General features: G+C 40.5%; 1 protein-coding gene across 1 annotated transcript; it reads right to left on the reverse strand.

Moving 5' to 3' along the window:
- Positions 1 to 30,936: 30,936 nt before the first annotated feature.
- Positions 30,937 to 44,680, reverse strand: meox1 (mesenchyme homeobox 1). The gene is made up of 3 exons (XM_084741313.1): positions 43,721 to 44,680; positions 36,537 to 36,709; positions 30,937 to 31,718 (listed from the first exon to the last, which is right to left on the reverse strand). Exons 1-3 carry the CDS (start codon positions 44,217 to 44,219, stop codon positions 31,596 to 31,598), a joined length of 795 nt encoding a protein of 264 aa, XP_084597439.1. The 5' UTR covers positions 44,220 to 44,680; the 3' UTR covers positions 30,937 to 31,595.
- Between the last annotated feature and the right edge of the window lie 16,268 nt (positions 44,681 to 60,948).

Genomic DNA, 60,948 nt, shown 5'->3' on the forward strand with positions numbered 1-60,948 from the left:
GTCGTCCACGTCTTCACAGGTGAGGTGACGTGCTATATGGCGGTCGCTTCACTTTTGGGGCCATTTGTTGAGAGGCATTTCCTCTTCTGGGGTGTGTTTGTCTTTGAAAGTGTTGAACGTGACACTCTGCACCCCACAACGCTGCCGCAGTCGGATAGTGTCGCAACAAACAACTTTATGACAACATCTGTAATTCCTTTATTGCTAAGAACAAACACTTTCCCGTATAAAAGGATTATTCCACTCTGTCAGACCAGTTTAGCCAGTTTATCTAAACCAGTGTTTCCCAAAATATTTTTACTGCCATTTTCACATCATCCTATATTATCCTGACACTTTACTAAAAAATATACATGTTTAAACTTTATAAATGATAAATAAATTCATTTTAGCTGAGTTAACAAGCCTCCTCATTGTTTTTATTTCCTCTTATCAGGAAAACGGTGTAGGACATTTTAGCCTACTTCATAAATGAGACAAAATAAGTGTATTTAGATGGAATTAACAGGCTCTGTTTTTTTCTTCTCATCAGTAAAAATGCTTTAGAAAAGATATACTGCATGTTTAAATCTTAAATTTGCAGAATTTCAGCCAAAGGAAAGAAATGCAGTAAGGAGATGCAGTTTGCTTTTTTCTTTTGGGGTTTAATTATTTACTGGTCAGGCTATGGAAACTGTAGTGGGATCTAAGATGGCGGCGTAGTGAGAGGGACTACGAAACAGAGAAAAGGTCACCATCATTTTTCCTTTAATTTCTTCAGGCTTTTCCGAACACAAGACAACCAGCATCACACAGACACATTCTGTCACTGTTCAGTCCCTCCAGGATTTCACAGGATTTTTGGGGTTGTGGCCTAAAATGACTGATTTCACACCAGATTTTCTAAAAATGCATTGCACGTTGCAATGTTTTTAGGCGTTTGTTTTGCAAAAAACTGCAAAAAGTTGCGATTTCTTCTTTTTTTTTTGTACAATTCATTAAAACTGAAAGGCAACTTTGTTTCAGGGTAAATGAAACCACACTCCGTTCTGAATGTTCTAGCTAACATTACCCAAAAGATTCAAGATTACAAAAACTGCTTTAAACAAAATATGCTTTAAATGTCACATGTCATTATTTATGACTCTATGACAGCCTTATTTGACACAATAACAAAAATCAAAACGGACAAAAAGATCATGTGTTCTGCACCCGACACTTGATTCTCCTGCCTTGTCAGTGCCCTCAAACTCCAGGCCCTAAGTATCAAGTCTAATCAAGCAGTTTTCTCCGGCTCGGTGGTTCCAGGATGACTAAAGTGAACTTCATGTGTAAAATCAGCAGAGAGCCACTTTAAATGGATGAAAACTCGCAGCCTCTCATCACAGTCATTAAAGCACCTTTATGACTGACGTGTGCTTCACTTTCTCCTCTGATTAAAACTCTATCTGTGGCTTTTTGAAACCCTCTCAGAGCGATGAGAGGTGGATGCGTCCCCGGCAGCTCTGATGCTGCTTCACGGCTGTTTGCAGGATGTGAGTTTACTGGATGCACATGTGTGAGTGTGTGTTTGTGTGTGTGTCCGTGCAGCCATGTGAGTGTTAAGGAATCCCCTGGTAGCTGATGCCACAGTGCGGGTTTTTCATTTAGACACGTGTGTAATGGATACAGTGGTCTCCTGTACCAGGGCCTTCTTTCCAGTGACTGACTGACTGGTTGGTTGGCTGGCTGGCTGGCTGGGGGCGCCTGGCCTGTCTGTCCCCATGTCTACCCATCTGTCTCTGGGCTCGGCTTGCAGAGGTGTGGGCTGAAGGATGGGGAGCAGGCAGATGTACGGCCATTAAGTGGTGACATGGGTGAGAGTCTTTTGGTCTGAGAACCTGTGGGAAGGCAGCGTTCAAACAGAAATTCAGATTTATATTTCATTCTATATGTATATCATATATATCTGAATGTTTTTATATATTTAGAGTCCTCAAAAAGCAAATGTTGAGCTCTGCTTAATATAACGCTGCTAGTATCAGTGCTTTGATATTTTTCAATACCACATATTTAAAGTGATACAATATCTGTTCATTATAATATCAAAAAGTAGAGAAGCTGTTCAGGATTTTTAGGTGGTTGTTGTGGCCTAAATTGCCTGATTTCACAGCAGCTTTTCTAAAAAATTGTGATGCATATTGCAGTGTTTTTAGGTGTTTTTTGCAAAGAAACTGAGTTGTGATTTTTTTCATTCTTTTAATCTTTGTTTTTTGTATAATTGAGCCTTCTATCTAATCTCAACAAAAAGGCCCAGGATTACAAAAAACCCTAACAAAATGTACTTTTAATGTAAATGAAGAAGTTCAGTCGGGGAGTGTTCCTCGAAGACACAAAATCTTTTTGGAGGCCAAACTCAAATCCAGCACAAAATTTTAAAAATATAAGTGCACAGAGTGTTGATAAGTATAAATAACAATGTGAAATCTCTTCAGTACCTGTGACAAAATATAAAAATACAACAAAGAAGTAGATAATAAAACTTTGAGTCAGTTCACTGAGACGGTATGACCGTACCAAATATCATTTTTTTAAATACTAATAATGCATGGCCTTTTTTCTTTAGATTTATAGTTTTATTATCATTTTTAATACATTACAATAAACAAAACAAAACAAACTACAAAGAACAACCCCTTTAAAAGCATGCATTGAATAACTTAGAAACTATGTATCTAATGAAAAAAGGCAGTCATGACAAAATGAATAATAAAATAATAAAAAGTTAGAAAGTAATGAACATACTCATTTAAAGGGTCAGTTTTCAAAGAGTTTTGTTTGGTAGAAAACAGTTTTGGTGAAAAGTGTTCACAGCAAAGTTTGCAGATTATCTGGAGAAGACACCTTGAAAAATTTAAATGCAAAAACATGAATTTGCAAAAGCTGTGACCTTGTTCGAGCATGTGTCCACGCGTCCATGCATTCGCAGACACAACCTCACAAACGTATAGATCGAAGGGTGCGGCTGTGTGTATGGGTGTGTGCGTATTTCTCCAAAGTTTGGTCATGTGACGTGAAACTGTTTTAGAAGTTTTGTACCTTTTTGTTGTAGGCCACACCCACTGCCACACCCCCCTTTTTTGCCAACTGACATGGACACAAACAAACACCTTCGCACAGAAACACCTGACCTCCAGGCCAGACTTCAGCCTTCAAAGGAAAAAACTATGGCCGCCAAAGACTGGGGAAAATGTTCGTGGACAGCGTGACTTAATGAGCTGCTGGTCGCATCACTGATAGAACATTTACCTCCAGTGCAGTGGAGCGGAGACATGATCTACAGCTGAAAACCTGGGCAAATCCAGTAAAACCAAAAATACTATTTGTCATGACCCTTTAAACTTCCAATTAATTGCCCTAAAAGCGGGGAATCAAACATGTTGAGCTGCTAATTTGAAAATGTGACTGTGCTGAAGCTGAGAGGATGTGTGGGTGCAGCATCTGTCTCCTACTGTCTGAAGTGGCAGTGAGAAACAGCTGGGCTGCGGCGGGATGTGAGCGTGTGTTGAACTGCAGATCTTGTTTCAGTTCAGGAGGAGATGTAAATGGTGTGTGATGGTGTATGTGGCCATGTGCAATGTATATGTTTGCGGTCGTAGTGGTGTGTGTGTGTGTGTGTGTGTGTGTGTGTTACATTAGCAGACAGTCCGTACATCTGAGTATCTTTATGTGTGCATGTGTTCAGCATCTTGGTTTGGGAAAATATTTGTGTGTGTGTGTGTGTGTGTGTGTGTGTGTGTGTATGCGTGTTTGAGGTGCACAGAGACATCATTATCTGTACAGCCAACAAAATTATCTGTCTCTGTATCTGTATTTGGATAGAAGTGGAAGTGGGCAGTTGGCAGTGCAACTGTTGTACTTACAAAGCGTGAAATAATGATGCTGAATTCATGTTTCTTGATGTATTAACTGTACCGCAGAGCACAGTACAGGGCAGTTTGAGAGAGAGTTTTTTCCTACTTTTGGATTTCCCCTTACTGATGGGGAGTCTTTTCTTACTTTAGGTAGTTTTCCTTACTTTAGGGAGTTTTTCCTTAGTTTTGGGGAGTTTCTCTTTTACTTTGGTCACTTAGTCTTTACTTTTTTTGAGCTTTCCCTTATTTTTTTTTTTATTTTTTCCCCCTTACTTTAGGGAATCTTTCTTTGATTTTGAAAAAAAAAAATCCTTACTTATTTTGAATTTTTCATACTTTGGGAATGTTTCCCTTACTTTTGGGGATTTGTTCTTTTACTTAAGGGAGTGTTTTTTCAGATTTTATAGGGAGTCTTTCCCTATTCTGGGGAGTTTATCCTTACTTTTGGGGAGTTTTCCCGTTACTTCTTTGGGGAATCTGTCTTTTACCTTGGTTACTTTTGGGAGTTTTTTTTTTTTTTTTTTTTAATTTCCCTTACTTTGGAAAATCTTTCCTTTTAATTTTCTTAATTTTTAAAAAAATTTGCTTAGTTTTTTTTTCTTTAGCTTTTCTGATACTTTAGGGATGTTTTCCTTACGTTTGCGGAGTTCTTTCTTATTTTTCTGAGTTTTGTCTTACGCTGGGGACTTTTTCTTGCCTTTGGGGACTTTTCCTCACTTTGGGGTAGTTTTTCTGCACATTGGATAATTTATCTTTAGTCTTCCAAGGGTCTTCAGGACAAGGGGGTGTCACACACTGTACAAATTGTGAAGCAAACTATGATTTGTAATATTGGGCTATATAAATTTGACTTAGTATTTTTATTTGAGTGTAATATTCTAGTCCTCAAGTGAAATTTTGTTACTTTAAAGAAACTTTATTCAATGAAAAAGTGGACAGCTTGTGTAAAATGAAGTCGGTTAAAAGATGTGATTTTTTTTTTTAACTATGCTGAGGTTTACCCCCAAATAATAATGTCAAGTTTGGGTAGAAAATCTATTTTGCGTCGTATTATTTGTGCTTTCCTGAACAACATATTTGTATTTGGGTGCATTCCTAGCATGTGTGTGTGTGTGTGTGTCTATTGTTCTATGCGTGGTCATGTATATGTGAGGTTAATGATCATGGCCTGTTTGAGGTCTGCGTCCCCAAGAGGCCTCAGCTGTTCATTGGAAAAGCTCTCTGACGCTCTTCCTCTCTGTCAGTCCCTCTGCATGTCTGTGTGTCTGTGTGTCTGCCTGCCTGCCTGCCTGTCTGTCTGTCTGTCTGTCTGTCTGTCTGTCTCTCGGGCTGGGAGAACACAAACAGAGGTGCTGCCTTCGTGAGGCACAAATCCCCACTTCCTCTGAAACTTCCAGCGCCGCTTTTTTCCTGTCCAAATTCCACAGCCATTAAACTTTCCTGGCAGGCATTCAGAAAACAACTCAGAAGAGAGAAGGATGGAGGAGGAGGGGGGGGGGCACTCCACCCTCCTACCCCCAACCCCTACACCCCTCCACCCCCTTACACCCCCCCTTCTCTTGTCTCCTCTCCTCTGGATATCACAGATCTGTGCTCCTGCTGACTACCTTAAATAAAGATCTGACTTCATTCTTGTTTTCGTTGCCGATCAGGTTTCCTCAAAAGTGTCTACTGGTTTTCACAGAGGGTCACGACGAGGTGCCTGGGTGCAGCGCCCCCCCCCCCCCCACCTCCCCCCCGACATGTCTGTTTCCATCCACTCGCAGAGCTCGGATGATATAAACCATGGTCAGATTAGTCTAAGGTAAATATTCAACTAGAGGCTGTGATTTTTTGGGGGCTTTATTACCGCTGGTGCTTTGGTTCACCAGTGGTAGTTACACAACACAAACAACATGGCCTCCCACCCAGCGGGACAGCTGAGGGAGAGGTGGTGCTACCGTGTTGGACAGCTTCTCACTTTCTCACTTTCTGCGGATTGTGTCGGAGGGAAATTACACAGTGCTTAAGTGACTTTATGGCCGTTTGCAGTGCCACAGCTGGTGTTTAGAAAATAAAAAAGAACCTGGCATTAAAACTGCGCACACATAAAAAATGATTTTATTGAGCTGTCTGTTGCTCTTTCGTATTGCAATATAGCGTGTCCTGCAAACGACAACCGTGAAAAAAAAATCCTTTGCTGTCAAGCTGAGACTACGTCCTCCAAACCAAATCGCTGGACAATTTTTCAAAACTTAATTTTACATTTTGACATTCATTTCCAAAGATTTAGTTCTACATCTGCTCATGGTAACTCTACTCTCCTTAAGGTTAGGCAAGAAAAAGGTTTGTGTCATGATTAAAATGAAACCCTTTGTGAACATTAAATAGCTATGCTGAGATGGGACATGCACTCTGGGCTCCTGCATGAATATCAACAGCACCACACCTCCAACTCCACACCCTTACTGTCCCTCTTTCTACATCATGGTACATAAACTACTTCACAATAAAATCCAACTTGTGTTTGGTTATTTGATGCTTTTGCAATATGCAGCAGTATGACATGTTCAGTTTGTACTCTAGTTACTTAATACAGCTCTGATATGATGTAAAAGAGTGAAAAGTAAAGCCAGCAGGACACTTTATGTGCCCTTGAGTGCACGAGTGTCAGCAAAGAGGATCCACGTGATGAAGATTTTGTCGTCAGAGGGAGCAATGTTAGTCATTCTGTTGTCCTTTTTATTCTTTTTTAATTCTCTCCTGTCTGTTGTGGTGGCTGGTTGCAGCCACCTGACTGTGCATGTGTGAGAATTACCGGGATTGATTGGAATGGGATGGGGCCGGAGTTATTCTTTTGGGACTGGAATGAGACATATTCACTGTGCATGTGTGGCGTGTGTCATGTGTCGTAAATGCAACTGTCTGCGCACACATACGTTTGGGAGTATAATCAGCTCTTGAACAGTGAAGCTGTTATCAGTGAAGTGTTCTTGTGCTGGATTACGTGCAAGAATCATCTCCTGTGAATCCATCATGTTTAGGAAAGCAGTCCGAATCCAGCGCTGGAATGGCGGACCCTGCCACTACCAGTGAAACTACTCCACAGACATGTTTCCACTGCATGGTACGACTTGACGCGACTCACCTCACCGTGTTCTTGAGGTATAGATAGTACATGGTACCTTTTTGGTATCACTTTCATTGAGGTTCCAGTAGTAGGAGTGAAAACACTGCAGACCACTGACTGGTCAAAGAAATTGTCACCAGAATCACAGCGCAGACCAGTTTCTCTGATGTAGGACTCTCTTTTCTGAAGTCTTTTCTGAAACAAAGTTTGCCTCCAAAATTGAGTCTTCACCAAACTGAGTCAAGTTGAGTAGAGCTGAGCTTTACCATGCAGTGGAAACATTAGTTTACTGAATGTAAATGAATGGCTGTTGCAGAAAAAGTGGTGCCATAACTTCAACAGCTGGTATCAGTCCGTTATTTATGGTTGTTCAGTTGTTTGAGAGCATAGATAGAAAAATATGTCAACTTAATCATCAGTTTGGTTGTATTAAAACACAGTATGGGCACTAACAGAGAGCAGGAAGGGACCAAACTGAGGTTTACCCTGCGTTTAAACAGCCCTGCAATTAAAAGTAGACTACAGTGGTGGGAGCATTTTACTTCAGACTGCTTTAAATTCAGCTTATTTAGAGGAGAATGTATTGAAGTGTTGCAGATTCACTCTGAAACTCTGGGAAGTTGATGGCAACAATCACTTTATCGTAGCAACAGTCATGAAGTAAACAGTAGAATTATGCCGTTCACATCCTAATGTAATCTACCACAAATGTGAGTTTGCATTAATTTGACTTTGCATCACTGGGCACTGCTGGATGATTTTGCATTGCACTGTGTCAGTTTCCCTTATGTGCAAATGCAGTGATCTCATTGAAATGAATGAGGAAGCTGCATTTTTTCATGCAATCATTGCTTCAAAAAGCTAAGAATAAATAAGTTGTTTAGGGATTTTGCTGTGGACAAAAATGGCCTGTGAACCCTGACGTAGATGCATAAACAACTTTTAAAAAGTTTATTGTCTTAGTGTGGACATAAACTTGGTGTTAAATGAGGGGAGGGTCACTTAGGGCAGAGAAGGTGGGAACAAGTCTCACTTATCTTCAAACCCCAACTGAACACGACACATTCACTCCAAAAACCCAACCTTTGTGACGTGCCTTTGGTGTTGAGCCTTGAACTTTGCCTCTGTCACCTTCCTCAAGCTTTATCTTTTTAACTATCTCAAATCCCCAGAGATTTAGCAGCCGAACCAGCTGCTCAGACTTGTAAAACCAAGAGAAGGATTGATGAAGAAAGGAGTGTGTGTGTGTGTGTGTGTGTGTGTGTGTGTGTGTGTGTGTGTGTGTGTGTGTGTGTGACAGAGAGACGGACAGCATGCGAGCAGTGAGATAGCGAGCCCTGAACTCACCCGACTAAATGAGAACAATCTGTGTGAGCCGACTAACCCAGAGAGAAAGAGTGGCTGGGAGAAGGAGCGTGGGAGGGAGCGAGGCAGCGAGAGGATGGGGGAATTAAAGCTCTCGTCAAAGAGGAGAGGGATTGACAGGAGGAGGAGAAGAAAGTTTCAGACACCTGCGGCGGAAGCCCCCGGCACACTGTTTGCTTGGAGATGAAGAGGGGCGGGGGGGCAGAGGAGGAGGCCCAAGGAGCTCAGCGCCGGGCCGAACCAGAGCAGAGCACGCTGGGCTCGGCCTGCCGCAAACAGCCGCGCTGTAATAACTCAGGGGCTGGGGGGCTGAAAGGTGATAGCCTGGCAGGAATTGGTTTACAGCCAAGGCGGCCGACACTTGTGGACGCTGAGACTTCCCCCTCAGACGGAGGCAAACTTGAATGTAATCGGTGTAAGGGTAGCTTTCCTGTCTGCGAATGTTTGTGTGCACAGACCTGCGGCGAGAATGGAAACTGGATGATGGAGGAGGACGGAGTGATGAAGACTAACTATGGGGTTATGAAAGCCGGTGATGATGATGTATAGCGGGGAGGTGGCACTTTTGGCCAGGTGTTTTGCTGAAAGGCGAGGGGTTTGGACAGTCTGTGTGAGAGTTCCTGTCCGCTGCGGGATGGGATTAAGGAATAGGATACCGGCCGCTGGTTTCACACCAGCTGGTGCCCGCGGTTGTAGCGTGTATTCGGTTTGTTTGCCACTCTTTTTGATGTGGTGTTAAATGGCTGTGATAATCGTGCAGTCTGACAGTAGGAAGTGTTGAGACCTAAAGAGATTAATTCCAAGCCTGAACTACAAAATGGACATAGTTTCCTGAAGACTTCCTCAGATACATTACTTATTTTACAGTGCCAGGAGATTTTCTTCAAAGCTGTCATAGTGAGGTGCCTGGTTTCTAAAAAAATGGTTCAGGACCAAAGTTTATGAGTGTCCTTGAGACAGACAACAGCACAATGTGAAAAAAAAACAGCTCCCATAATGTCAAACATGGCAGCTTGTTCTATATGCTTCAAACTGTGACGCTGTAGGTGCCCCTCTAGTGTTATTTCTGGGAAAGTAAAAGGGTTCGAAAAGGTTTGAAAGCCCCTGAAGTAGCTGTAAGATCTGTGATTGGTTTCATAGTAGCTCTTAACATGAATTTCCACGCAGCCCTGCACATGCAAAACTGATAGAAGGGAACCTACAGCTTCATATTTTGAAGCACAGGGCCACGACTGAGCTGCCGTGTTTGACGAGTCGGGAGTGAGAATGCGTTGGAAAAAACGCAGCCCCCTCTTTCATCTGAATGGGACCACTCCACTGACACAGCAGGGGTGTCAATGCAGAAAGATCTGCCAAAAAAAAAAAAAAAAGAACTGAGAAGAAAGTTTAACTGCCTCAAACTTTGCCTCAGCGCCGTGCACTGTCATCTGACAACATGCTGTGCTGTCCAGTCAAATATGTGCAAGTGCTGGTTACTGTTTACCTGGCAGTCATCACGACAAAAGATAAATTATTGCTGCTGTGTCAACTTTCCACAGAAAAATCCTGTGTCAGATTATTATAAACTGCTGTGCAGTGTTTTGGCGACTGATGAGCCAAAACAATGGATCTATTACTCAAACTGACTTCCTGGATCGTATTTTATTGTCTCGCCAGTACATTTAAAAAAACAAAGTCCCCACCAACGCGGCCTCTTGCATCTTTTAAACTTATCTTTTAAATTTACATGCAAAACCAGGGATGCAGGTTTAAAACTGACAGAAAGTACATTTCTGACTTTTTATGATTTGATGTCTCAACAAACCAATAACAAGCATTAAAATAAATCAGTTAATTTGATTTTAATTATTTACTTTGTGCATGAAATAACTTATTAGAATAATATAACATGATTTCTTAGACGTTATCAATATAGCACATGTTAAAACCATGTTTTTTTTTAAACTATACATTTGGGGAGTCCTTAAATCAAAATAATTAATGTCACTTTCAAACGCAGCTTTGTAGAAACAGGAACCCAGATGATGCTCAAGTCTAAACAGAGCAGACAGGCACCATATTTCCTTGTTGACCATATTTGTGTTGCTGCTGGTCTGACTGATTCCCCCTGGACGGAGCTAAACGGTGTTTGGAGAGCGGTAGGTCAACACTGACCCGTGTCCACAGATGGTCTGCAGCAACGGCTCGTGTTGCTGTCGGCGGGGAGGGAGCCAACCTGGCCCAGAGTAAACAGTCAAACAAACATGAGGGTAATCCCAGGGTTGTTTAGTTTAGGCCCAGATAGCCTGCAGTCAGTTTACCAAGACAAGAATCACATGATGTGTCAGAGATCAATCAACTCACCCTCTGCAGCTGAGATTGATTGATCCAGTTCTAATAATAATAATCATTATTATTAATATTTACCTTAAAGAGAAAAACTTTTATGAATGCTATACAAAATTGTTTTACAGCTTATCATATGTGAAAAGACTCCAAATGAAAATTAAAGTGGACTACTTGATTACTGCAAACAAATTATTTTAACAGCATTCGTAGAGGAGCAATTCTGTCCCAAACTTTTTGATCAATATAAGTCGTTGATGATTGTAACTGTGACTGCTGTATTTATCTTCAAAACAAAGCAGTTGAACATAAAGCCAAACAATAGATCAATGAAAAATTACAAAAAACTGCTAACCCTGACTGCTAAAAACCATTGGATCAGTCAATATACATCAGTTAAAATGCATGAGGGAAACAGAAGGGGACCCAGGATGTTGCCTTGAGGAACTCCAAAATTTTCATATACATTATGAATGAATCAGCAGAAAGCATGAGCAGATGGGGAAAACCAATTAATGACAGTAAAAAAACTTTTACAGAAACTTTTCAAGATGATGGATCACAATTTTGTCATCAGTGACATTAGAGTCGACACTTACTCCTAAAAAAACAAAGAAAGGAAATGCTTCAGGGATCTGAATTACGCAGAAGTCTGGACTAATTTCTTTCTGCAGTGGAATCAACAGGAACTTCTTTACAATTGAAACCAAAAGAAAGTAGTTTCTACAGAAAGTCTATGGATTATCTTAAGTAACCACAAGAGACAATGACTTTAAAATTTTCAAATGTATTTTTTGGGCATCACAAGCTGAGTGCAATTTAGTCCCATTATACTGGAGAGAATGCAGACATCTCCATGACTGATATTTCCAAAGCTTTGCAACTCACACTGATAAAATCTAGATGGATAAACAGCACTGCAGGTCAGGGGGAAAATATGTATTTTTGGGAGTTTAAGGGGTGAACTGTCCCTTTAAGTCAAGGCTTTGTTTTAATAATACTATTGCATTTGATGAGGAGCACATCATGACTTTGTTTAGGACTACATAAACTACATAAACTCCAAAAAAAATGACTACACTGTTTTTTACTTTCTCTTTAAACAGGGCATTCCTGTTGCTTGGCATGTTGTTGTTGAGTGGAAAAAGTTTCTCCGCCGTTCATTCCCACAGGTCTGGTCTGCTGCCCCCCTCTTGGGAGTATTTGCGGGTATTGACTCCCACTGAAATCAGAGGGTGTGGAGGCTACCAGCAACACACAATGACCCTGGACGGCTAACAATGGCCACACACACATATTGTTATGCTTTGGCCCAGCGTTGCGTCCCCCTCCTCCCCTCCTCTTCCTCCTGCGGACCTCCACTGATGGATTGCTTTCCTCACTCTCGGCGCTTGGCGTGTGCTGTGGCCTCGCAGGACTCCAGACGACCACTGGGAACTGCCCTGTTTTCCCTCTCCCTGACTCTAAACCTCCAAACAGTCAGCAACTACACTCATTACCCACCTCCCCTCGTTGCCTTTCCACCATATTGTGTTGCCTGTTATTTTTCCAACGCTGGCAGACGAGCAGGATTCTGTTGTTGCTTCTGAATCTGCCTCCAGACAATGCAGAGAAATCTAGCCAATGTTTGTCTTTGGTTACTGTTCAAGAGCTGGAGAAAGTAGCAGAAAGATGTAACACGAGGCGTATACAGTAACTGGCTATTGTCTTGCTCTTTGTCCAACAAAATCTCCTCATGTTCTGTAGATACGCCGCACATACGTGCCTGCACACCACAAACACAGATCCAGCCCAGCAAGACTTGACAAATAATGTTCAAGATAAAACCAACATAATCCCCTGGACATTTGGAGCTCATTCTGCCAGCTCGCTAACATGCAGACTATCCGCTGCCCACATGGGGCTGCAGAGCTGGTTCTCACTTTCAGGGAGGTGGAGGTGTCACAGGAAGTCAGATTGCTATCCACCGGGCGTGCAAGAGGTCTGCAGCTGGAGAACGGCTGCTCTGAGAGGTCTAATCCTCAGGGCTTTGAGTGGGATTTTCTACATACAGGGTGCTCACACATACCCACACATACATTTAGACCTGTATACAGACATGAACAGAAATCACTTTGGCAGACTTGGAAGACCCTGACAGTGGGATTAAAAGGTAAATTCTGGCATCATACAACATGTGTCCTACTAACCAAGTTAACTGCTGAAATCTGGGAACCCAGTGCAATCACTAAAAAGAAGTTTGATGGGGCATAAAGACCATAATCATACAGTTTTACTTGTTTGAAAGAGAAAATGAGGACCAACTTTGAAATTATTAACTGTTGTTCACATCTATCGCTGTTTAAAGACCAACTTCCTGCTAACTTTGACCAACTACTTGCTGTAGTTGAGCACATACAGTTTACCTGTGCAGTCTCTGCAGTCTCTCTTTTATGTCCAAATAAAGTCATCTTGATCTGGCTAAACTGTCAGCATAATCTTACAAACAGTATTTGTGTGGTTCACTCCATTTGCTTAGACACAACTGGTAAATTTGTGAAATACAATCCATAATTTTTTAATAAGACTTTGTTGAATAATGTTTTCCCACATATCAGCAATTACTTTAATTATTAAAACTACAATAAAACAAGAGTTTACGGCCATGCTAGCAGCTCTGTGAAGCTGTACTAAGTGGTCCTTTGAGCTAAATGCTAACATTAGCATGCCATCATGCTTACAATATGTCCATCAGCTTAGATTAGTGAGCTAAATGCTAAAATTAGCAGGCTAACATGCTTACAAAATGTACAACATCTTAGTTTAATGTGTGAGCATGCAAATGCTGTGTTTCCACTGTATGGTACAACTCGACTTGACACACTTTTGGTATCAGCTACTTTTCTTGACTTCTTGTTTTAACTGCAGCCCTCAATGTATGCAGGATTCTTAGCTTATCGTCATAGCGATGCTGGGTGAAACTGCCATGATATCATCTTCAATGCAACACAAACGCAGGAACAATGGAGGAACAAAGTCATTATCTTTTAAGAGTGAACCAAAAAGAAGGACGTCAGCATTTCATACATTTTTAAAATCTGGGTCGAGTGAATAAAAAAAAAATGTAGTTGTAGTTTGCACTCAGTATGCAGGATTCTCTTGTCATGCAAGTGACAATTCTAGTGATGTAGCATCGGCCCAGCTTGCTTGCAACCTTGTCAGAAGCGAGTCCAGTTGAGACAGTGTAAGATTTGCTAATTAGCACTAAATACAAAGTACAGCTGAAGCTGAGAGAAATGTTTTTGGTTTTGCAGATATTAAAAAGTTTGGGGATCACAAAAGTTGTTTCAGTTCAAATTCAAATTTTTTTCCAATCCACAAATAGTTGTTGAGACAGGTCACTTAAACCCACTTAAGTCAACCTCAAAGGAAAGTCAAGGGATCGCCAAAGTCATTAGGATGTTTTTTTACCAAATTTTGCGTCCATCCATCCAACAGCTGTTGAGATATTAAACTGGCTGACCGACATTTCCATCATCGAGGCTGGAAATAAAAGCCAACTTCTAATTAAGCTGGGATTTTCCTTTAATCGGGACATGAGATGAGGTTCATGGGTCTTTCTTTGGGAGATTTGTATCTGCAAGTTTCTTTTTTGCACTTGTGGATGTTTCTGTATGAGTGCATCCATCCCTGCAACCGAGAGCCAAGAAGGGCGGATGAAGCGTGGGTGGGTGTGAATGATTCTGACATCATCACCGCCTGCCGTCTCGTCCTCTTCCAGTGCCCTGATACTGACAGGTCCTCTATTGTTCCAGCATTGCGTGGGCTCCCAAGGTTCCCATGTGTTAGAAATCATCCACCCACGTGCTCCAGCAGACAGGGGCCCTAGACTATGAAACTGTATACTGAGAGTCTGTGGGCTGCAGGACGGGCCCTGATGAAAGACAGTGTGACTGTAGAGAGAATAACAAACGCCAGGCTCATACTACACACACACACACACGTACCTGCAGAGATGCAGTGCAGACACACACAGATATGCATACACATGAAGCAGACAAACACATACACACACTGTCACGCTACAGGCTCGTACAGCCCAGACTTGAGGGCCGATGGGAGTTGGAGTGTGGGGGTGGGTGGAGAGATGGGTAGCAGGATAGATGGATGGGTGGTGGTGGTGGTGGTGGTGGACTGGATGGATGAGGAGATTTAAAGAGTCCTGGTTCACGACGGCTGAGCCCACTTCTGGTTCTGCTCAAAGCTGGTTTGGCTGCAGGCCAGGCTAAGTGTGCTGGCACAGGTGAACACAGTCACACTCTTGGCTCACAGTCGCTCCACAGATCATTAAAATACAGAGAGGACAGAGCCGGGGAGTCTGTATATTTTCAACTGGAGCTGGGCTCATTGTGTGGCTACATCTGCATTTATTGAAATCATCTGCAGACCTGCATGAAATACTATTTGCAAATATTTGTGTAGGTTTTTTTTTTTCTTGCTCTGCTTGAGTACCAGATGGCTGGGAAATTTTACACTATTTGAAAATGAATTTAGCATTAACATGTGGTCACCGACGTAACTCATGCTAACAGATGTTTTCTCAGACCAAGTTTAACTTAAGTTTTTGTTTATATTAAAAAAAAAAAATCATAGTGCTACGATATATTATGAAACTATGGGAGCCCGTATTTGTCAATGTGATGGAAAAAAGATCCTGTGAGTCATTATGATGAGAAACCTTCTCAAAAAAAGACTAAGTATCTCAAAATAGTATCAAAATAATATGAAATTTTCTCAAAAATATGACTTATATATTAAGTTTAATTATTTTGAGATACTTTGTCATTATTTTGAGATGAGCGAGTCATTATGTACAGAAGGCATTTGAGTGAAAAAAGGTTTGCTCTGCTTTTTAGAAAAATTACCGAGACAGTTTTTCATGAAAAAAACAAACTCTGCTCTGTTTTTCTGAATTAATGACATCAATTTTTCACATGAAAGAGTTTTTCTGAGTAATTTAGGTGATGTTTCACGTGAAAAACATCTGTTTTCCTGAATTAATGAGATAATTTTGCACGTTAAAAAAAGTCTTGTATTAATGAGACACCTCCAGCAGGACACAGGGTCCTGTCTGGACCTGCTGGACCTGCTGGAGGCTGGTTATAGGCTTTGGGATAAACCTCTGGGAGGCTGAGAGCTGGGTCTGGACATGGAGAGCTGTCCGGTGGTATCTCATTAACTCAGAAAAACAGAGCATTAAAATGTATCTAATTAATTCTGAAAAACCATTTTTCAGCCATTTTTCATAATAAATGATCTCATTAATCAAGAAAAAATAGAGCATAATTTCTTTACATGAAAAATTATGCCATTAATTCAGAAAAACAGCATTTTTTTCTCAAGTGAATGCAATACATATCTGTAATTTTGAGATTCTTCTTCAATATTTTGAGATAAGAATGTCATTATTAATGATTTCATCACATTGGTGGAAATGAGCTTCCACATGAAACAGGCCACAATGTGAATACAGTTTAATACATTATAAAGCAGCAGTCATGTGTCAAACTGGTGCCTTTTTTCCAAACTGTTCCCATGACTAAACTGTGTTTACTATACATGGAAACTCAGGAGCAGAGCATTTTATATTTTACCTCAAACACGTCAAAATAACACCTCGCTCAAACACAAACTGTGACCTGCTGGTGTTGCTGCTTTCGTGCCCTTTCTGATGGCATTACCTCATACAGACTCCTCATTGTTGGATCCTGGTCATCTCTTTTTTTATGACAACACCTGTACTTGAGAACCTCTGCCATCTTGCGTCTAAAACTTTGTATGGAAACCCAAATCCCTGGAATTTATTGGGGGCAGTAAACGTGCGGCTGACGGTCAGTAACCCTGCTATTTATTGATCAGCCCGTGAGTGTTAAATGTCTACGCTTTCATGCAACACAAAGGGCTTTTTGGAAGTCCTGCTTCTGACTCAATATATGAATAATGTGAAAAAATCTCATATTTGAATCTTTACAATCATAAAATAAAATCTGTACAACCAGTTATTGTTCATCGTCAGTCATGCATATGTTCAGTATTTATTGTTTTCAGACTTTTACACAGATTCATAGATTTCTTCTCTTATGAAGCAAAAGCAAATTTGGCATTTCAACTCAAGACTTTTCAGAAAAAAATTCAAAAACAAAAAACAAATAAAAAGATCAGAAAGTAACACTTGACCATAAGGGTGCATTGATTAACACTAGTTAGTGTTGCAATAAGCAGTTAACAGTTAATTAACAGTTAATAGTGTTCATCTTAATTTTTTACATGATTTTGTATTTTATAAGATGCTACTAACATTAGTTAATACAGTAATAAGCTGCAACAGTTAATTATTATGATAATAAGCATTAAATAACTGTTAACAAATGTCTTGTTAACAGTTATAAATGATTGCGCATGTTATGTAAGCATTATTAGTTGAAGACATGTATCCCCTAAGTAACCCTTCATGAATGCATCATATTACAGCAACAACAATATAATAGCATTTTGCATGACAGTTGAGACCTACTTTGATCTCACTATCTTTATCTCAAAACAGACATTAAAGCTGCATTAATGAATGTGTTGGCAAATAGTTCATATATCTCGTAGACACGAAGCAACTAGAATTGGAATTCATTGAGGTTGTATTTCTGTTCACTTCAGACTAAATCCAGTTCACTCTCCTTTTAGCTCTACTTTTGGTCTCCACCAACTCCTGAGGGAAAAGTCAGACTCTTCAGCTGTTTGTAGTTTAATTTCTTTACCAGCTGTAGGCGCTAAATTTGTCTTTTTGCTGTTTAGTGCTGGTGTGGTTTTTGGAGCTTTTCTCCTGCATGCTGCATCTAAAAATGAAGTTGAGGGGAGCAGTGAGACTAAACCAAAATGATATAATTTAAGGCCTGAGAACCGAAACAATGAGCTGAAAGATGCTAAAATGCTCTGCAGAGCTGAGAGGAACTACTACTGATAAATCAATACAAGTGACTCCTTTCTCATTACACATTGTCCTTTGATCTATTATTAATATAAATGCATTGATTAGTGCAGATTTCATGTTTGACATATTGATCAAAGAATTGAGGCAATTTTCTGAGTGACTATTATTTGCATCAAAATAATCCTCTTTTTCCTTTTTAAAGGCAATGTTTGGACACCTACCAAGCTCTGATTGGTTGGTTGTTGTCAAAAAGCACAATCACAGACTACAAATATAACATTTCAGCCCAGAAAATCAAAACAAGGATCTGAAAGATGATAACATTTTCTTTAGAGCTGAGAGGAACTAGAGTTTGTCACCTTTCACATTACATATAGTCATTCAATCCAGTGTAAACTGTGTTAACTTAAAAGTATTGATGTCTGCAGCTTTTAAGGTCTTATCTTCCTCTTTGTAACATTTTTCTCTGAGTCACAAAGAGTGACAATACTTTGAATGAAGTTCTGCATGAGTGCAGTTTTATCAATGCAACTGATCAGAGAGCTTGGAAATTATATTTTGTATTTTCCACGTGGAAAACCTCGCTGGTTTCTTGCATCTGTATTTTCCAGTGGTGGTAATCCTTTAATGCTTCTGTGAAACCAAACTCCAGAAGCCAAGACTCATGCTGGATTCTCACAGTCCAGAGACATGGGTGTCTTTGTTGTGAAAGGTTCGGCTGTCTGGCAGCCACGACACCTTTAAGACAGCAGCCTGATCCCGGTGCCCTCTGGTAGCCCTCGTGCTGATGGATGGTTCCTCTGCTGCCCAATGCCGTTGACTCCGGGACCATTTCCCCAGCGCTCCTCGAGCCGGGGCTGTTTGGACAGGGGGACCTGCGAGGCGGGAGGATGAATGGAGACCTGGTCACAATGGCTGAATGAGCTCCTGTGTGTGATGGAGAGGCTCGCTGGTTCCACCAGAGGGTTGGAGGTTCTAGATGTGGGATTGGTTTCCCGTGAGGACAAAGTCTACTGTTCGGCAGAGAGAGTGAGAAGCTGCTGATGTGTTTGATTGATGTGTTTTTCTTTAGACGTGTTTTACTGTTATACACTTTTCCTGACATGTAGTCTCAGGTAAGGACTGTGTGACATAAATAAGACTAAATTGAAGATCAAGTTTATGATCCGTTTATGTCACGTTGATCAACAGTTCTGAAGGCTTCTGAAACTTAACCTTCACAAAATGTCCCAGTCCAAGTCCAAGGTCTGGGAAGCTTGTTTGCCCTGGAAATATGAATCTTTTAGAGCCCTTATGAACATTGTATGATATCAATTTTTGGGAACAGTTCAGATGAATGGTCGCCTTTTCTTGAAACAGAAGTCAGACCAAAATTCATAGTAATGAAGATAACAGAATTCAGGTAAAACAAGACTTTAAAAATCTGAAACCAGCTGTATGTTATCATGAAAAAGTGTCACAGTTTGAGAAGCAGAAACAAGAGGATGTACCCAAAATGTAGACCCAGGCCGCGGTCATATATGCGCAAATTAAGGGGAGTGGCCATCCCCTGTTGAGGTGGACGTCACAGACACATCTTTGATTTGATCTTTGTGATGTGTACCCGAGTGCCCTTTGCACAGATGCCCACACTATTTTGAACTGTCCAGATGCTGTTTCTCTGCCTCGGTGCACGTCAGTGTTCAGTTTTCTGTCTGCTGTGATCTAAAACGCCCTCACTGATGTAAACTGAGTGAAACTGATGTTAATTATCCTGCTGCCTTAATACAAAAACATGAACATCATGCAGTGTTTAGTCATTATATATACTGAGCTGAAAAAAGGTGAGGATTTTTCCCCTCAGAGGACAATATTTTATTACAGAAATCAGCCATTACTGACAAAAATAATAGTGAAGAAATAAACAGATACATATAAATAGCAGCTGTTTCCTAAAATACTGTTGGTTCTGTGGTTTGAAGCTTCAGTCGACACATAAATTGAAGCTTTTATTGTGTTTTGACCGACAGGCTATGGTGTGAACTTAAGCTGAATTACAATGCAGATTTATCTTTTTTGGAGTGAGCGATCTGAACGAAGCAGCAGCTTTGAACAGCAGCTCCGTGAGCAAAGAGTGGAAATTCTCACCGCCTCACTCTGCTCACATGCTCTGGCTGCTACTTTGGCCAAGTCTCTATTGTAAAAGATTCAGAATTTCAATGGGACATCCTGGTTAAATAAAGGTTAAATATATAAATACATCCAGCATTCCTGGTAGGAGGAGGTTCTATTTAACAAACAAAACAGAAGGAATGAAGGTGATCCAGCTTATTTTTGGGACTGTGAACATAGTTCAAAATTAAAAATTGTGAATTATGAGTGTGACGTTCATTTAAATCTCTGTGAACTGAAGTTTAAACTTGGTCTTGTGAAGTGTGAAATCACACAACACTTTGGGAACTTCTAACTCAAATACCAAAGGCGTCCTGCAGTGTCAGAAGCACTAACGTGGACTGTATGATTGTTTTTCACTGGTGTTGTTGGGGTCTTTGAAGCAGACGGTGAAGCCTCACTCTCTGTCTTTCATGCTGTGTGCGCTTGCTGCGTGCTTTCTGGTGAACAAGGCCCTCTGTGTTCACTTTGCTCAGCAAACAGTGTGATTGAGTGGTCCTCTGTGTGATGATTTGCAGAGTCAAACTGCTGCTGGAGTTCCTGGCTCCACACCAGGCAGGACGCAGCAGGTCAGAAGCACCAACCAGAGGGAGCCATAGACCCGGAGTCCCACGGCCCGACGTTCTGGGATCCACTTCGCTTAAAAAACGCAACATCCAAAGGAGCCTTTGTAGGAAGTCTCGGATAATTTAATGTTGTGCAGCTCCTCAACTTTGGCCCGTCTTGACTGATTGTGCAATGGAAATGGAAGATTTATAACTCCTGCAGGAGTCGCTAATCACCGGAGACGAGAGGCTTGAGGGAGGGGGAAGGATGAGCAGAGGTGGGCCGCATGAGTGTCCAGCGCTGACTACCTCTGACTCACCAGGCCTGTTCTCTTACCCACAGGTACACAGACTGACACGCAAGCTCACACACATGCAGACATGTTCACTCTGACATGACACACATGCAAACACACGCTCCTTGTATGCCTCCCTCAACACAACGGCCGTCTGGGGAGGATGTGCGGAAGAGATCACATATTTCCTCCTCCCTTTCTTGCTGTTTGGCGGTTTCTGTCCTGCATGTGTGAGAGGCTGAAAACAGACACAAAAACAGAGAAGCTGAAACAGAGAAATAGATTTGCAGGTGGCTTAAAATAACAATAAGGATGAGAAGAAAGAGAGGATGTGTGTCCTCTGCTCCCAGCAGCTTAACTGGATGAAGGATCACAGAGAGGAGGGCAGAGCAGAGGGCCAGGAAGACGGCAGAACAGTCTTGTTACATTAAGTTTCTCCTGGGCCCATTTCTTTTGACAAAACCCAGCGTACTCTGGTCTACTGCAGCCATCGGCAAGGTGAGACAGACATGTTCAGGACAGACTCTTACTGTCAGATTTAAAAAGATGAGAATTAACAAGAGGCAGAGTCTGAAAACGTTTCTGTGGAGCGTTCCTGAGGTCATGTCAGACGAGTCTGTCAAAGACAATAATGCACCAAATCATCAATGTCCAAAATATAAATGGAATTATTTAATTAAACTTGTGTCCAAAAATGAGTTCTGCAGCTCAGATAGCGAGTTGGAGCCATAGACTGTATATTAGATAGGTGGAAATCGTATTCTGTTTAATAAAAGAAAAGCCTGCTGCTGTAAAAACACACACCCGGAGTTAGAGGTCACTGACTGCCAAACTCCATTAACATTTTACTTAATTTAACCGTTATAAACATGTACTCTTTTGAAAAGATTATTAATGATTTCTTACAACTCATAAACAGACACATCAATCATTTTGCGAACATTCGGCACAAATTTTAACTCAAATTAAGATAGAACGGGGAAATAATAACACAGGTTATGGGCAAATGTCAACACTGTGGCTGTAGAGTTGTTGTCAGAAAAGCATTGATTTCAACTGAGCATGTTTCCTTAATCTCTGAGGACATATCATGGTCATTTTATGATTTATAGAGTAGTTTGCAGTAAATGTGTGACAGGTTTCTCCTTGAATTATTTCACGCTCAATTTTTGTGACACAAAACATTCTACACTGTAAGCTAAAAATATGTTTAAAATATAAATGTTTTCTGTTCATATTGTGACAGTTTGAATTTTGTTCCTTTGTTTACTGTTTTTTGTTATGGGTACCAACCAGGTCCAGGCATTTAAGTTAAGGTTTTTTGTTTTTTTTGCAGTTTCTTTTTCAAGTTTAAAGCAAATCTTGCAGAATGTAAATATATCAAAATATGCATCCTATACATTCAATGATGATTCACAGTTCAACAAGAGCAACAAACAAAAAAAAAATCAGTGCAAAAATTAGAATAAAAGTATTTAAAGACTGCAGAGTTCTTCCAGCACAGAAACAGACTCAGCACTTCACTCACAGCCAGAATCCTTTCATTGTGACTGCTGCTTAAACATTTTATTGTAAATAGATGAACTTTATCACCGTGAGCCTCAGGCTGTTCAGGCTCTTCTGGCACATGCAGTTCATTCACTCTTTTAAGCTTCAGTTCAATTCAGCAAAAAATATTTCCGCCTTTTGTTGGCGAGCAGCAGCCATCAGAGGTCCAGCGCTCTACTGCATAAAAAGGAACGAGCGTGATTGACCAACGAGCATCAGCTGTGCCAATCAGCTCACCTGGCACACAATTCTCGTGAGCCATCCCCCCATCACACCTCTGACTGCCAACCACACCCACAAAGACCTTTCAGAAAACACACAAAATCCCTGCTAAATGTTCATATATTCACAAGTAAAAAAAAAACTCCAAGTCCACACAGACTTACACATTCAAACTCAAAATTCCACTCCAGGTTTTCTTTTTCACTTGTCTTTTTTTTTTTAGTTCAAATGAATCCAGTTCTATCAAAAAAGAATATGAAATAAAATATTTTATAAAATATAAAATTAACTTCAATCAGTTAAGTGTAGCATGTAGTGTATTTCTTGTTTAAAAAAAAAACAAATTTTGTTCACTTAGAACATTTGCAGTGTTAGACTGATTTTTTGTTTCTTTAAAACTGCAGCAGTTTCCTGAGTTTTACTCATTTTTTCTTGTGCAGACAATTTAGTAAAAATTGGTCAAAGCAACATTTATTTTTAGAGTGCAGGTGCAGCAAATTATCAGACTTCCCAGCATGCTTAGAGGTCCCACTTTTTATTGTTTGTTTATTGAAAACATATATGATGAAAACAAAGTTTTGAGATAAGTCATAGTTGTTTGTCACAATAATGAAAAAATGAGAAAATGTAGGAGGAAATCAAATTTGTTTGTCAGTTGTCTGAAGATTTGTTGGTCCAACTTCATATTTTAAACTTTCTGTTTTCTCAAGTTCAGTTCACTTAAATCACTTGGTTTTCTACAAACGTCAATAAGACTTTAAACTCATTTGTTCACTTAACATTTTTAAGGTGAATCAGTTTAAAAAAATTCACTGTGCACATTAAAAGTGTAGTGTAAAAGCTGTTTACAATAAACTAAATAAAAGTTGAGTGAGAGAGTTGGTGCACACACCCCTACAATATTAACTCATTATGATGTTATCTTAACTCTTACTATCTCACGTTTTCCCAGCAGCGTCCGTCCGTATCAGCCTGTCAGATTTTGCAGAAAGTCTTTGATGTGAGCGGCGAGCGGCCGTCTCAGTGCACAATAACAACGTGCAGATGGAGCTCACGCAGCAGCGCGCAGGGCCCAGGAGGAGCAAGACATGCTTTAATTTCTACGGTCGCCTCTTGTAGCGCTGACCTTCACACCTCCGGCGATCCATCAACATCTTTCCCGCCAAGAGCCGCTGGAGCCGAAGGCAGAGCGCCGGGTTTTCAAAATAAATGCATGAAGGACTGCGGGAGCAGGTGAAGGCGCACAACAAACAGCTCATGATCCTCGCAGCACGTCACCCTTTCACTTTCCAATTTTCCTTTCAGGCACCGCACTCTGAAAACAAAAAAAAAAGCTGAGAACATGCATTTAAAGGAAACTTACTTCAATACAGGTTTGAGCTTTGAGTCTGAAACTTTGAGAAGTTTTTTTCTCTCAAAAAATTGAGGCTCCAACAATCTGTTGTTCAGATAACGTCTCGTTTATAACTTGATGCATAAACTAAGGTTCCTATCTAAACCAAGTTCTTTCTGTTCTTCTGATCTGATTCTGATGATTAAAGTCTCTAAAAATGTTCTGAATGTGACATTAATGTAACTGATATTCTTAGGCTTTTTAATATTTTATTTAAATATAATTTCCGCAATCTGGGGAGGATAACTTGCAATATTTAAATGTCCACCTAATTATCTGTGTTCAACTGCATTTTTCTTCCTTCTTTTCAGTCATGATGCAAATCCTTGAGGTCAGTGGAGCAAATTGGAGCTGCTATATTAACTTTTTTCATGAAAAGTAACAAAATGCATGAAAAGTGACAGCTTTAAACCTTGATATTCCACTAATATACTGTACATATATATATATATATATATGTTTTGTAAACCTGTAGATTTTCAGGCAAACATTTGTTTCATTGTTTTATTGTAATGCAAATTATGTTTAGGCTCTCCTACCTGCAGCAGATGTTTGTGAACACAGCAGAAACTGTAGACTCCACTGAAAAATCACACTGTTGAGTGAAGAGGAACTGTACAAACTTTGTGAAACGTTTTCTACAGCAACTTTTTAATTATTTGGGCCTTCTTGTAAATTCAGCAAATGCAATAAATTATGTCTTTCTTTATGGAAAAAAAAAAACATTCTGTCTCACATTTTAACATTTTGTTCCAGTGGGCAGCTGGTAAAAAACAACAGTGCATTTTGCAAACATGCTTATTGGTATGGCAATAAATTTGGCATTAAATGTGATACATTAAGTTGTTTCTTTCCTTGTAAATAAACATCATGTTGCTGTGAAGAGCAGACAGGTAAGAGGCTCTGTGGTTCTCCAGGACGTGCACTTTTACTCTCTCTGTTCAGCCTTCTTCATCGTCTGAGATGAAGATTTCCACACAAAACGTGCATCGTCCTGATCATAGTTCATTTGTAAAATCGCGGAGCTTCTCTCCTGTCTGGTCGCTGACAGCGCAGGTAACAATATGAGGCTTATTGCAGGCTGATAGAGGAGATGAATCAACGGCCAAATGGACGGTAATGGACATTCAAGTGATGAAACAGCCTGAGTGTTTATTTGGATACAGAGCGGGGAAGTGAGATCTGATCACAGGTGGTCACTCAGGACACATCTGGAGACACATTGTAAGGCCAGGTGTGAACTCACATACTGATCGGATCACCCAGGACGCACGTTAATACCAGGTGTGAACGAGGCCAAAGACAGGTCTCGAACAAAGGTAACTTTCTCCTGATTTGTCTGTTTGAAAAAGCCACTTCAGAGTCGGTATGTTTGGAGGATATGTGGCTCTGCTCTCAACAGGCGTCAGTGGAGGACTGGAATATTATCTGCATGCAAAATTGGACTTTGGACGCAAGTTGAAGTTACTTTGACTATAAACACATGTTAAAAACACAATTTTACATGTTTAAAAAGTCACTTGACCTTTGTTGCTCATGATGCATTCAGATGATGTGGGATTTTATATATACAGTGACATGAATCATAGTTGACTGCAGTAACCTGTATATAGACCATGGTGTCAACTGCAATACTGTTGAACTCTTTGAGGTTAACTGTAGACGCACCACATTTTTTCATTAATACTTTTTTACCCAGATGAATGATTCACAACTGGAAATGTTTTAAAAATGGAAGCGCAGCTGCTCATGTAACCGCAACTTGTCTTTGTCCACAAATCCAACATTTTTAGCGTTGGGCTCACTTAAAAATCGAGCCCTTTTGGCCAAATTCTCTGGTAATCTGTGCTTTTAGTGGCAGTACCTTCCTTATGTTGAAAGAATACGGCTGCTGAGTGCTGAGGGTGAAGTCACCGACTGCTTCGAGCTCTGACGAATGTTTTCTTATTGCTCTTTGCCCGCAGAGGCGTTTGTATTCGAAGAAGAGGAGTTATTTCAAGAATGTTTCCTGCAGCTGAATCTGCTTTTATAATCACAGCTCAGGAGATATAGCTGGGACTGAATCCATCATTATTTTAGGTGGCTGACACAGTCTTTAACAGTAACTCTGGTATTCTTAAATCTGGGTGTTATTTTTACATATTTTGGGGACGGGCTGCAGTGGCTGCCACGTAATCCTTCGTGGCAAACGCGCCTCTCAAAGTACCTCCACTCTTCAGCAATCGTGTAAGTTTATTGCAGCCACACTGTGCGATGTGGATCTAATAAATCCAGGTACGACATCAAGTTTGACGTACGTGGACTGTCCGATGATGATGCACGTCACAGGAAAGTGTCATCAGTGTGTGTCATCCATCTGCGCCGCTATAGAGGTAAATTATAAAGATGAGCAAGAATCAAGCTCTTGCAATAGTGGTATTTATTTATTTATTTATTTATTGGTATACACCAATTTTGCAAAGAGAGCTTAAGGTAACGTTAAGTATCACTTCATTCTGCATTCCTATGAGATGTTAAGTAGAAATAACAGCTCACACTACCTGCCGGAGCAGCATGTGTGCTTGGAGTTACCCGTCGGTTTTTATTTCGGTGGCCATAATAACAGGTTAGAATAGCCACACAGCCTGCAGGGTGAGCGGCGCTGCTCACGCGTGTCAAATTTTTTTTCCTGCAAAAATGCACAGTGAAAAAGATCTGTTGACAGTCATATGAGCAGCATGACTCATTTCACTGCACTCACTGTTGCATCGTCTGTATCTGTTGTATATGTGACAGACATGAAAACAGTCAGGGCAGGAATCTTTCTCTCTTCCTTGCTATCCCTGCAAAAGAAGGGCTAAAAATCTCCAAAAACCTTCTACAAACTCAGTGTAGAAAGATGCCCGTGTTGACACCATACGCACACGTTTTAAATGCTTTACAGAAAATGTCCTGCAGATATAAATCTTCAGTTTTGCAGAATGTCTTCCGGTCTTTGATCTATTTGGTGACCCAAACAAAACCTTTCATGAATGACTGCTTTAAAACACCACAGAGTCACCCAAAATATGTAAAAAATAGATCCCAAACCCTTTAAATTCTGCACGACTGTCATCTCAGATTCAGAGATGGAAGGCGATATCATTAGAAATGTGTTGCCTCAACTTTTTACTGCAAGTCAATTTATCCTAAATCAATAGAAAAATAAAACAAGGTGTTCAAAGCTCAGAGAAGTGAAAGAGGAACCTCCGTCTTCTCCAGTCTTGGGTGTTTTGGCATGGTTCAACATCCCACAATCACAACACTGCCAATTAAGTCTAATCCATAAATTTGACCACCCCTGTGCCTTTAAAAGGAACCTCTATGGCGAAAGAACAACATTCCAGTTTCATTAGTTTACACTGCTGATATTAATACTATCATTACAATTGGACATGGTTTATTTTGACTACTATTACCACTAATACAATAATAGAGCCTAATAGAGGCTGAGCGAGGGGGGAAAACGGGCACAGGATCGACTTGGAGTTATTCCACCCCCAGCAGCTGCAGCGGGGGCCCGGAAAGGTCAGACGTACAGTAACACTTGACCCCGACTCCCCGCGTGTGTGCGTGGAACAACCATCCCACCCTCCCGCCCTGCTGCAGTCCCCGCAGACCAGCAGAAAGGGCAGTAACCTCTGAAGGCTTTGTTTGGTTGGCCGGAGTCTGAGCATAGGCCCACCATTGTAAGTCTGGGGACTCCGCTGCTCGAGCTCTTGTTTTCTTTGGGAAGCAGGAAATTGGATGACTGGCTACCTGCTACAACAACATCCTGTACTTGAGAAGCCGTCTTTTCACCCATACCCACCTATTATTTCCCTTTTCCATCATACGCAAGTGGTCAGCCAGCGAGCTTTTTTTTTTTCTTTTTCTTTTTTCTCCTTTTTCCTCTTGGTCCTGGGGGCCCCGTGCGTGGGTTTGTCTAGGTTCCACTCAGGTTGAGATCAAATTGGCCCCATCCAGATGCTTCCGTTGAAAATAGTGAGCGGGGGCCAAATACTTCAGCTTTTGGAGCCCGACTCCACCTTGTCAGGTTAATGGCCCTTTGTGAGCTGTGGACTGGAATGACAGTGATGGTGTGTTCCTATTCAAACACACACACACACACACACACACACACACGCTCAGATCTACTTATAGCTCTGTCGGTGCTCGTCAGGTCACCTCAGACCAATCAGAGGGTGGATCCGTGTCGGGTCTGACGGAGGCCACTTGCCGTTATGAAAACATTCTTAAGGATTACGGCGCTACAGACAGGATCTAGGTGGGCGTTGATGAGGGCTGATTCCCATCTCACCTCGGGGATATCCGACCTCCATGTGAGATATTAATGAAGATAATTATGCCATCATCGGAAGGGATTTGGCGTAAAGCTCGCTCTGTCGCAGAGGCTCGCACCGAACAACCATATTACACATCAGGGCTGCGTAATCCCACCTGATACGGTTTTTGTTGCTGATGGCCAAGAGGTGCACATGTACAACTGTGTGGTCTTTCTTCCTATATTACCATTTAAAAGGGACAGTTCATATCAAAATAAAATATATATATATATATATTTTTCCCCCTGGCTTGCAGTGCTGTTTATCCATCCAGGTCAGGCGTCTGCAGCCTTTACAAACAGAAGAGCCATGTTTGCCCAAACAGTCTGAAGCCGCAACTATTAAAATCTTTTAGAGAGCTCACAGAGACTCAAACCACCGTCAAAATTTAGAGGAAAAGGCACTGAGCCACAGACGTGGGCTATGATGCACATTTTTGTTGCTGAAATATTAAAACTTAAAGGCTTAAGAGTTTCAGTTCAAAACTCAAAATTCAAAAATCTATTGCAGTATGTTGCCTTGAAATTCTGAGTTGTCTCAACTTTTTTTTACAGACCTACAACTATGATAAATAAAAAAAAAAAAATAAAAAAAATATATACCTGTATTCATTTCCATACTTTTTTCCCCCCCAAATTACAGAGAGCCATTGGAGCTGCAGGTTGCAGTCCACCGATCTAAATAGTTTTGGTGCAGGTTGCAGAGTTTTGGAAATATCGGTTGTTCACACTAGATGGCACTCAGCTTGTTGTGCTCGAAGCACCAAAAAAATACATTTGAACAAGTCAAAACATTCTGACCTGGTTGCTCAAAATAATCCACAGACCTTGCAGGAACTACTTTCTTTCTTCTGTAGAACCTACAAGAACTACTTTCTTTCTAATTGAAAGAACATGTGGAACTTCCTTGAGTAGAGATTGATTCCTGAGAGTAGAATTTATTTGGACTGTAGTTCAGACTGTAGTGGGACTGTATTGCTCCTTTAAAGTTGTATAAAGGAAAAACCAAATCAAAACAATGAACTGAAAGACACTAAAAAGCACTGTACAGCTGAGGTAAGCTGCAGATTCTCAGATGCCGACCCAAATGCTTTGTAGCTTTAACTGTTGCCATGGTAATGAAGAGAGGAAACAGACAAAAAAAAAAGAGGCAGATGACTGATAAAGAGTGAGAAACAGAGCTTCAGAACCTGCACACATAAAATTCAGGTGTGTGCAGAGAACAGTATCTGTGAGAGAGTCTCTCTGTCCCGCAGGTACAAGTTCGACCCTCCCTACATGATACCAACGACTCAACGCTCATTTTCTCACTTTTGAGACTTTGCAGGTGGGGATGAAGGAGACAGTGACTGATGTTTCTACTCCTGTCCTCATCTAATGACAGCAAAGTATACGAGTAAATAATGTTTGAGGAAAATATGAAAGCTTGTGTTCTCGCTGAAGCTTCAAAGCTTCTCTCATAGCCATTATTCTGGCTCTAGCCCAAAAAGATGATGTCACACCTACAAAACACTGATTGGTTGGTTGTTTTTATAATCTGTTAAAAAGCTTTCGGCGAGCACACTACCTGAACAGATTGAACTGCTTAAAAAATATCTCAGGAATCGGGAATTCTTTTGCACGTTTAAAAGAACATGCAGGTACACAGACGTGGGAACTGAGTACAAATACTTTGTTACGGTACTTATGTAGTTTTCAGGTATCTGTTTTATTTTTATTTTACATCGTTGAACACTGCATTCCCAACAAGACTAATTTCAGCCTAAATGGTTTATCCATCCGTGCATATCACGCATAACAGACGTAAGAAGAAGAAAAAGACGTAAAGACACAAGACAAAAACAACATGACAGACGTAAAGAGGATGAAAATGCTGTAAAAGCTGATGGAACAATACATTAGACAAAAACAACGTAAAATACAAAACAAGACGAAATAAGATGTACTAAGATCAAATGACAAAAAAGAAATGAATTCGGTGTAAAAGACGCAACAAAAACTCCAATGTAAAATATGAAACAAGACAAAAATGACAATGAAACAAAAGGACAACAACATAAAACATAATAAGATGTAATGAGATGAAATTGATGTAAAAGATGTAACAAGAAAAAAACAATGAAACGAGACGCATCAAGACAAAAACACCGTAACAAGACACAACAAAACGAAAACGACATGAGAGGTAATAAGATGTGATACGACGAAACTGTCATAAAAGCCGTAACATGATAAAACAATGTAACAGGATGGAACAAGACAAAAACAATGGAACGATGTAATTAGATGAAAATAACATAAGAAGACGAAATCAATGTAAAAGACAAAACAAGACAAAACAAGACAAAAAAGACGTAACAAGACAAAAGACCTAAAAAGATGAAACGGACAGAAACGTCAGGAGAGAAGATGTGAGGTTCAGTTAGCTTTGCACAGAAACAGCTGGTAGAAAAAGGACGACTTTCTACTTTTATACTTTTACTGGAATAAAAACGGTGAATCAGTCTTAGGAATGTGTGTATTTTGCCACCTCTGCAGGTACAAACACACGCACACACACACACACACACACACACACACACACACAGATGATTTATCACCTTTGATTTCAGCCGTCAACATCAAAAACAAATGGGAGCAAACTTCTGCTCTGTTATCATTTTGTTCTCGACTCTGAACAATCGTCACGTCTGACCCACTGATCCACACGTGATAAAACCATCAGCCAAGAATACATTCTGACCTACTGTCCAATCATAACTCAATTGTTGCGGGTGGAAGAAATTATCAGGATATTTTCCCCATTTTGCAGCAGATGATTTATTCTATTTGCAGAAACAGGCAACATCTGTGTTTTATCAATAACATTCATCATGTATAAAAAAGAATAGTAAAAAAATTGCTTGACAGAAAAAAACAATATTCTAAGGAAAAAAAAACAGAAACTGACAAATGAAAAAAAAAACCAACCATCTGATTCGGAGGCACTTATGGCTTGGCAACACTTGTGCAGTCTGAGTTTTCCCAGGTGGTTGTAGTCAAGCGTCAAAGGCCATGATTACAATACTGGAACCGAAGGAGATGCACTCAAACACAATCACATCACGGTCTGATATGTCAGCACCGGCCTTAATGCTGCTGCCTGGACTCTGTCACCGATCTACAATGACCTGACTAATATTTAAACAAAGTCCACGGCCTCTTCGACAGAGTATTTATCAATAGCGGATCAAAACGCAGTTCATTATGGACATAAATCAACTATTTACAACAGCAAAGGAGATGCTCAGTGATTTTCTTCCAGGGATAAAAAAAGAGTCTTTTTGATTCCTGCAGCTTTCCAGAAAAAAAAAAAAGAAGTGAGTGACGGTTGCATTGTGCTGCATCGGTGTCCAGTTGACTTTAGTCTCTCTGTGTCACATGGTCATCTGCATCTCCTTTTCGTCCCGTCGAGCCCCTCTGTTCATTCAGAGCTGGGCGAGGCGGCCGAGTCCATGTCGTCGTTTTCCAGGTCGTTGGGCGAAGACGACTGTCCTCCCTTCACTCTCTTCCACTTCATCCTCCTGTTCTGGAACCACACCTTCACCTGTTGTAGACACATAAAGAAATGCTACGTTAATGCTGATCTAAAGTCTGTGTTCTAAAAGTGTGTTCTTCATGTTCTTCGTCATGTTGATCACTTCTTGTCTTTGCTTTTCATAGAAGTTAGGAGCCCGACTTTACTTTTCTTGCTTGAACCAAACTGAGACAGATGAAGGAAAATAATTTCAAAAACCCCTGAAAATATCAAGTCAGCTCAGTCTAAACTGAGACACGAGACATGAACTCCATCCACCAAAACCAATATCTGCGCTTGTGCTCACAGCCAATCACAACACAGTGGGGTGAAACTAGCTGGAACAGTCTTGAAGACAAAAACAACACGTCCTGCCACTGAAGATGAAAATCTGTCTGACACGATTCAGGCAGAAGTCATGTTCACAGAAGAAGAAATGCATTATGCTTTTTTTTTTTTTTTTTTTGCCGACTTCCTTCCTCACTCTCTGTTTTGTATTTATAGCAGCAGGCATCAATAAATGACTGATTACTCTCACAAATATTTGGGTTATTGTAAACACATAACTCAACAAAGTAATGACATATTTCTGGTCATTTTTATATATTTTAATATGGAAATGTTACACATTATATAATACAGTGTCATCAGCATACATGGACAAAATTCTCGAGGTAAATTCAAGCTTAGAGAAATTTCCTCTTGATGTTCTCAAAGTGCAAAACTTTCATGTTAGTTTTTCTGATGAATTTATTAGCGGATCAACAGAAAATTAATATGCAAGTATTTTAATGATCTGCAGTATTAACTGCAATTAAATTTTAAGCAAAAATGCCCCAAAAAATCAGCTGTTTTTAACCTCTCGGATATGACTATTTGTTGGTTTTCTATGATAATAAATTGAATATCTTTTGGTTTGGGACTGCTGGTCAGATAATCCCAAGATGAATCAGTAAAAAAGAAAATAATCATTAGTTGCAGCCCTATTAGTATATAACAAGGGACAGAAATACATATTTTTCATATATATATATATATGTATATATATATATATATATTTGTCTGCCAAACTCAACCGCAGTGTTTCTTAAAATCATGACCTGGTTACTCAAGATAATCCACAGATGTTTTTGTGAGCAATTTCATGTAGGAACTCTTTTCTTTCTGTCAAACTTCATCCATCAACTGTATCATCATGTTAACTCCGTGGTGCTAACATTACAGCTCAGCCGAGGAGGACGCCATTAATGTTTACATCTTGCACTTTCATGAGTAGATGCACATTTCCATCTGCGTGATGATATGGTTATCAAATGGTAGAAGAAAATGTGGAATATCCTCAGTGAACAGGTCATGTTGTCTGTAAAGAGAAATTGCTTTTGAGTTCTTCAAATGTATTTTTTTGGCGCTTTGAGCACCACAAGCCATCCCGATATCTATGGTCGATATCTCCAGAACTTAGCAACTGCCACCTAAACAATCTAGATGGATAAATAGCACTACAGGTAAGAGGAAAAAATAGCATGAACTGTTACTTTAATGCTGCAAATTAAATACCCAGCCCGAGGATTTAAAAGAGTAAGTATCTATAGTAGATAACAGTCACACAGACTCAGTGCAGAATATATATTTTTTCTCCAATTTTGAACTTGTAACACTATCACTGTGGCTTTTCTCTCCATTTTGCAATTTTTAGCAAAATTTACAACACGGTCAGCAGAAAAATAGACAATAATCCCCCACAAATCTCCCAGCGCAGTCTATAAATTGGCTCGGTTTGCACTGGCCTTGCGAGCAGCGTGAGTTGTCGGTACAAAGCGCTCGGTTCTGGCTCAGAAAACCTCTGCAAATGCAGGCAGAGAGTATCGTATAGACGGCGGGTCAGACGAGTCAACTGTCAGGATGTCAGCCTACACAGGATGTACTCGCAGCGTGGATTCTGCTCATCTGTGTCATTGCACCGTGCTGAAATGAGAATGATATCATGCCTCAAGTGTCCGGCCAAGAATAGCAGCAAAGACGTACACTTCCCCCGTAGAATTAGAGGGAAAATGAGGCAGGAAAACAACTGAGGGAGCAACATTTGTTCAGCCTGTGGTTGATAACACCCAGACGAGCCAGAACTAATAAATACAATACTTTAATTCAACAGCAGTGGTGGAAGAAGAAGTAATACTGCAGTGTAGGGATATTCTGTTACATGATTTTTTTTTTCTTTTTAATTGGGTAAAATATATTTTAGCTGGTAAAGATGGAGTTAATTTTAACTACTTTATATTTCCCCCTGCAGATCATTTAATTCTTAAGTTAACCTCAGGTTGACAAATCTCAACACTCTGGGTTGAGTAGCAGATAATGGAAAGTACAAGTACCTCTAAACTGTACTTAAGTACAATACTTGTACTTAGTTACTTTCAACCACTTTTCGACACTGATGCCAGTTTCTCCAGATCTTTAGTCTTAATTTCTCCTGCACTTTTCTACTCAGTGGTCACATCGTTTCTCCAAACCTTTACCTGCTGCAGCGTTTATTGTTTCCTTCATGTGTTGTGGTTTTCATTGGCCCATTTATAATCGGATAGTCTTACTGACCACAAAAATGCAAATGAAAAGTTTGGATATTTATCCAAATCCAATTGAAAAATACTAATGAAATCACAAGTACCCTAAAAAAGAAAAGACTTAATTACAGTAGACAGTAATTTGAGTTACATGAAAAGTTCATGAAGATGAAGACAAACACATCTTAACTGCCGATCACACTGAATAATGTGCGTTAACACGATCTACCTACAGCCTCAATAAAACATTGCCTGTCTGTCGATGGTCGTTTACGAGGTGCACCACCCACACGTGTAATCAGGGTCAACAGGAAAGCTGTAACCACAGAGAAACCTCTTTGAATGAATGTCTGCTGATGATACTGCATTTAATATCAACTGTTAAAAAGTAAGTAAGTTTTAGAATACTTAGTATTTTTATTTAAGTATTTGTAACACCTGTAATTTTACTTTTAATTGCGCATTATTTCAGTAATGTAACAATAGTTGTATGCGAGTGCAGGTTTTCAGTACTCTTTCTACCACTGTAAAGTTAATTCAGTCCAATAAAACCTGTTGGATTTTGTCAAAATGCATCAAACTTTAAACTTTTTTCTTATTTCAAGTTAAAGTTGTCGTTTTGGAGAGTCGTAACATCAAGATAAAAACTAAGATCAAGCAAAGTGTTAAACTAAACTCAAATTCCAAGATAACCGCAGCAGCTCATGGCTCTATTTCTCTTCTCGGTTGAGAGTTTCAGGTCAGTGAAGTTTTGGGTGACCTCTGCACATCCCACTCAGCATTCCCGCCTGATTCCGATGAATCTGTTCCCACATTCTGGAGCCTCTTCGTCTCAGAGTTTCTCTCTGCTCATCGTGACTGATTGAAAGGACGGCAAAGCGCCAAAGCATGTAGGATGAGTTGGAAAAAGCTCGAGGAGTCGCAGTGGGAGCTCTGAGTGAAGATGGAACCTGGCTGTGTGCGAGTGTGTGTGTGTGTGTGTGTGTGTTTTCCAGGGGTCTGGGAAAGAGATTTAGGAGCAGACGGCAGTATGTGTGGTCACTGTGGCACCGTGGCCTCATTAGGAGGAGCTGGGACACTGGGCCTGACAGGCAGGCAGACGGAGGTTTTATCCAGCAGCATCGACACATGTTCGCCCGATTTCATCAAGTCTGGAGCTGCCGCCCACTCATTAAAGCTGCACGACATTCTGCTCGAACCACAGGATGAGAAATATTGTGGAAAAATACGCCTCTGATGATTCAAATGCAACTATGTGTGTGTGCATTATTTTTATTATATAGTGGAGGTAGAGACATTTACAGTATCATGCACGTTAAATAGGTGATGATGCTGGAAGATTGATTTGTTGCATTTGTCTTGTTGCATTTTTCCATTTCCTCTTTTTACAAGTTTTTTTGGAGAGTTTCTCCTCGTCCAAATGGAGTGACTTAGGACAGTCTGTCCTGTACACTGTACAGACGTCAAAACTCCCTCAAGTAAATGGTGATTTGTGATTTTGGGCTATAAAGATACAATTTGACTCGACTTGACTATTTTTTACAACAGGAGATGAAATCACTTGAGTCTTTAAGTTGTTAATTTCATGTTTTTTTCTGTAAGAAGAAAAAGTTCTTTAATAGTTTTCGTAAGGCATTTACCACTGGCAATAAAAAATAAATATTTAAACTTTGGAAACAAAAGTTTGATACAGTTTTTGCATTAAATGAAAACATAAGTGAATCACATTGTTGCTTGGACTGCAGAAATGTGAATGAAAACTTTTTTCACATTTAAGATAATTGAATACTGTTTAGATCAGTGGTTCATGTGGATTCATAATAATGTAATGATTACATATTCTTTTATTTATATATGTATTTTTTTAGTGAAGGTACTTAAGTAAAATATGTAAGAATGAAAAGTAGAATGTACTAAAAGCATTAAAAATAAAAGTATTTGCAGTAAAAGAAATTGTAATATCTGATGTTTTAGATTATTATTACTGCAGCATTATTGTGTATGTTGCATTTTACTGCTGTAGATGCAACTTTAAAGTTCTGCTGGGCTGTTTAATCTACAGCAATGCATCATGGTCTGTAAGATCGTCATGTGATCATCATGCATAACTAAAGCTGTCAGACAAACGCAGTAAAAAGTACAATATTTGTCTCTGAGATTTACTGGAGTAGAAGTACAAAGTTGCAAATGAAGTACAAGTACCTCACATTGGTTTTAAGTAACAGTACTTGAGTAAATGTACTGAGTTACATTCCACCCCTGATATGTGATGGTGGGTTTGGGGTACCTGTCTCTCTGTGAGGTCCAGGTTGACGGCGATCTCGTAGCGGCGGAGCCTGGTCAGGTAGTTGTGGTGGGTGAACTCGGCCTCCAGCTCTCTCAGCTGCTCCTTGGTGAACGCTGTGCGCTCCTTCCTGGCCTTACAGCTGGAGTCCACCTTAAAACTGGACTCCTGGATATCTGGAGAGAAACGTGATGCAGAATTTATTTTCTGGAGTTTGAGGTGTCTGTACTTTCTGCCGCTGTTTGCTAACAAATGAACATATTCTTAGCTTTATTTTAGAACAGGTGGGCTCAAACCTTTTTTCCTAGAAGGGCCAAAACTTAAAATTAATGGTGGGCCATGGGCCAAAAGTATCATTTTGTATTGTTAAAGTGATGATTCACCCCACAAAACAAGAACAGATAAATACCTGGCCTGACATACCTTGTTGTGAGCAGTTTCATGCAGGAACTACTTTCTCTCTGCAGAAGAATCCACTGAAAAAACTAAGAAAGAAAGTAGTTCCTGCATGCAACTTCTCACAACAAAGATAAGATGAGACTTTTTTGTCCTGAAGGAAATTTTTGGAGAGAAACACCGGTGCTGAACTTTTCAAATGTGTTTTTTTAATTTATTTTATTTTATTTTATTTTTATTTTCAGTCAGACCTGTCCCTTTAAGATGCAAAAAGTTCCCATAGCTTACTGACTGCCTGCACAAAAATAAACAGTGATTTATATTAGAACTTCTTAGAGAATGGTATGCATATATTTTGCACACTTTTCTCTTCACATTTGTTGTAAATAGGGAAAAATATAACATATTATTAAAGGTAGATGTGATACTAGTCAACAGGTTCTCCTCTTTTCCTCCTGCACAGGGGGGTTTTCATTTCACAGCCGATCTGATCTGAATTAGCTCACCGTTCAGTCATCTTGCGGGCACCCTCTAGCTGACTATTAAACAGACCTTAAGGACCTTTCCGACCAACAAACCACAACTCCAAAGACTCCTAAGTGGGAGGCCCCTCATATAGTAAACACCAAAACCAGCACTTTAAAAAGAGACCACCCTGACCTGAGCCAACGAGTCCCGTTCACCTGCAGCGTGTGTGCAGCGAGCGTACGTCTGCATTTATGTGACCGTGCATGTCATTTTTCCTGCCTTTTGCCTTTACTTGTGTGTATATTGAAGAGCTAATTTGAGCATTCTTGCACTGGTTGTGTGTGTGTGAGTGTGTGTGAGTGTGTGTGTGTGTGTGTGTGTGTGTGTGTGTGTGTGTGAGAGCATTTCGGCGCAGGGCAGGGGCCACCAAACCAGCCACAGAGGGACTGAGTTAGGAGAGGAATGCAGCGGAACATCGTTAAAGCCTCTAACAAAAGAACAAAGGTGCGGATGTGTCCAGGTCTGAGCGCTACGTGGGAGAGTGTGTGTGCATGAGTGTGTGTGTGTGTGTGTCTCAGAAGATTTCCCCACGGAGCTCTCAGGGGGAGATTCACATTAACTCATCTCTACATGACAGCACATACGTCAGGAGAAAAAAAAAGCCTGAGATATCTCTATGAATGTGACATCAGTCTCAGCATTAAAGCGCCATTATCCTCTCCTGAGTGTGCAGTTTATTGCTCAGATTTATAGATTTCCCTGCCTCCATTTCCTCGGAAATGGTAGAATTTTAACCCTCATTTACCACAGTAACTATAAATGAAAGCTAGTTGATCTGACTTTCAGTAAAACCTCTCTCGCGTATTAAAGGGAAGGACTTGGGGTAATAATTGTGCATTGGTAGCGACACTAGCAGCTGATGTAATCTCGAGAAAATGGTTCTAATTTGTCAAAGTGAGAAGTTTTGCTCGGTGCTCGCCAGAGCAGCGGGCCAGAATGTGAAATGGACTGCAGTACCTGAGCCAGATGTGACTGGGCAGACCAGGACCTATGCGTGTGTGTGTGTGTGTGTGTGTGTGTTTGTGTACATGTGTGCAAACGCCCGACGTGTCGTGCCAGAAAACCCCTCTTATTGTTGTTTAAGTGTCATTAATGACGCGCTGCCCGCCCCGAGTGTGTCGGCTCAGCTTGGCCCCCGTCAGCTCTGGTCTGGAACCATGTCAAGCAGGTTTTAGTTCAGACCGAACACCTGGCAGTGGCAACACACTGGTTCCCACTAAACAGGCCCCCAATAAATATCCAGCACAGCCAGAGACCGTAAACTTGCGGGGCGAAGGCTTCTGCACCCAGCAGGGTCCCGAAGACAAACAGCATTTGGTGCCTTTTTGGGTGGAGGGTGCAAAAGTTTGTAGAAGTTTGTCTTCGTCAGACTGAATTAGAGCTGCTGTAAATGTGCGATTGTTTTAAGGCAGAAACCCCAAGGCGAAAATTATACGAGACTGATTGCATAATGTGTGTTAAAGTTAATTTCCAAAAAAGTTGGTGTTAAAAAGTAAAACAGAATGGAATGATTTGCAAACCCTTAGATCAACATTACTGTTAAACACTCACTCTGAACTTGATTGCGTTTCTTTTTTATTTACACGTTACACAGCAGCACAACTTTTTGGAATCGGGGTTGTCGGAACCTGGATTTCACAATGACCTCCTTAGTTTATAGCACATTATAATACTTCATAATGTGCTTGTAAGCAGATGAAATTAGATTTCTAAGTGTTTATTAATGCATAGAGATGGTTAATATGTGCTTTATAACATTTACACCTGATTGTATGTGGAGATCCACTCACATTTGTGTTTCTATATGTTTTCAATTAATGTATGTGGTTTGTCTTATTTTTTATTATTACTATTTTACTGTATATCTATTTTTTTTTTTTCTCACTCCTCTGTTGTTATGCAGGGTTTATCCTAATTTATTTACATTTTTTTTTACACGTTTAAACCCACCTGTGAATCTCTTTTGCACAGTTTTATAAATGCTTTATAACATGCTGTAATATGCATAACCATGCAGCTGTTATTATGCATTCATCAGCTGTGTATACTCAGTTATAGATGCTTCATAAGAGAAGGTATAGTTAGTGACAAATATAATAATAAGCACTTAAAATGACTGCAATAAAAATGTCTCAATACTGCAGTGGACTGTGACGATATCTATCATGATATTACATGGTTAATTATTTAATTATTTTTATTTTATTTTAGCTACTGACTGCTGTATTGTTCTTGTTTTGAATTTTTTTGTACATGCTAATGTCATGTCTGACATCTTTTGTTTTATTTTATTAAAGAAGGAAAGCAGAAGCACTAAGTTAAAAGGAAAAACGAATTCTGTGCAAAAAAAAAAAAAAATACTGCATAGTTTTTGAAACCCTTTTCTTTATTTTTTATTGCAATATAAATACCATATTGTGGACTTTTCACTGTAATATGGTTGTACTTTGAGCCTTTGGTGTCATTACATCCCTACTTAAAATACATGTAACAGAATTATCTGAATTTGAAAAAGTTCTTATTTTTGCCATATTTATTGTAGTGGTTTTACAAACAGTTTTTCAAAGTATTTATACTCTGCTAATAAATGTAAAGTATGTGTTTGATTTTATGATGAAACTGATTTTATTTCTATATTTTTTGTTCTTAATTTATGAGAACTTACGAATAATTCAATAATAATAATAACAATAATAATCATCATAATAAAAATCATCATCTTCATGTTTGTTTATTTGCTGTTAGCAGAATGTTGATATATATGAACAAATCGTTCCGTATTATTGGTCAAACTTTGGATCAAAGTCAATATCAGATACCAGTTGGAGTTTATGGTTTTGGAAACATCACCTCATGTGCACCACATTTCCATATCTGTAAAAAACACAGAGGAGCAGACTGTACGAAGCAGACCTCTGTGTGTAATGCGAACGCCTTCAGGACATTTTCCTAATATATGCTCTTCTCGCAGAGAGTCAATACAGGACTGAAAGACTTCTTTTCTGAAACCAAGAACTGATGTAGTGGTCAGACATGTTGCATGCACTCAGTGGGAGATTGTGTTACGGCTTAACGACAGGAAAATGTCAATGGATAAGAATGTTAAAAAGTGGGCTCACAGGCAAAGTGATTTTACCAGACGTGGTCTGGCATGTTTTCAGTGTAGTGAGTGGAGGTTACAATAAGGTAAGAGAGGGAGGGAGGAGAGGAGAGGAGAGGAGAGGAGAGGAGAGGAGAGGAGAGGAGAGGAGAGAGGAGAGGAGAGGGGGTCTGCTCTCCTCCCCCGACCACCATCCTCCTCCTCAATTAGACCGCTGCACACCATGGTCATGTAGTTTTTCCAAATACGATCTGGTAAGTTACACTTTGATGAAAGAGATAATCAGAGTGAGACACTTGAAGTTCAATGGAGCGACTGTCTAAGATCAGAGCTGCAACGATCTGTCGATTATTGATTGAAAGGGAATCAGCTGCCAAGTATTCTGATAACTGACTAATCATTTTAGTCATTTTTCAAGCAAAAATGTGAAAGATTCAAGCATCCAGCTTCTTAAATGTGAAGATTTGCTGATTTTCTTTGTCATTTCTGGTAGTAAATGAAGAGTCTTTGGGGTTTTGGACCATCAGGGAAAACGTGCAAAGCATTTTCAGATTTTATAAACAAATTAATGAAATGAATCGTTAGAAAAGAGGACAATGACAATATCTGAGGTGTTACTGTACACGACTGTATGTTTTAGATTTTTGTTTTAGCAAAAACGTCAAACATTTTCTGGTTTCAACTTCTTGAATTGATCTGTACTGCAGGCTGGACAATTACAGACGTCACTTTTGGCTCTGGGAAATCTTTTTTACAATTTTTCGTCATTTTATAGACTAAACAATGAATGGATTAATAATTAAAACAATCAGCAGATTAACTGATGATGAAAACAATTGTTGCTTGCAGCCCTGGTAAGAACACAGGGAAGATCTACTTTCTGCCTCACTGCTCTTAAAGTAATTCTTCATGCAAAAACGGCATAAAATGCTGTTTTCTGCCTCTCAAACATGGAGATTTCACGCTTTTCTCTGTTTGAAATCACAGTAAACTGAATATCTTTGGGTTTTAGACTGACAAAACAAGACATTTAAAGACATCTGAGATGGATTTTTCTTTTTTTCTGACATTTTATAGACCAAATGATCAATTGATTAATGAAAATAACCTCTGATAAAGTAAATAATCACCACAATCTCTGAGGTGTTACTGTATGATGGTGCAAACTCAACCCGTCTACTCTAAGTGGATTAAAGTAAACAGTAAGATTTGTAAATACTAAACCAAACCGCAATCAAAATATGTACAAAAAAGTTTTACTTGAGGCGCCACGACTTTCTCCACAGTAGAAATGTTTTGATCAAAATAAAAATAAAATTACTTGCCAAGTCTTTTAATAATTGATTAATCATTTGTCAACCAAAAATGTCAAATATTTGCTGATTCTAGCTTCTTAAATGAGAGAAATAGCTGCTTTCCTGTGTCATTTCTGACAGTAAATGAAGAGTCTTTTGGTTTTTGGACTGTTGGTCTGAAGACGTCACTTTGAGCTCCGGGAATCTCGATTAATCTGGAGAATAAAAATCAGATAAATATATGATTTTGATGTATGATGGAGCAAACTCCACCCATCTAATCTAAGTAAATACTAAACCAAACCGCATTTAAAATATGTACGTAAAAAGGTTTACCAGAGGTTTTTAACTCTTTTTTTTTTTTTATTTCTCATAGGTGTCGAGGTGCAGATGCCAGCCTCGTTGCATAAATCATCATCTTTGCGAGAGGAAACAGAGTAAACAGGCTGAACGTTTTTCACAGATGAAATGTGAGCGTTCCAGATGTGTTGGACGTGGTTTTGTTTTCACTCTGCCAGATATGCTGAAACTCTGCACATTAAAAAAACCCTTTCACACCTTTAGATTGACTTTAAATATAAACACTTCCTTTAAGCCTGTCGCGCTCGTTGCTAACGTCAACTTTTAGGAATTGGTTCGTCATGGATATCAGTTACTTTTTGCTTTTCCTATTAGCAAGTGTGAAATATGATCGGGGGGAATAAATTGCACCATAATCCAAAGGCACACAATCATACTATTTCATGCTGACAACACAAGGATAAGAGAAGGTAATGCTGGGAAAAGTGAAGTAAACTGCAAAGTGTAAAAACAGTTTGAGTGTTGGGCAACTTTAAATAAATTAATAAGTAAATTGGTGCATTGTTATTGTCTCTGAGGCTCAAACAGCTGATTTAAAGGTCCTGTGTGTTAAATTTATAGAGATTTATTGGCAGAATATGTCAGAAAAGGGGATATAATACATTTAATTATACTTTTGTTGAATAATATCATCACAAAACAGCTGAAAATTTCAAAAATACTCACTAAAAAGTATTTTTACGCTGTCCTTTTCTCTCATCAGTAGTTTTAGGTGAATATGTTTTGAACTTAACAATAATTTGCAGGATTGTGTATTAATTTATGTCACAAATTCACTTTCGAGACTCATAAATCTGTAATAAACAATAGTAAATACAGTCTGAAGAACCTGTGGTACCATATACACGACTCTCCACAGTGACCTGATGTCATTTTTTTTACCGTCATCCTGAATGTGGTCATACTGTTATAAAACAATAGTCTGTTTCCAACGGATACGGTAGCGCAATGAAACGCTCACATGTGCCGTTAATCATTCCAGCCTTTTGAAAGCCCTCGAACAATAAGAGGATGCAACTGCTACTTAAAGTGTGTGTCTCGAACACAAAAGTCTTGTCACCTACTCACCTTTCACATAGCGATCTGGTGAGAGTGCTGCTGCTCTAAGATCAAATTGGTAAGGAAATGCAGAGAGGGGTTTGTGTCGTTGCCAGCTGTGATACAGGGCAGGGAAGAAACTTTAGCCAAACTTTGAATGGAGAATCAGTGGTGTTGTATTTTGTGCAAAAAATGTGGGGTTAATTTTTTTTTTTTTTTGCTCTTTGTCTGATCAGAAGTGCTGCTTCCCTGCTCTGGCACATTTCCATGTTTCCTCCTCTTCTTTTCTTTATTTCCACCTTCAGAATAAAAAGAGGAATGTCCACTATCATTTTTAATACTCCCAAATGTGCGTTTTTATTACCGTGTGTTCTCCTTTTCTGAGCCTCCTGTGGTGAGTTTTTTTGGATGCTCTTCTTTCCCCCATAAACCCTCACACCCCAGCTGACTCCCATCTGCCCCTGACTCACCTGTGACATCTCTCTTCCTCTTGTTGGAGCTCTTCTTGTCCGAGTCGGCCGACGCCACGCTCTGCGGTGAGTACTCCCCCTCCAGGCACCCGGGCACGGCCCCCGGCAGCCTGTCTCCACCTACACTGTCCAGCTCGGGAGGCCCTCCGCCTCCGCTTACCGCCACGGGGGCGACGACGGGCGGCGGGCAGGCCTCGGGCGCCCTCACGCCCCTCGTCTCGCACGGGTTGAACTGCCAGTCGGATCTCTGGTAGCCGCCCTGGCTCTCTTGGTACAGTCTGTCGTCACGGGGGTAGGCTGCGTGCGGCGCAGTTGGCACCAGGCAGGAGCTGGTGAAGTCTGTGTAGGCCAGGAACTCGGGCTTCTGGTGCAGGGAGAAAGGGGCCTGCTGGTACTGCAGATTGGCTCCAGGGACCCCTGAGTGAGGGTTCCTCATGCAACCCCAGATCGGGCTGCTGGGGTGGGCGCTCCGCATGCAGCTGCTGGCTGGCTGATCCATGCTGATGCAATAAAACTCACACAATCTTGATTATTGCAAGTCTTATGACAAGTCTTTTTCCTTGCAGAGGAGTTGGAAACACCTCCAAGAAAGCAAGTAAGTACTGGAAATCTTTCTCTTTGTGAGTCTTGAGAAAATATCCACTTGAGCTGACTAAATGCACATCATCCACCTCAGGAATACTCACTTCTGTCAGAGGCTGTTGACTCTCCCACAGCCCAGATAGACGCGTGAGGATAGACGCCTTCCTGTGACAGCGTGTTTCCCCCTCTCTCTGGGAGCGCGTGTGACGTCCTTCGGAGCCTCTGGTCCTCACACACTCTCACACACACTTTCCCTCCTTGACTGATCTGACTGGCTTGTGGCTCGGCGGGAGAGCTGCATCCGCAACTGCATGACTCCCCTCCTCGGGCTGGCTGTTTTCACAACTCTTCTAAGGCATTCTTGACAAGTGAGCCCTCCTCCTTTTTAAACGTATAGGTGGGAAAGAGTGGCAAGTTTATGGAGTGTAACATGAGATCGCAGAGGAGGAGCCCTGCCGGCCACATGTTGGTAGTACCCTCCAACCAACCCTGCCTCATCAACTATTAATCACAGGGGAAATTTTATATGCACATCTAATGGGCTTTCCAGACGCGGGGCTTTTTAAAGGGACATTGTCTGTAAAATATAAAGCGAGCACCCACCCACATGAGAGCCGGGGAGCCCGACTTATTCCAGCTCCTTAGCGCTTTCTGACACCCAATTTAGTTCCTTTTTTGACACCCTTTAGAGGAAAGTTAACCCTAACCATTTCCCTCTGCACTCCTGATCCCTGCCTGTCCTCTCCAATCCCAGAAGTCCTTTTTTCTTTCTCAGTTTTTATGGCTCTGTGTGTGTGTGTGTGTGTGTTTGCACACGTTAATGCTACACACCCAAATCCACCTGGCTGGACTTTCTTTAACTCTGAGGTGATAGGAGAACTGGATTTGATATTGGCTGCGCAGGCTCTCACACCTCTTGAGGTTTTCTCACTCTCGCGAAACACAATATGAAATTTCAGAGCTATATTTCAAAAACACAAGCTAATGTTTTCTTGTAGCAAACACCGTGACCGAGGGATTGGGTTGTTTTCTTTGTATGTGTGTTGTTTTTCTGCGTGGCGCCTTTTTTTTGCTGCAATATTAAAGGGATAGATAGATAGAAGGACACCAGCACAGAGGATAAGCAATGTATTGCTGTGGACAGAGTCAGCAACAAAAGGTATTTTAGCCACTCAAAAGAGATCCACCAAAAGAAATCAAAATCACTTCAAGTGTATGCTTTATTTAGAATATTTTCACCACTATACCTTGCTGTCAGACAGCCTTTTCTGATGGGAAACAGCTGTTATATAAGCCAAATATCACTCTCTCCAAAGCCACCAGACTCCATTGGCAAAATCAGTAATTTTAGCTCACAAAACATTGGAGCTGCTGTTCTATCGCTGCCTCAATCTGGTAGTTTGTGTTCATTTTAGTGCATTGAACTATCCTTTGAAAACACAAAAGTCACACAATAACACAAACAAACTAACAGATCGAGGCAGCGGAAGATCTGCAGCTCCTGTGTTCTGTGAGGTAAAATTGCTGATTTTGCCAATAGAGTTTGGTTGGAGGTGTACTTAAAGCGTACTTAACAATCTAATTGCCTTCAAAGCAGCAGTTTGCATTAATACCACCTACATTTAAGGCAGGACAACTTAAAAGTTTGCAATATTCCAAATCACTTATTTGCTTTACCCAAAAATAAAATACTGCTCTGTATGAAGTTGTTTTTTTCTAGTAATCTTAGTGTGATATTTCTGTTTGTTAAATATAATTAACGTAATTGCTAATGTTAGCTTGACTTAACGTTAGCTTGACTTAAAGTTAGGCTGACTTGACAATAGCTACTTCTGTTGTAGTAAAATTTAAACACAGTTTAGCCAATTCAGGTAGACCATTTAATATCTTACAACATAATACAGATTTGGTCACAAAATATAATTTTGTCTTGCATTAGACTTAACCATCTCTCCGAATCACCAGGAGAAAATGGCGGCTGACCTGCAGGGTGAAAAATCTGGAAAAGATGTATAATAACAAAAAAAAACAAAAACAAAAAAAAACCCTACTGATGCACTTTTACTGAAATAAGAATAACAGGTTAAGGGAACAGGGTGAAACTTGCTATAATCTGAATAAAACTCATTTTTTATAAGGTGCCATAAATACTGTGACTATCAATAATCACCTCATACAACCCCACTTTAAATAACCCGGACTATCCCTTTAAGCAGTAGTACCAACCATGTGTGACAGCAGCCACATGCGGATTAACCACATTTGGATCAACAGAGATGTAATTATTCAATTTTCTGATCACTGATCTTCAATCTCTGCAGGCTACTCACGATAGAAGCCACTTCCCCATGAAGTCATGTCTCTAATACCATTAAAACCTTTTGGGCTAAACCAAAAAATTGGACTGAATCTCGGCGTATCCGTTACCCAATAAACCCACTGAACCACACTTTACAGAAATGCACAGTTTTCTTCATACTGCTCATATTTGTGCGCTGAGGTTTTCCTTCGCCGTGTGTCCTCACTTTGCTCCTGACCTCTGAGACAGATCGCACCTCCGCCGAGACGAGAGAGACAGACGGGAGGCGAGATGCAGAGAGACGGGCTGTTAGAGGAGAGAGAGATGGAGGAAAAGTGGACGCTACAGAGAGGGAAAGATTTTATAAAGGTTCTACTTAGAACCCTTTCAGAGAGTTCTGCCTAGAGCACAACATAAAGGATTATACCTAGAACCATCTGTGACAGGTTTCACCCAGAACCAACTTTGAGAGGTTCTACAGAGAACCCTTCTATGGTCTAATAGCGCCACTCAGAACCCTATGTGGGGCTTCTATCCAGAACCGTTTCACCTTTTAAAGGTCCTAACAAGAACCCAACCAGGGGCTCTACCGGGAACCTTTTTATATTGGAAGGGTTTTATCTCGAATCCACCCACTGGGTTGTAGCAAGAACTCTTATGTTCCAAGGGTTTTATCGAGAACACGCTCAGGAGGTTCTACAGAGAAGTTTTTGTCACATTCAAGGTCTGAGCTAGAACCCACTCAGGGATTTTGCCAAGAACCCTTTTATATTCAAAGGGTTTTATCTAGAATACACGCAGGGGGTTCTGCAGAGAACCTTATACTGTATATTCTTATATTCCAAGGTTTTGTCTGGACATCGCCCACAGGGTCCTACTGAGAACCATTTTAAGTTCCAAGGGTTTTATCTAGCGCACACTTAGGAGGTTCTACAAACAACCTTTTTATACTCCAAGGATTTTATCTAAAACCCACCCATGGGATTCTACCAAGAACCCTTTTATATTTCAAGGGTTTTATCTAGAACACATTAAGGGGGTTCCATTAGGAGCTGTTTTATATTCCAAAGGTTTGATTTCAAACCCACCCAGAGGGTTCTACCAGGAACCTTCTTATATTCCAAGGATTTTATCTAGATACCAGCCACAGGGTTCTACCAAGGATCCTTTCATGCCAGTTTCATTCCAAGGGTTTTATGTAGAACACACTTAAGAGGTTCTACAGAGAACCTTTTTTTTTTATATTCCAAGGATTTTGTCTAGAACCCACCCACAGGGTTTAACCAAGAACCCTTTTATGTTTCAAGGGTTTTATGGAGAACATGCTCAGGAGGTTCTGCCCACAACCTTTTTATATTGCAAGGGTTTAATCTGGAACCCACCCAGGGGGTTCTACCGGTAACCTTCTTATATTCCAAGGGTTTTGTCTAAATACTGCCCATGGGGTTCTACTAAGAACCCACCCAGGGGATTCAAACACACCCAGGGGGTTCTGCAAGGGACCTTTTTATATTACAAGGGTTTAATGAAGAGCACATCCTGTGGGTTCTACTGAGAACCATTTTATATTATGGTACAATGAAGCTGTGATTAAAGAGATCTTCAAGGATTCGTTCAAAAAGGGTTGTTTGGATGAAAGTGGTTCTTCAACCCTTTCTTCAAAAAGGGGTTCTTCAGAAGCAGATGGTTCTGACTATAATCTCAACCCTTCAGAGAGAACCCTGTTGGAACCCTTATTTCTAAGAGTGTAAGCGAAAGCCAACAAAACCAGGAGTGGACAAAGTGAAAGAAAAAAAGTGAGTCAGATGGAGAAAGAGAGAGTGAGAGGAGAGTGTTTGAGGTCACACACACCAAACCCTTTCCATTTACCCAGCGAATTGTTGAGCCATGAAGCATCCCTCGCTTTTACTGGCAGTCTGAGCCCCGGCCGCACCGCAGGGAGCAGGGGTTACACTACATTTGTGGTCGGAGCAGGGGCCATCTGTGTGTCAGTATAAATTAAAGTGTGTGTGTGTGTCTGTGCTGTGAAAATAAGATGTCAGTGAGAGTGTTTGTGTGCACGTGTCTCAGTGAAAAAGATAAAGGATGTTTGTGTGTTTTTTTGGTGGACGTGGAAGAAAGTTCCAAACAGGTTTTGGATGTTATTATGAGGGATGAAGGCCTGGTCACACCAGAAAGCGGCACAGGAAAATGAATCTGTGGGTTTTCATGTAATATTCTGATGTAGAGGCGTGATGACGTAGTGACATAGTTGATAATCAGGTAAAGGTCAGGTTATTTTTTAACAGAATGTACTGATGCAGTAACAAGACTGGGACAAAATATATTATAAAGCTTCAAACAGATTCAGCATTCTTGGATAGCAACATGAATATTCATCAGGATGCTAGTATCAACACATCACTCAGACACTACAATAAGTACAACAACCACACTCTACTGTACCCTACTGTACTCTACCCTACTCTATTCTATCCTGTTCTACCCTACCTTATTCTATCCTATCTTGTCCGATTCTATCCCACCCTACCCAATTTTACCCTAGCTTACCCTACCCTACTCCACCCTACCCCATTCTGTCCTTCTCTACCCTATTCAACCCTCCCATACTCTATTCCATCCTACCCTATTCTACCTTACTTTATTTTACCTTACTCTACCATACTGTACCCTACCATATCCTATTCTACCCTACCCTAGCGTAACCTACCATACTCTACCCTATTCTATCCTACCTAACTGATCAGATCAATTAAGTGTCATACATCTCCTGCCTCTGTGCTGCAGGGCTCCAATGTTGTCCAACAACTATTTAACTATCACTGTTTTACTAGGTGACATATTCCTTCATTACCACAAACACACACTGTAATTTATTTTGACTCAATCCCACTTGCACAGTCATGCTGCTGTAAATATTCACTAATGCACCAAATACGTATTCATCCCCAGCTGAAAATAGTCCCTGACAAATACACTGTTTATTCCAGTTTGAGTAACATTTGTTAAAAACAACAGTGCCCAGCCGTTTTGGAAATTACTGACCCTTTTCTAAAAGTGAAACTGACTTCCTGTTTATGGCCATCTGTTCATTAGTTACTACTGAGAACACAGTCTCAAACTGTTCAAAAATAAGCAGAGAGCATTGAGAGACAGACTAACATGTTTTGGTCTCCTCATGGGATTTGTTGGCCATAAGAAAAATCCAGAAAAATCCAGAGAAGAAAAGTTCAAAATAGGATCTCATCTTTGCCCAGCCTGAAATGAGCTGAATTTCAGACCAATGTGAGACTTTGGCAATTGTGCCATATTTCTTAAATTCAGCTCCTGAGAAATAGTCTTTGTCTCGCCTCAGCCTGAGACTAATTTGAGCCCAGCTGAAGATCTTAAACTGTTCTTTTTTGTCTCACTGCACTGACCTTAAATAATCAGCTCTTGAGATAACAGTGAGAACTCAGTTTTCTTAAATGAAATCTTAAATTTGTCTCTGTGGCCAAATTTAAGTCTTGTTGTTGTTCTTGTTGTTCCATAAGGTTGTCAAGGAGAAACCTCTGAGCTCAGCGAAAGATTTTGTTTTGTTCCCTTTTTCTCCTCAGGGGGACTTTAGGAGAAACAGATGAAAACTTCAGAGAGCTCAAAATGAGAATCTCAGTTATTTCTCAAAAGACAACGAAAAGATGATCGCGAGAAACCAAATTTTCCTCTGGGAACACCAGTCCTAACCTTTAAAACACAGAACTGTTTTTTCTTCTAAAATCTTTTTTTCTTTTTTTTTACAGCCATGTTGCAGAATATTTCACACAGTAGTATCGATGTGAGTGTGTGTCTTGGCTGTATTTTCTAAGAGAGTCGGAGTGTTTGTTCGGGAAAGTAGGGAGTGTGTGGACTCGGTTCAGTCATACACTCCACAGACTGCAGATAAATGAGCTGGACATGAGTCACATCTCCCTTCACCCTGCCCACAACCTGTTTCTGTCAGTCTAACACTCTGTGTGTGTGTGTGTGTGTGTGTGTGTGTGTGTGTGTGTGTGTGTGTGTGTGTGTGTGTGTGTGTGTTTAAATGTGTGTGTGCATGAGAGAGAATGTGAGACTATAAAATAAAGACACGAGTAGTTTGTCGCCACACATATGCAAGTTTTAAAATTTTACTCTGTTGTCATATTTGCATGTCTTCATGCTCTTAAATAAATATTTGTGCATGAATGTGTGTGACCGTGTGTGTGTGTGTGTGTGTGTGTGTTTTCATTTGATCCATCTTCATGACACTGGCAGGATTAAGGTCCTCCATCAGTCTCTCGTGTCTGACAGCACGACCCCCCATGACCCCGCCTTCACCTGGGTCTTACTGGACTGTGGGAGCTCCTTATCTATTCTGCTACTGTCCTGAGGAGGAGCGGGGGATGAAGACGAGGAGGAGGAGGAGGAGGAGGAGGGCTCGGGAAACAGAAAAGAAAAAGAAGAAGAAGGCGGCTTATTTCTCTTAAACGTCAATGTCAGTGAAATTCCTTCGGGGGTCTCATGTGAAGTTAGCTCACTGAATAATTGTGTAACCATCAGTGAGATAGTGTCTGCTGCCCAGCTGACAGACAGATAGGAGCCAATAAACAAAACTACTGGTTTCTTTCACTCCTGCAGACTGCCTCATACTGATTGCATCATGTTTTATGAGATCATTGTAGGTTTGGCATCTAAAATCTTATCCTGCAAAGTAAAAAGTACAGTATTTGTGCATGTGAACCACAGAGTGTATTATTATAACTGCAAAACTATCGTGTATAACTTGTAATTATATTGCAGAATGAAATGTGTGACTTCCTTTAAGCTGAAATGAATCTGCATAAATTATCTTCCATGAAGTCTGCTGTAACCAAAGAAAACTGAGGAAATAGCTGGAAGTGGTTATTCACGCCCGACCCGTTTCAATAATCATTTATAATGCACAATAGACTGCATAAACAGCTTCGGGCACGGAGAGATGTGGGTGAAATGGATGGTGTGTGTCGTATTCTGTAGTTTGCCAACAGTATTACCTTCAGTCATTAGCCGTGTTGGCTCAGTGATGGACTGCTGCTCTGACAAATGGTCTGGATTTTGAGGCTGCTTAGCCAAAGAGGAGGACGCTGCCAACACGTCTGACTGTGAAAACCTCTAAGAATAGTGTTTAGGTCCTCAGCGTGAAAAAGTGGTATTTTTTCTTTCCCGATTACAGCCACATTAATTGAGTTTTTTTGGTCACTTGGTGGTGGTGCAACACTGACATGCCACAAATATATTAAGAAACAGTTTGAATCTGGCAACCGCTTTGTGTTCTCGCATCTTGCAGCGCCGCCATTGCTACAGTGGCATGTCGTGTCTGTTACTCTCAGTGTCTGCTGGTTGGGTCTAGAAAGGAACCCCAGATTAGCGAGTTTCTCATGAGATTTTTCATGGTTCAAAATGTTCACTCTCTTGTGGATCTGGGGTTCCCTTCTAGACACCGTGTCTGCTGTTGCTTGCTAATAGTGACGCCTCAGTAACCAGTGAAGATTCCTTGCATTCATTCATGCTCATACTGTAGGGAGACACCACCGCAGCAATGGCAGCTTGTTAACTTCTGGTATTTTGCCAGACTCATCTATTTATATGTCCAGTGGACAGAAATAATTTATTTTCAGGCTTGTTTCTGGCTGCCTTGTGGATCCAAGTCCAATTTTCACTTCCTTTCAGCTCTGTTTTGGTCTCCACCAACTCCTGCAGGAATTATGTTTCTCTTTAGTGGCCAAATCCTCCATGAAGTTCACCGGCTACTCTGTTTGTTGCTGGACATAGTAACAGTAAAGATATGCAGGTATATACAATATCCAACTGAGGGGGATAATTGTGATGCATTAAATCAGTGATTGATTAAGATTGATGTGACTTTCTTTAAGTCTGCCGAGGTAACTACGGAGATGACATTTTCAAAAGAATAAACAGAGGACATATCTGTTTCCATCTCATTATTTGTGCTTTACATCCCAAGTTCATAAGATCCATTAAACCACCACGCAGCCCTGCAAATGAAATTGGCATTAATCAATTAACAAATGATCATTATGAGAAAAGACAGCATCAAACATTTGAGCATTCTCTTGAGCATAAATACAGCACGTACGAGCCCGGTAGTTTAGGTAATGCCTGGCCACGATAATACAAGTCTCAGCATTTTTCACTAATGGTTCTGTTGAATGACTTGGCTCAGATATTAAAAATGTCTGCATGTCTGACTGATCCATCAAAAACTATTTTTGTTTCAATATTACACCAACACAAGGAATATTCTGCAAAATATCTGCCGATTGTTCGTGAAAACCTATTGTCAGCGAGTATTAGAGCATTTAAACGAGTGTGTGTGTGTGTGTGTGTGTGTGTGTGTGTGTGTGTGTGTGAGGGGGAACCACCGCAGGTGCTAATAATCACATATGATCACGTATGATTGGAATCAGGTGTTGGCAACAGTTTCTCGCTATTGTGGGGGAATATTATAGCTCTCTGAGGCTTCAGCCTCTCATCATCTCACATTGTGAAGTTGTTTACCAGCTTTCACCCGTCAGATTTTCAGAGACGATCTTACAGGTTAAAGATGGTTTATACCAAAATATATCTGTCTGAAAATCTAGGCTTTGGATCATTCGTAACAGTAAACACCAGCGACAGCACGGAGGTCTGATAACTGATCAATTTAAATGACTTCAGTGTGTTTAGGTGTAACAGCAGTGGAGCTTTTAGATTAATGTCTCCTATATTATGACGGTGAAGTAACATATTTATCTTATCCAGAAACCTTTGGACCAGTGTGCGAAATACTGGGGGGTCCAGGGGCGTCCGACCCCCCCGATTAACCCATGAGACCCCTGAAAGCCTCACAAGCAAAACTTGAAGGGGGTCTCAAATTTTGTCAAAAGAAATATTTCATTGTCACTAATGGTCACTAAAATGTTTTTTTAAGCTCACCATGTCCAGTATTCAGAATTAAAAAAAAAAATATTCACAAATATTTTTTGCCAAATGGAGCCAGCCAGTCCTGTGCGTGTATGCAAATTAGCCATGTGCGCACCAAACAGAAGAAAGATGTAACGTTGAGAAGACATACTGGTCATACTAAAAATGGCAAGCAAGCGAAAGCTAAACCAGAGTGTATCACTTGCACACTTTGCCGATAGGCTATACCTGACATTAATTCAGTCAATTGCTCTTGTAAGTGCACCAGATTGGTGCCAATTGTTGTTGTGTCTGCATTGTAATGCACAACTTTGCCTCTCCTTGTTATAAAACAACGTGCATCCATACAACTTTAGCCAATGCAACCTCCTATGTCAGTGTTGCTTTGTGAATACTATGGGATTATCAAAAATTGTTAAATGTGTGCCTGTGTGTTGTCACATAGGCTATAGACTGATTGTCTTGGCTTGCATCCATGAAATATTGTAATGTTATAGGCCTACTGCATATTGAGAAAATTTAGATCGGTATTGCGCAACAATCGGGAGATGGAGACCCCCCCGAATATTGACAGGTATTTCGCACACTGCTTTGGACACTTAGATGCGTTTTAAAGGAGATGACATGTCATGTTGTGGTTGCTTCTACTGCATCCAACAGATCAGGCACAAAATTAACATTTAAATCTGCAGTCCATTTGAACTTTGAAGTCGGAAATTTCTCAGTTGGAAATTTTAACTTGAAGGTGAATTTCCGATTTGGAAAGTTGGAGGAACCTCACCAATCCCAACCTCAGAATCCAAGATGGCTGCTCCGTGCTTCAACAGGATGTGAAAGCTGTAGTAACGTTCTGCTTTTGTAGCACCTCTGTCTTTTCTGTACTGTCCAGCTTCTATCTGTGGACAGGTTGCTACCATGTTTGTATGCGAAAGAGTGGAAGAGCGAGCACAGCAAAGATTTTCCATCTTTGCTTTCTGACTTTTATTGCAATGCGGTCAGCTCAGGTGTGATAACATTATATCCAGTATTCTCTCTAATTCCACCAACAGTAGCCTACTTCTGGGGTAAATATCTGGGTTATGAGCTTCTATTTGTTCCACTATGTTTATTATCTAGCTGCTAACTTTGTCTGTCTGCTGTTTGGTGCTGCTCAGGTGATGTACAGTGGGTTTCTCAGAACCGTTCTGCTGAAACCAGCTGCCTACTGTGTCTGAAAACAATCCAATAAGAATGCACCAAAACAGTTTAGTTGCAAGCTGAAAAACTGAAACAATGCTGTTAGTTTGTTTGTTTGTTTGTCAGCAGGGTTACGGAAAAACTACCAGCCTGATTTTCATGAAATCTGGTCGAACGCTGCAGTACGCAGCCAAGGAAGAACCCAATAAATGTTGGATTGGATCCGACACTCAGGGAGGACACATGAATTAGTTTTAGTTTTAGTTATGTACGTCAAACATCACTGTGGAGCCGTTCTGTAAGAAATAAGTAATCAGAGACGTGATTTTGTCTGGATTAATGTGGATCCAGATCTGCTAGACCCTGTGTTTGTGATTACAGACTTATAAGTCATAGAAGACTTGACTGTTGGCTTTGGAGATAATCTTCTGGTTCTCTTCTCTACTTTTATATTAAAAACTGATCACATAAAGTAGGGATGTGATTCACTGTTACTATAAAAATGTTGATTATAGTCACATATAACAGCTGCTATGCAAATTTATAGAAGGGAAATTTATTAAAGTTAGTATCTTAGAGATTTTTTTCTTGCTTATAGTCTTTCAGTAGCAGATTCATGCTGTCTAAGACACCAGCGCACTGAATGTCATGATGCATTTATGGTGACATAGTTCTGATCCACTGGTTTAGATTAAACGACTATTTTCATTGCCAATTAATGTCATTTGTTTTCTCAATTAATCAATCAGTTGTTTAGTCTATAATGTTCCTCAAATGTCTCGTTTTGCCCATAACCCAAAGATATTCACTTAACTGTCAGAGACGAATAAAGACACCAGAAAATATTCACACTTAAGAAGCTGACTTTTTTTCCTTAAAAAAAAAAAAAAAAACAAACTCAAATGGGTTAATTTATTATCAAAATAATTGGTGATTAATCTAAAAATCAATTAATCATTGCAGCTCTAGTCAAAGTAATATAAGGTGATGCAGAAATTGAAGTAAAAATGGCCAGGAACATTCATTTATGCACAAAAAAAGTTTTAAAAAGAAAAAAGTTTGGGAAACACTGCTCTGGATGTTTCGTCTACCACAGGGGCAACCAAAAGGCCTGTTTGTGGAATTTTTGAAATACTGGGGCACCAGGACGGTGCAAAAACTTTAAAATGAAACAAAATCAGCTCTACGTACAACAGTTGAATCAAGAGTGAACTCTCGACAAAATGTGGTGGTTTGAAGAATAAATTGTTCTTCTTGTTCTGCCCTAAATGCATGAAATTTCTCAATTCTGACTGAACTGACCCCAAACATGCCGTCTTGTCTTGTATTATAGGTCTCCAGCTTCCATGTTGTGTCATGTTACAACAATGAAAACAGCTAATCTTTACCTCACCGACACCAAACCACAAAAACTAATTTCCCCGCTGCCACAATATTACCACACACTGTATAATCTGAGCAGGGCCAGGCTGCGTCTGACTGCGGGAGCCAGGCTACTGATTTCATTGGCAACAACATCACACTTCAGTTCCAGACACATTCTCGCTGAGCTCCGGGCCGCAGTGTGAGTCAAGCCTTGAACCATGGAAAATCAATTGAAGACTGCTCTCTAGTGGTTTTCAGATGGAACAGCTGAAATAAGCCCAAACCTTCGCTCACCGAGGAGACAGTTCATCTCCTCACGGACAAACTGTCAGAAAGTGATTGAATTAGTGGCTTTCGTAATTACCATATACATGAATTCAATGCAGAAAATCCCTCTAAATCTTTAATCCCGGCTGGTTTTCTGATCCAAGAAGTCCATAAAATGCCACTCATCAATCTTCCTCTGAAAGGTAGGTGTTGTGTGGAACAGCTTAGCAGCAGGATGCAGCATCACTGCCATGAAGAACAATCAGTTACATTCACTTTCTTCCAACACTGTGCAACTTATGTGCTCTTGTACTTTTGCCAGAGACAAATAAATCAATCTGGCTCCAAATAGTAACCTCCCATCCATCATATTTGATGGTGCATACTAAATTACATTTATATTTCAGGTTATTTTAGTAGGTAAGAATCTGGCCAAGTCAGCTGCATGCTGATATTGCGGCAAGGCTGCTTTCTGACGTGACCTTTGGAGCCGGTTGCACCAACCAGGAAGACAAACACACAATAAACAGATACAGCCATATAGAAATATAACAGACAAATCTGACAATAATGCACAGCACTTGACCTGCAGTGTCAATCATTTGCAGATGCGTTTACACACACACTCACATGCCATACTATACACACACATAAACAAAAGCCTCCTCAGAAAGGAAAACAGGATGCTGCTGTTCAGACAGACAGGACATCATCCTCCCTGCATCCCTCCTCCAACAGGAATCACATGAGGAACGATTTAAAAAAAAAAATGTAAACACAAATCACAACAACTTTACCTTTACACTGCTGCAGGGAAATGATGTGTGTGAGTCTGTCTGCACAGCCTGTATGGTGCTGTTCCTTCCTATTTTTGTGTTTATGTCTGGGTATTGTTTACCTGTGTGTGGTTCAGGAGGTGTTTTTCTTGCAAACGTGTGTGAAAATATCCTTTTACATGTTTAATGTCCATGCAACAGGGTGTGGCGTGCACATGCACACATGTGTTCTTGCAGTCGTCTTCCTCGCGTGTGAACAGCTCCATTCCCCCGCACAGCTAAACCTCCCCACGCTGAGCGTCGGGGACTCGGTGCCCCCCGTGCCCTGGGAGCGTAAACCCCACAGAGTGTGTTCAGCGATTGAGGAAATGTTTGGCTCGGTAGAAGTTTGCTCCCTTTTGAGGTGTTTGTTGGCCAAGGCTGATCCTGACAACCCTCCGGAGAGCGCGCTCAGTAGGCCTCTTCAAAGAGTCCCAGCTCCCAAAGCAGGAAGTCCAGCCCTGCTGCTTGGAAACGAGATGAGGCAGACAGGAAGGAAGGTAATCCATGAACACGCAATACTGCTACTGTCCACACAGCAACACACGTACAGGCATATCCGATCAGTCCCTCCTGACACCCACAAAAACAGGGAATTCCTTGGACCCTACAGACGTTTAGCTTGATTTATTTTGTGTTTTGTGCTGTTAAATAACCGACGTGATCACGAGCAGCTGGACGTAGATGATTCTGGTTTCCTGTAGCTTTTTGCGTGCGCAAATACTCAAAGGCTTGAACCAACAAGGATTATTTTAAACCTGATTAAATCACGGTCTAACGTCAAGTTGAAATGAAAAATGCCTCTTGAACTCTTTCATTTGATACAGTTGAAACCTCCAGAAAAACCTGGTAATTTAAGATTGTTTTGTCAAATAACCTCTTTCCAAAGTAAATGTTAAACATTATCTACATGTTTTTATTTTTAATCAGTGTCTTTTCTCATCTGTTACAGCGAGTACAACCAGCTGACTGTAATTATTTTACATCTACTCTGTATTACTGTGTTACACTGTCTCTAACCTTTCTCTAGCCTTTAACTTTACTCGAGTCATGTTGACGTATGAACTCCCAAAGTGTCCTGAAAATCAGGCTGGGGTATTGACTGAATTTGACCTTTTACAAACGTAGCACACAACAGGAGACTGTCCCTCAGAAATACTCCATTATGAGATAACAATCTCATCTTTGATTACATCCTCATTAGTTCAACAACAAGGCTATCGTCTTTGATTCGGTTCGTTTGTCAGCAGGATTAAAGAAAAACTACTGGCCTGATTTTCATGAAACTTGGTGGAAGAGTGCAGCATGGGCCAAAGAAAAAAAACAATGTATTCTGCAGCGGATCCAAATCACAATCAATTTTGTTAACATCGCAACTTAGGTCAATGGTAACACCAGTGTCTATGGCAAAATGAATCGGTTGCACATGTGCAAACCTGCCACAACATGAACATGTGGCAGTGGCTTAGAACATAAGGACTTGGCTTTTGGGACTGGAGGGGAAGCCGGTTAAAGTCCAGCTCAGACCAAAAAGTGCCGGACTGGTAGCTGGAAAGGTGCTAGTTCATCTTCTGGGACGCTGCTGAGGCACCAAACTGCTTGGGACGCTTGTTTCTGGGCAGCATCCATAAGACAGGAACTCATCGCTAGATCAGTCTCTCATGCACTTATCCCGGTCCCAGTTTATAAAATCAGCTACGGTCAAACCTTTTAAACAGGCGTATAAACGCTATCTGATGGAGGGACCCCACATTCAACCACCGATTTAACCCAAAATATGTAAGTCCTCGTCTCTCTATATGTCTATGTTGCTATTTGTCCTCTTGATTTTGTTGACTGTCTCCGTTCTGTGATATGATTTTGTCTTTCATGTGCTAAAGGACAGGAACCTGCTGTAACTGATTTTTATTGTTACTTTCAATCTTTTCCTGTATAATAAATGGAGTGAAATAAACTCTTCCACAAAAGTGCATATGTTGTGAAAAAAGGGGCATGAATAAAAGACATTCTTCTTATTTTTCTTAAAATAAACTGATTTAAAAGTTTGTGGACTAGAATAATTTACATATCATAGAGGACTGCTCTGTTAGTTATATAGTTTCATTAGCTGGAGGCCTTGCTCATTTGCTCCTCATCTTCTTACTGGAATTGTTTGGAAATGTGTGAAGAAAATACTTCTGACATTGCTGGCACCAGTATCTTATGCAATATATACTGAAGTGAAGGGTGCAAAGAAACATGAGAAACACACAGCAAACGATAAGACAAAAAAGCCTGAAGTCAAACTCTATCTTTACTTGATTTCAGCTGAAAAATACGGTCATTTTCTGAGATATGAGATGTGTTTAGGTGCTGAATTCTAGGCGCGATCTCTGCAGTGGAAACAATAAAGAGCAGCACATTCAGCTGAGACTTTTGGTTTGCCACTGACATTATCCCCCGTATAATGACATCGTGCGAGCAGCGCTGCAGTTCTGGGCTCTCAGTCAGAGTAATGCGAGGGTTAATGCCCCGTCTGCCCCGTCAAAGCCGCAGAAGACGAGGGTTTGATAACACACAAAGTATCTGTGAGGTGAGATAAATTGCCAGTGACAGCCTCCATTATGATAATTACCCTGCGTGTACATACAGCAGTGAAACTGAGGAGGGGTTCAGTGTGCGGTCAAGCCCAACAGCAGTGGAGGGCATGATATCATGTGTGGTAAAATACGCAGTGCCAGAACAGGCACAAGAAAACAAACGTCTATATTTAGCTGGCTGACGCTTTTACGATGATGGATACTGTACCGCGTGAGTCAGCCCTCAATCAAAAAGGGGGAAAAAAAGGAAGAAGAGGAGGAAGAAAATAAAAAAGGAAGGGGAGGAAAGAAATTCCAGATGTCAACAGTAAAGTTTGTCCAGCTCCGGTCTGTGGCCACTGGAGCTTTGTGTACCTGCCCCTGCTAAAGCCATTACCTCCGACTGCTGCGCCGGGGAAGCTGCACAACAAAGCCAGAGAATTCTCGGAAGCCCTTCAATCAAGCTCCCCGACGTCGGCCCGACACCGCTGCTGCTCCCGCTCCCAAGAACACACTGTTAATTTGACAGGCTGGAAGTGAAGAAGAAGATGAAGGTGTGTGTGTGTGTGTGTGTGTGTGTGTGTGTGTGTGTGTGTGTGTGTGTGTGTGTGTGTGCCCTGAGCCCAAAGTATTGTGTAACATTTGAGTGTGTCCGTATCTCCTCGGAGCGGTGGAACATGTGTGTTTCATGTGCATGTGAGTGCAGAACAGTATCACAACTTGCAGTACAAACTTCAGGAACTTCACTTCAGTTTCTACAACTTTATCTCAACTCAGCTACACTATTACTAGACAATATTATACTTTTTACTTCACTTCAAACAACTGACCCTTCGTTAAGTCCTGCCTCCAAACAGCAACTGGCCAATCATAGGTTAGCAACCGTAACTAGGGCTGTCAAGCTTTGCATGTCTCTACATGTTTTTAACTCAAAGAAATTGTCAAAAGAAAAAAAAATTATGGCACTAAAACAGTATTTTTTAGTTTGTTCAAGTTTATCGAAAGAAGAAAAGCAAATTATCTGAATTAAAGATTATAGGTCAGCAAAACTTTTTCAAGTTTATTTCAAACCTTCAAAAACAGTTTGAGTTGGGCTCAAAACTCAAAAAATCTTTTGCAGTGCCATGCCATGAAATTTCAAGTCGTCTCAACTTTCTCTTTTTTACAGCATAGATTATGCACGTCGCGTGACTTTACTGAAGCAGT

Source organism: Lutjanus erythropterus, chromosome 17 (genome assembly GCF_056507025.1).
Source record: "Lutjanus erythropterus isolate fLutEry1 chromosome 17, fLutEry1.hap2, whole genome shotgun sequence".
NCBI lineage: Eukaryota > Metazoa > Chordata > Actinopteri > Lutjaniformes > Lutjanidae > Lutjanus > Lutjanus erythropterus.

Bases quoted from the DNA above. Each gene is read 5' to 3' on its own strand.
- meox1 (XM_084741313.1), bottom strand. From the start codon at position 44,219: ATGGATCAGCCAGCCAGCAGCTGCATGCGGAGCGCCCACCCCAGCAGC. The intron at 36,710-43,720 runs GTGAGTCAGGGG...GTTTCTCTCCAG, and splicing joins GAGGAAGAGAGATGTCACAG to ATATCCAGGAGTCCAGTTTT. The intron at 31,719-36,536 runs GTACCCCAAACC...TGTCTACAACAG, and splicing joins TGGACCTCACAGAGAGACAG to GTGAAGGTGTGGTTCCAGAA.